The 69,396-nt window shown below is 42.2% G+C and overlaps 7 protein-coding genes across 7 annotated transcripts in view; 4 read left to right on the top strand and 3 right to left on the bottom strand.

The window, feature by feature from the left end:
- The window catches only part of LOC132996717 (ATP-binding cassette sub-family C member 4-like), a 22,279-nt gene extending 17,354 nt beyond the window's left edge, over positions 1-4,925 (top strand). Inside the window, exons 25-32 of the mRNA XM_061067053.1 lie at positions 3,035-3,135; positions 3,301-3,492; positions 3,585-3,740; positions 3,905-3,994; positions 4,070-4,242; positions 4,335-4,440; positions 4,543-4,677; positions 4,762-4,925. Of these exons, the coding sequence (XP_060923036.1) occupies positions 3,035-3,135; positions 3,301-3,492; positions 3,585-3,740; positions 3,905-3,994; positions 4,070-4,242; positions 4,335-4,440; positions 4,543-4,677; positions 4,762-4,779 (971 nt within the window). The 3' untranslated portion in view covers positions 4,780-4,925. The remainder of the gene's footprint in view (positions 1-3,034; positions 3,136-3,300; positions 3,493-3,584; positions 3,741-3,904; positions 3,995-4,069; positions 4,243-4,334; positions 4,441-4,542; positions 4,678-4,761) is intronic.
- A 173-nt stretch (positions 4,926-5,098) lies between these two features.
- LOC132996716 (ATP-binding cassette sub-family C member 4-like) lies at positions 5,099-23,577 on the bottom strand. The gene is made up of 31 exons (XM_061067052.1): positions 23,374-23,577; positions 22,498-22,608; positions 18,999-19,119; positions 18,592-18,816; positions 18,287-18,376; positions 16,728-16,891; positions 15,739-15,864; positions 14,521-14,770; positions 13,642-13,749; positions 13,442-13,531; positions 13,139-13,330; positions 12,349-12,443; positions 12,070-12,156; positions 11,324-11,420; positions 10,278-10,472; positions 9,889-10,026; positions 9,764-9,801; positions 9,560-9,681; positions 9,306-9,452; positions 9,072-9,151; positions 8,225-8,375; positions 8,002-8,121; positions 7,809-7,919; positions 7,591-7,691; positions 7,083-7,274; positions 6,838-6,993; positions 6,595-6,684; positions 6,217-6,389; positions 6,019-6,124; positions 5,769-5,903; positions 5,099-5,675 (listed from the first exon to the last, which is right to left on the bottom strand). The coding sequence occupies exons 1-31, from the start codon at positions 23,445-23,447 to the stop codon at positions 5,598-5,600; spliced, it is 3,963 nt and encodes a 1,320-aa protein (XP_060923035.1). The 5' UTR covers positions 23,448-23,577; the 3' UTR covers positions 5,099-5,597.
- Positions 23,578-28,999: 5,422 nt separating this feature from the next.
- On the top strand, positions 29,000-31,497 carry cldn10a (claudin 10a). Its single transcript, XM_061067054.1, has 6 exons — positions 29,000-29,130; positions 29,229-29,473; positions 30,096-30,257; positions 30,366-30,447; positions 30,529-30,633; positions 31,199-31,497. Exons 2-6 carry the CDS (start codon positions 29,254-29,256, stop codon positions 31,341-31,343), a joined length of 714 nt encoding a protein of 237 aa, XP_060923037.1. The 5' UTR covers positions 29,000-29,130; positions 29,229-29,253; the 3' UTR covers positions 31,344-31,497.
- Positions 31,498-35,138: 3,641 nt separating this feature from the next.
- On the top strand, positions 35,139-43,194 carry cldn10e (claudin 10e). The gene is made up of 5 exons (XM_061067404.1): positions 35,139-35,370; positions 35,442-35,603; positions 35,930-36,011; positions 36,088-36,201; positions 42,795-43,194. The coding sequence occupies exons 1-5, from the start codon at positions 35,139-35,141 to the stop codon at positions 43,192-43,194; spliced, it is 990 nt and encodes a 329-aa protein (XP_060923387.1).
- Positions 43,195-44,517: 1,323 nt separating this feature from the next.
- Positions 44,518-45,821, top strand: LOC132996870 (claudin-10-like). The gene is made up of 5 exons (XM_061067234.1): positions 44,518-44,749; positions 44,938-45,099; positions 45,167-45,248; positions 45,357-45,464; positions 45,632-45,821. Exons 1-5 carry the CDS (start codon positions 44,518-44,520, stop codon positions 45,819-45,821), a joined length of 774 nt encoding a protein of 257 aa, XP_060923217.1.
- Positions 45,822-46,578: 757 nt separating this feature from the next.
- Positions 46,579-54,751, bottom strand: dzip1 (DAZ interacting zinc finger protein 1). The gene is made up of 17 exons (XM_061067182.1): positions 54,699-54,751; positions 54,076-54,621; positions 52,668-52,752; positions 52,021-52,136; positions 51,538-51,696; positions 51,342-51,443; positions 51,191-51,253; positions 50,972-51,097; positions 50,342-50,390; positions 50,209-50,259; positions 49,388-49,554; positions 48,948-49,134; positions 48,567-48,672; positions 47,875-48,245; positions 47,485-47,606; positions 47,189-47,348; positions 46,579-47,059 (listed from the first exon to the last, which is right to left on the bottom strand). The coding sequence occupies exons 1-17, from the start codon at positions 54,699-54,701 to the stop codon at positions 46,947-46,949; spliced, it is 2,526 nt and encodes an 841-aa protein (XP_060923165.1). The 5' UTR covers positions 54,702-54,751; the 3' UTR covers positions 46,579-46,946.
- Positions 54,752-60,843: 6,092 nt separating this feature from the next.
- Positions 60,844-62,147, bottom strand: cldn10d (claudin 10d). Its single transcript, XM_061067230.1, has 5 exons — positions 61,916-62,147; positions 61,566-61,727; positions 61,417-61,498; positions 61,201-61,308; positions 60,844-61,033 (listed from the first exon to the last, which is right to left on the bottom strand). Exons 1-5 carry the CDS (start codon positions 62,145-62,147, stop codon positions 60,844-60,846), a joined length of 774 nt encoding a protein of 257 aa, XP_060923213.1.
- Positions 62,148-69,396: the final 7,249 nt, after the last annotated feature.

Below are 69,396 nucleotides of genomic sequence, written 5' to 3'. Positions count from 1 at the left end.
GAGGGTCAGAGTGGGGGGTGGTGGGAGGAGGTGGTAGATTAGGAGGAGGGCAGAGTAGGAGAGGGAGCCAGAGTAGGAGGAGGTCAGAGTAGATTGGTAAAACTTTTTTGTAATTTTTGTAAAAAAAAGTTACTAGTGATTTTGTTTTTACAGAGATCATTACATTGATTTTTTCACCCTCCTCCGTATACCACATCCTCCCACTCTGACCCACTTCCTCCTCTAACCCCATATCGTGCACCAGATACTCGGGCTGGGTTCGAACCAGCCTCTCCTGGACTGACCGGCTCCATAGCCGGCACACAAAGCCCTCACGCCACCGAGCATCATCGACACTTAGAACTTCTCTCCTGGGGCTTTAAACTTTACACTTGGTATGTTTATCTTGATAAATTTACTGCAGCACATAAATATTGAAGCCAGAATCTCTCAGATGTATCGGTACATCCTCTACCTGAGAGACTTGAACCTGGCTTCATAGGTCTATGAGGCAGGTTTCTAACCATCTGAGCAATTCAGCTGGACAAATGTCTCTGCTTTCTTACAAACTTTGACTATTTGCGTCGGGTTGGGGCATTGAAAATTACTTGGCCGATGTAAGAATTTTACCCCGGGTCCAAAGTCTACCCGGCAGACTGCTTTCTGTCTGAGCCACTGCATCAGACAACTGTCCACAGCTTCTTTGAAGGTTTCACTATTTGTCTATTGCAGTCTTTATAATACTTATAATACTATAATACTTGAGCTACTTCACCAGAGACACACAAGTCACTTTCTTTGGGTTCTCAAGTTTTTCATGTGTATATCTTCATAATTTCACAGAGTGTCAGTGAGTTGGACTTGAGGACCCAAAGAAAGAGGCTTGTGTGTCTCAGGTCAAGTAGCTCAGTTTGTGAGAGCAGGACTTGTAGACCTGGGGTCCTGGGTTCAATTCTTATGGGACCCAGTAAATTTATGTGTGTTGGGTCAAGTAGCTCAGTCAGATGACACTAGTCTGGTGATTCTGGAGCTGTGAGTTCAAGTCGTGTTCATGGAAACCCTGAGGTTTGATTCTTATGCTCTGGGAGTTTGAAGTGAAAAGATAAAGGTGCCACGAGAAGCTAGGTGAATGTGAAGAGGACTCGGTGGCGTAGTGGATTGGTTCACATCTGCAAGGACGTACCTGTGAGGAGCTGGTTCGTATTCTCAGCGTGGCTGATAACTGTAGCATGTGTATATGTATGTATGTGTATGTCTGTGTGGTGGTGGGGGTGAGTACCAGGGGGGGGCCGTGTCTCCCCCGGCCCTCCAGAGAGTCAGGAACCAGGGGTTATGGAAGGAAATCCCAAAGCTGGCTGAAATTTTACTGAAACATTTTATTTGTAAACAGTAAACATGGGGAAAAGGTTTGTGGGATCTCCTCTTGGTAACTAATGTCTAAAATATCAATCCATTGATCAGATCTTCTGATTGTTTGATGAGTTGCAGCAGTTTCCACTATTAACATGTTAACAATGGAAAAGCTGCAGTGACACGTCAAACACGCAGAAGATCGAATCAATGTGTTGATATTTTAAGCAGTCGTCACCAAATGATGGGTCCATGGGCTCTGGCTCCTGGTATCTCCAGCGGCTCTGGCTCCCTCTACCTCCATCTCTGGCTAATGACAGGAGCAAACATAACAAACTAATGAGACAAGTTTTCCTCAACAACACATGTTAACAATGAAAAAGCTGCAGAAACACATGAACACACAGAATATCTTCTAAATGTTGAGCTATTTTATGCCATAGTCACCTCATGGTGGCCCCTGGCAGCAGCTCCATCTCCTGGTGGCTCCATGGTGGGGGGGGGTCTCCTCTCTGGAACTGCTGCCTAAAATAACAAACCATTGATTTGAGATTATTATTAACTTGAGTCAAAACAACATTCTGTTGACTGACTTTTCAAGCTTCAGCTAATCTAACAATCTCACATACAATTAGAATACAATTCAAATCCAAATGTTAAAGTTGAATTTTACTTTTACAAGCAAAAACAAATTAATATAATGTCTATGCTTTGTTTAAACACAGTGAGGATGTATATCACATCATTGATCTGCATCAGATTTGTGTTTGTCGTTCTCTGCTCATAAAGAAGAACTAATATAAAACTGTGTCAATGATCTGCTCTGTTGATGGAAACAGAAGAAACAATAAACCACAAAGTCAGGGAGACAATTGTTGCTTCAGTTTGTCAACTGTGATGTTTATTATGATCATTATTATCTATATCTATAGATATATTGGTATTTATGATTGAAATTATATATATTATGGGTTTGGTAGGGCTGGGTGATAAAACACTATCAATGCAAGGTGTAGACTTTAGTGACATCTAGTGGTGAAGTTGTATGTTTCAAACTTCAGAAACAGCTTCTTTCTGCTCCAGACACAAGTTTCTCTCTTTCACTTCCCAACAATGAAGAACGTGCAGCGACACGTCCAACACACAGAAGATGTAAAACTTGTGTTGATGTTTTAAACAGTTTTCACCTCATGGTGGATCTGTGGCTCCGGAAGCTCCAGCTCCGGCTCCATGCGGAAGAACCGACTGGCCAACCGGAAGTGGAGGGGTCCAATGGTGTATATGGACAACGAGGGGGGCGACTTGGAATATACCAAGTCGGGTCGACTCGCGGGGGAGGAATACACCTGAAGTTCTATAACACTTTGGGAGAAGCACAAAGATCAAGATCCAGTGAATGTTCACTTAAGAAAAAAGGCACCAAAGAGGTTTCTGATTGGATATGAACCAATAAATGAATAATTGTACTTTGTAAGAATTTAACCCAAGTCCCAACACCTGAGGTGAGACTCTTACTGTCTGTAATTATTCTAACAGACATTTGCTCTTTTTTAGAGCATTTTATTTTTTGTATTAGCTACCAACGTTGAAAATTGATTTCGTAAAAACTACACACCCTGACTGACTAGTAGTCAGCCGATGAATCATTTTGTTCGTTTGTAGTAAAAGTTTATCCAAATGCAACATGTTTTGTGTTGTTCAAAAGGGCTTGAGCCTGGAGCCGTGGGCCTGGTGCTCACTTATGTTGTGACTCTAACGGGAAACTTCCAGTGGACCGTGAGGCAAAGTGCTGAGGTGGAGAACATGGTAAGAACCTGCTGTTTGTGCATCCGGCTCAGTGTTGAGGTCAGACAGGATTATCCTCACACAGTCAAGCTTGCATGTCAGTGTTTTTGTGGAAGAACCTGTATGGTGGGGAGAGGGACACAAATTAAAAAGAGGCTGGAAGTGTGAAATCTTTCCTCTCCTCAGATGACATCAGTGGAGAGGGTGGTAGAGTATACACAGCTAAAGAGTGAAGCATCCTTGGAAACCCAAAAGCAACTTCCTTCCGATTGGCCAAGTCAAGGAATGGTGACCTTCAACAAGTTAAACTTCTCCTACAGCTGCGACGGACCAGTGGTCCTCAAAGACATCAGCATCACCTTCCAGCCCAACGAGAAGGTGAGATATGCGAGTCAGCATCAAGCCACAATCAGTTTTTTACACTGCACACGCTGGGAGATGATTCTTCTCCTGTGTTTCCTGGGTGTCAGGTTGGTATCGTTGGGAGAACGGGTGCTGGGAAAAGCTCCCTGGTCTCAGCTCTGTTCCGTCTGGCAGAGCCTGAGGGAGAGATCTACATCGATGGGGTTCTCACCTCTGAGATCGGCCTCCAGGACCTGCGCCAGAAGATGTCCATCATTCCTCAGGTACAGAAAAGGATACGTTCACTTTGCCACGATTCAACCATCTTCAGAAAAATCCCTCAACAAATTGTTGGACTCTTGATAAACAGCCCTTGTAAAATCGTATGTTTCTGAAATTTACAAATACCGAATAACAACTGAATAAATGACTCTTCTCGGTGTTTCAGGACCCAGTGCTGTTTACAGACACCGTGAGGAGAAACCTGGACCCTTTCAACCAGCACACTGATGAAGACCTGTGGACGGCTCTGGAGGAGGCAAGTGTCCAATCAGCTGCTTCAAAGGATGCGTTAGTCGTTGTTGCTCATGTTCACGTCTCTGTGTTTTTCCAGGTGCAGCTGAAGTCCGTGGTGGAGGGGCTTCCTGGGAAGTTGGAGATGGTTCTGGCTGAGTCGGGCTCTAACTTCAGCGTGGGTCAGAGGCAGCTGGTGTGTCTGGCCCGAGCGCTGCTGAGGAAGAACCGCATCCTCATCGTGGACGAGGCCACGGCCAACGTGGACCCCAGGTACTACACCCCCACACTGCATCACACGTCTACCCATCTCTGGCTGGAGTTTTCTAAACATGACGTCTTCTCTCGTTGCCGTCGTCCTGCAGGACAGATGAACTGATCCAACAGACCATAAGGGAGAAGTTCAGAGAATGCACCGTTATCACCATCGCTCATCGACTCAACACCATCATAGACAGCGACAGGATACTGGTGAGTCCCCCCGTGTGTTTGAGATATCAAGATAAATATTTTAGTTTAGGGTTATTTTTATTCAATGATCAGTTTTAATTGTTGATTTTTTTCTGCCCTAAGGTTCTCAACAGCGGCACCATCCAGGAATTAGACCGGCCCTTCACACTGCTTCAAAACAAAGAGGGGGCTCTTTACAAAATGGTGCAGCAGATGGGTCCAACTGAGGCAGCCGCCCTGCTGGAGTCAGCCAGACAGGTGAGGTCCACGTGTTCCCGTCTTTAACTCAATGTCTTCACACAAGTGCTGAATATTAAAGGTTTTGTTGTCATCTGTTTCCAGGCATCAAAGCCATCCTGACAACCTGACAGCAGATTTTAAACCAAGACACTCCAGATGAAAGAAGTACCAGAGCACAACTGAGCTACCTGACACTGTTTTTTTTATATGTCTCATTGTCACTGTCTCATATCCTCTTTTGTTTTGATAAAGTTTTACATGTACAACTGAGTTCCTGTCTCATTGAAACCGTGTTTCTCTTAACCTGTTGTCAGAACAAAGCTTTAGCTCCAGATATTTCTGTGCTGTTGTGGAGAATCTCCCGCTGTCTGAAAATGGCTCTGAAGTTGAATCTCAGTAAGAAGAAGCAGAGAGTAAATAGAATCACAGTACACTCTGATTAAAAGAAGGACATGTATGTGTTTATGTAGCATTTGAAACAACAGAGCACAAACATGTGAGATCGTCGAAACACGTGTAAAAACACTGACAAACTGAAAGTGTCAATTTGAACAAACAACGAGGATACTTCAACGCACTCCAGCTCTGTCGCAGCAGCCGTTTCCACCTTTGTAAATTCAGATCTGTTCATTAATCCTGTGCAATCACTCATATTTACAAAGGCAACTTCGACCAGTTATACGTCAACATCAACATGTACAAAATCAAACCTAAAATAAAGCTTGTACAGTATTTAAAAGGATTACGAGGCCATTTTACAGCAGTTTCTCTAAGGCCTCAATTTGTTTACATATAAATAGGAGGCATAGAAAATAAATAGTGTCTATATCAAGTTTTTACAGCAGTGGTTTCAAGGCTCCCAGCTTGAAGGAAACAGCACCATGTACGTATGGTTGGCTCAGGCACTTTGTGAAGTTCTCTGGCTTTTCTCCCTGAGCTCACATGGCCGTCTCGGAGATGATCAAACTATATTCGTGTCCGTTCGGTATGCTGGTGCGGTCTCTCTTCTCATATGCCTGAAAGTACATCAACCACCAAGTGTCAGTTCAACGTTACATACAGAGAGAAGCTTCTCACAGCATATGATGTACACTGTGAGAGAAACTCACCATTTTAGCAGCCTCCAGTAGAGCTGCTGCCTCCTGTTTACCAGTCTGCTGCACCATTTTAGAGAAGATGCCCTGAGGATCTTGAAGGAGAGTGTAGGGTTCGTCGTAGGCATGGACCCTTCCTGCGTCTAGAACCTGGAGGCAAAATCACGTGTGGGGTTATTACCCTGGAAACTAGAGGGATATAGTAAATAATACAGAGACAATCTTAAGCTTTTACTGATCAGAAAATAGCAGCAGCAGGACTCACCAGTATCCTGTCGCTGTCTATGATGGTGTTGAGTCGATGAGCGATGGTGATAACGGTGCATTCTCTGAACTTCTCCCTTATGGTCTGTTGGATCAGTTCATCTGTCCTGCAGGACGACGGCAACGAGAGAAGACATCATGTTTAGAAAACTCCAGCCAGAGATGGGTAGACGTGTGATGCAGTGTGGGGGTGTAGTACCTGGGGTCCACGTTGGCCGTGGCCTCGTCCACGATGAGGATGCGGTTCTTCCTCAGCAGCGCTCGGGCCAGACACACCAGCTGCCTCTGACCCACGCTGAAGTTAGAGCCCGACTCAGCCAGAACCATCTCCAACTTCCCAGGCAGGTCCTCCACCACGGACTTCAGCTGCACCTAGAAAAACACGGAGAGGGAGAATCCGATTGATAAGTTCTGACTGTTGTACTGTTCTTGTGAACACGTCTCCAACATAAATATCTACTGCTCCTTGTCATGAGAAGTAATCCAGATGATCTCTGCAACGTTTGAACTGATTATTATATCATGTGTAACTTAATGGCCTTCTGAGTTAGTTGTAAACACTGCTGTGGTCACTGACCTCTTCCAGAGCGCACCACAGCTCCTCGTCTTCACGCTGGTTAAAAGGGTCCAGGTTCTTTCTCATGGAGCCAGTGAACAGCACCGGGTCCTGGGAAACAACACGGAGGAGAGGCCGAATTATTTCAAACTGGCCAACCACAACACACCTCAGGTTTTAAAACCCACTTCTCATTGTGTAAATGGATCCTTACAGATCTGTTGTGGTTGAATCTTGGCAAAGTGAACGTATCCTTTTCTTTACCTGAGGAATGATGGACATCTTCTGGCGCAGGTCATGGAGGCCGATCTCAGAGGTGAGAACCCCATCGATGTAGATCTCTCCCTCAGGCTCTGCCAGACGGAACAGAGCTGAGACCAGGGAGCTTTTCCCAGCACCCGTTCTCCCAACGATACCAACCTGACACCCAGGAAACACATCAGCTTAGCTTTAAGCTTAAATAAAGAAAACTCATGTGAAATCTCTATTTGATGACCAACATGTCGGACCTTCTCTTTGGGTCTGAACATCACTTTCAGGTCCTGCAGCACCTTCGGTCCGTCGCCGCCATAGGAGAAGCTGACCTTGTCAAAGGTCACCAGCCCTTTTTTCGGCCAATCAGGAGGAGGGCGCGTCTGGGTTTCCCAGGGTGCTTCACTCTCCAGTTCAGTGTACTCCATTGCTCTCTCCACTGACGTCATCTGAAGAATAGGTCACATGTACATGAAAACTTCGACTGAAGCAAGTAACCAGGACATCAAATCAACACTCACCGCTGTCGTTAGAATAGAAATAGACATACATATGTATAAAATACTATATTCATACATATGCATGTGTATATATTTGCACTTCAGCTCAATCCTAACCGTTTCTCCTCCAATACTCTCTGCTGGTGGGAGTGTCATTAAAATACACATTTTCTCTCATGTGAGACACATCCAACTTAATAAATCTAATTTATAAATCTTTTAAGTATCTCCCCTAAAAAAAAAGAAAGGAAAGTGAATATCTTACCATGTTCTCCACCTCTGTACTCTGCCTGATGCCCCACTGGAACATACCGATCAGTGTGACCGAGTACGACAGAACCAAACCCACAGAGCCAGCGTCCAGCTCTATGACGAAGGAAATCACTTTTTATTGCTATTCAGTCAACATCTGCACATTAGGCCTTTGGTGGATGACTGTACAAAACCACTGTTTAGTGTTAGAAGGTAAGAAATGTGCCTTACGATCTCTTAGCAGCAGGCAGCCAAACAGGACCATGATAACAAAGATGGCGCAAAGGCCGTCGAGACGGACAGCGAACCAGCGGGAGATGGTCAGGAACAGGAACCAGGACTCTGTTCAGGATGATTGATAGATATGTTAAAGATGCTGGAGACACACGAGAGCTTCTCACTGATGAAAAGTGTTGAGGGACACCTGAGTGGAGGTCCTGATGGGCATCAAACACATCCTGGAACCTCTGCTCAGCTCCAAAGGCTCGGATCGTCCATAGACCATTGAGAGACGAGGACAGATGGGAGAAGACGGGACTCCGAGCTGCAGGACAGACAACACAGGGAGCCTGAGTTTATAGTTTAAGTGGAAACTAAAGAAGTCTTTGAGCTGTGCTGCACACACTGTTGCATTGTGGGACACTCACTGGTGGACTCAAGGCGTTTGATGTCTCTGGAGGTCTCCAGGAAGTAGCGGCGGAGGTAGAGGAAGACGATCAGCAGGGGCACCACAGGGATGAGGATCCAGGGGAGCACTGACACCGCCACAGCGATCACCCCGAGAATCTGCAAGAACACCTGCTCCGAGAAGAAACACAATCATTCACATTAAGTCACTGAAATATTAAAGACATGAAACATTTCTGCGTTTCATGGTCGTCTTTCTGCCATTCTCTTGTGCTAACGTGCCACAGGAGGCATCCAGCAGAGGGCGTCAGAGAGAGCAGCTACCACCTCATGAGTCTGAACCACTGACACTCAAACTGCTTAAAATCAGATGAAGATGTTCATGTAATATCACTTTGGGGTTTTTTAACCATGAGATGAGGGCTCAGTGAATTAATGAGCACAGTTTTACAATGAAAGATTTTACTCATTTGAAGAAAAAATAACTAGAATCAACGTTTCAACATTTGCAATTTACAGAATTCGGAATGGAGTCACTGTGACCTTTGACCAGTGAAATCTTCTCAGTTCTTCTTTGAGTCCAAGTGACCAATGATGAAAATTTGAATAAATTCTTTGAAGGCACAAACTGTGTCTAATAATCAATGTGACCATTTCCTTGAGAATAACTGAACGTTTGTAACAAATTTAAAGAAATTCCCTCGAGGAGTTCTTGACAAATCGTATGAGACGGACTAACCGACTCCAGCCACTGGTGGTCTCTGTGGTTATTGTTGCGGCGGCCACATATTAATCAATGAATCGGCATCGAGAAGTGTAAAAATACTTTCGCCGGAGAGAGGACATTGCGATGTAGTCTTTCCTCACCTGAGTAAAATCCACAAAAGTCCAGGGCATGTTGGAGTCCAGCTGACCCATGTCCTTTGTAAACCTGTTCAGAACTCTTCCTGAGGACACAAGTCAAACATCACAGACATGAGAAACACACAAATGATGTCACAGAGGAAAAGCAAGGCCCATCATTAGAGTGAGAACCGAAAAGTTATTATTTTCTCACACTTCTTTGCTTTTCTGCTAAATTTAACGAGGTGCTTCACTCACCGATGGGATTCGTGTCAAAGAAGCGCACAGGCGCTCGGAGTATGGACTTGAACATTTGGTCGTGCAGAGCCTGGGCACTCCTCACCAGCATGTTGAACATGAAAACGTTCCTGGCGAAGCCGAGGATGATGGTGGCTGCAGTCAGACCTGTGAACGCAGCAGCACATTGCCCTTCACCTCACTGAGGAATCACGCAGCGGCCACGGTGCAGGACACATGTCGAGCCCAGTGAAGAGCAACACCTTGTTTTTTACCTGCATAAACGCCCAGGTAGAAATTGATATCCAGCTCATTGATATCCGCTGCCGTGACGTTCTGTCCGTTTATGATCGTGCTGTTAGTGTTGTTAGTGTTGAGCTTCTCTTGCTCATCAGCCCTGATCAGAGGAAATGGTGCAAATTAAACAAGTGCAAAAAAACGGCTGAAAGGACTTGTGAGATTTTTGTATGTATTCTTACCAGTATGCCAACCACCAGTCCTGCACAATGTACGCGACCTAGGAAACACAGGCATTGGTTTTAAGTGCACAGCTACATTAAATAACAACCTGCAAAAACATGTACGAGGTGAAATAAAACTGTACCTGAGCCAAAATGTTGATCAATAGGACGAAAACTATAAACACGGTGTGGGCTCCAGCTTTAAGATATTTGACGTACAGGCTCACTGCAATGGTTCCCTGAGATCGACTCTCCTCCGCCACGGTCTGCACAGCCTCTCCCTGTTGAGAGGATTTGGACAAACATCGTGATCAACGTGCACAGTTCCAGAGATGACACAAAACGGGTCCCATGAAGGATGGTTTGTAGTCGTCATAGAAAGAAGCAGAAAGGCGGTGCAGAGCAATGACTGCCATGAGATTCCTTCCCTGACTGTATCTCCATAATAAACCGTCTAACACAGTCATGCTCTGGAGAAACAAACGCAGAATATTTGTCTAAAAGTTTCTAGAGAAGGGACGATGTAACAAACCGGTAACTGGTCGCCATCATTGATCGAATGCATTGAGGAGGTGCGAGAGAGCGCAGAGTTCTGGGACAGAGTTCTGATCCTGCTGTGGACGTCTTGAGGAGCCTGCTGCTCCTCCTCCTCATTATTCAGCAGGGAGGTGAAGTCCACTCCAGACTGCTGCAGCTCAGTGTACGTCCCTTTGGCCACCATTAAACCCTGACACACACACACACACACACAGACACAGACACACACACACAGTAAGAACACACTAAAAACCTCCTGATAACATTTACAAGGTTAATGTCCGTTATTTTGGTGACTTCTCTACAAAAAGTTCTGCATTTGTCCTGTGGGTAAAAATAAGGAAATCCTAAAAGCAGTAAGGGTTTTATTTCCCTGGAATAAATAAAAACCCTGCCCATTTATCTCTTAATGAAATATGTGAAATGTCACCAATTGACCTGAGGATGGCGCTATAGGAAAGCTCCATTAAGTCCAATAAAAGTTAAAGACCACCTTGCCAGAGAAAAGAAACATCTGGAATAAGGGAAACAGTCTTAAAACGAGTCAAGATGCCAAATTAAGCAAATGCTGAGGAGATATATGATTTAAATCTTAATAATTGTAAAGTTGTATTAGTTACTAAAGACAATGATAAGAGATTGTGATGATGTTTCATGACTTCAGGGCTTCAGGATGACAACCACAGAGGAGGAGGGATCAGCTAAATGGAAAAACAAAGATTCTTTATAAAGGTGGTCGGGGGGGGATAAGACAGTCACAGGAAGGATGAGACTTTATGCAGCAGATGAGGTTACACTGAGGTGTTACAACAAAGAAGTTGCCCCGGAAACCGACCTGAATAAAGACCCTGACGCAGCTGTTGGAGAGAGAGAATCTTCTATAAAAGCAAATAAGTTGTAAAGCCAAAATAATTTCAAAAATTGACCAGCTGTTGACATTTCATTATTGTGGAATATTCTAAACTAAAAATGTATTCATGTGATACAAGTGTAAAGTCTTTATTTTATTGTTTAACTGTTAATACACAAATTAACACAAACCTCCTTGAGGACCAGGATCTCATCAGCTTTCTGCAGGTACTGCAGCTGGTGGGTGACCAGGATCCGGGGCTTGTTCTTCAGCAGGCCACAGATGCACCTGATTCATGGACACAGAGGAAAGATCATGTCAGAACTACACACCTGAGGTTGCATGTCTCAGCATCAGTACAGTTTCAGTTTACGAGCATTTGTTGTTCCAGACTCTCTCTGGAGCTTTTACTCGGGGCTGGCTGCAGAAGGTCCAGAGGCTCTAACTCACAAAATGTGTGTTCTCACATACAGCCCCTCATATCTGAAAGCAGCTCAATTTTTAAAATTTAAAGAAATTCCCTAAAGGAGATATCTTGAGTTATCATTTTACAAACACAGGGCAAGTGTTAAACCTTGAAACATGAAAGAGCATAAAAAATCCTCACAAAACCCAGGGAACCTTTCAAGTCCTTATTACGGCTGTTATTCAAAGGGCTGTGTTATCCAGAGGAACAGTGACAGGAAGAAAGGGACCAAGTTGAATTGTCTGACCCCGGCAGCACCGCACCTCTTCCTGGCTCAGATCTAAAACTTTCCATCAGCTTGAACTCACTTGAGATGCAACACTAACACCGCGGCTGAAATCACTCAGTGTAAACTAAAAAGCCAGAAACATAAACAGTAACCGTGCAGATACTTCCCCTTCAGAACTGTTGGCCTGGAGAAAAGAAGAGTTTATTCCTGAAAACACAGAGTTTACTTCGGAGGTCACTCACTGTTCAAAGAGGTGTCTCCCGACCTCAGCATCCACAGCACTTAACGGATCGTCCAGGAGGTAAACATCCGCCTCCTGATACACGGCCCTGAAAACAAACGTTCCATCAGCGACTCACAACCAGGGACATTTCAGTCACAGTGATTTCAACAAGTATACGAACTGGAAAACAAGGCTCCCCTGAACAACACTGTCATTGAAACACTGGAGCAGACCTTTCTGTAAGTGAATCAAAATGAGATCTGTCATTGGTCAGACCTCCAGGTGACTGTTCTCTTACCTCGCCAGGTTGACTCGAGCCTTCTGCCCCCCGCTGAGCGTGGCTCCTCGGTCTCCGATCAGCGTCAAGTCTCCGTCTGGAAGCAGCTCCAGGTCCTGAACATCAGAACAGCACAGAAACAGAGGAGTGATCATACTGAAACGCAGAATATTACACATTTTTCGAGCATGTGGAACTCTTTATACTTCGGTAGCTGTTAACCCGTAAGACAGTGGTGCTCGTGGAGGAACATGTCTTAATAAAGTCTAAACACAAAATAAAAGGCACGATTTTGAGTAGCATCTGCACGAGAAAGTGTCACGTACAGAAAGAAGAGAGAAGTGTAAGTATCGTATGCTCAGAATATTTATATCCATATGTATATGTAGACAGTATTGACACTATGATGAGAATGTTGCTGCTGATAGAGGCCATAAAGCAGCGAATCTCACACCACTCTCTGTCTCTGTAACTTTTCACCCACTGAATCACGACTGTTTATGGCTGCAATGAAAGCATTTGATAAAAAACCCTTGACTTTATCTCATCTCATTTAACACGCTGCTATGTGTAGACATTGTCACTACTGTTGCACAATGAGACGGCTCTAAGAAACATGTCTTATCTATATTCTGTGCTGTTTGTAATTAAAAACTCTCCCTCTGGGCACCAGATGTTCTGTATTTATATCTCTTGTGTTATTTGTTCAACCATCTGTCATTTGTCTGAAGTGTGAAAGTAGAACCTTTTCATTTCTATGTACAAGTCAATTCTTCATCTATTCGAAGACCGTAAACAAACCGTGTCTCACCCTCTTTAGAGCGCAGGCCTTCAGGACTCGCTCATACTTCTGCGGGTTTATCTCTTTCCCAAACAGGATGTTGCTGCGGATGGTTCCAGGAAACACCCAGGGCTGCTGGGAAGCGTACGTCAGCTTACCGTTGACCTTCAGCAAACCCTTTTCAACGGGCAGCTCTCCCAGGATGGAGCACAGGAGGGACGACTGAATGACACATGGTGAGGAAATGCATGAGCTAATATACTCAAACTCCATCGTTTTCCTACAAGTCACTACCGTGTCTCCCCCCTGAAACCATGACATGTGATAACTGACCTTTCCAGCTCCTACTGGTCCGATTACAGCCAACAGCTGATTTGACTTCAGATTGAAAGAGACGTTCTGCAGAGATGGAGAATCCAGACTCTGTAGGAGGCACAAAATGGATTCAAACATTAACCCAGGAGCCAATGTCCATAAAGGAAATAAACACAACTATTGTGAGTATGTGAACTAGTGAGAACAAACTATGTGACCTTGTCCCAGAAGCAGAACAGATCCTGGATTTCAACAGATCCGTCCTTCTTCTCCTGCTCGGGCAGAGCAACGCTGCTTCTCTCGATCTCACCGAGCATCAAGAACACCTGGACAAAAAAAATACAGAGAGCATGAGAGTCATGCAGTGAAACTGTCTCCACTACTGTCTCCACCAGATGGAGGTGGAACCTTTACGGAACCAGACATTACAGCTGTTGCCATGTGATAAAGCGGCTCTGTCAATAAAGTAGAGGTAAGTCACTAGCAGCCAAACCTGTTATATCAGCAGCAGAACTGAATGCAGTCACGTGCTGTCAACTCTGATCTGCTTGATGAACCTGTGACTGAATTAAAGTAACTAGGGGAGCGACGGCGTGGGAAGAAATCCATGACAACACCATGTTACCCATTACAAGGGAAGTTTTACTATAGAGGAGCATGTGTGTGCTCTGTTTCCTCTCTCTGTCAGATTTCATTCCAAGTATTCAAATATTTCATTCATCATCAAATTCATTTTATATATTGAAAGTTCATTCCATACATACAAAGGTTTATTCTAGATTTTCAAACGTTTTACTCCAGAAATTCAAGGTTTAATCCATATAATCAATGTTTATCTAAGGTTTAATCAATATATTTAGGGTTAATTCCATATATTCAAGTGTTATTTATTATAGTCAAGGTTTAATCCATATATTCAGGGTTTATTTTAAATATGCAAGGTGTATTTAAGGTGCATTTCAAATATGTAATGTTTATCCAAGGTTTATTCCATATATTCCTGCTGTCATTTATTATATTGAAGTTTCATGTTTTACTGCCTAATATAGATTTCAGGTACCAAACATCCGTATCAGTCAGGCTGTGTTAAAAAGTACCTGGATCCTGGAGACGCTGACACGGGCCTCAAACAGCCGCTCGATGGCGGCGGGGAAGAACAGCGTGACGTTGAGGCGCACGGCGGTGTAGAGCGACACCGTCACAAACACACGCGAGGCCGACATGGTGTTTCCCAGGAGCACGTAGACGGTGAAGGTGCAGAAGAGGATGACCTTGTTGGCGCAGAAGAAGGAGGCCATGTTGAGACCTCGCAGGTAGGAGCTGCTCAGGATCGCGTCGATCTCCTTCCTAAAACAACAGTTGTACCAATCACATCAATCTGATTTGTCTGCGAGCACTCAGAGTTTCTGTGGGACTGATGTGCCTGTAACGAGGGAAGGTGTCTGTCATATTTACCAATGTCCCATAAGTGCATCGTATGCAGATTAAGGTAGAAACAGATTGTGTCAGGCTGCCACTGAACACTGTGTGTGGGAAAAGGCTGCGTCATACATGGCCTGATGGTGACCAACGGGTGCAGCCAAACGTCCTCATAATAATGAAGAGAAACTAATCTAAATGGAAGTCTTCGTTTCATTGATTAATGAATTACCTGAATAAAACTCATCATCATCATCTTCAGCAGTGAGGAACAGTGTAATCATCCCCGACACAAACGCGAGAACGGAATTCCTTCAACCATTGGCTGTCACTGGCACGTGAGTGTTTTAAAACCAGTTCTGGTTCAACGTTGCACTCAAGACAAATATCCCTTTGCTTCCCTTTGTCTCTTAGAAAAAGAACAAGAAAACGACCCTTGAGCCACATAAGCTACTTTCTGCTGACACTCCTGGACTTCAGCAACAACCCTCCCCCTTTACAGCTGTTTGTTCCCTCTGCCAGGGCAGCAACATGTAGACAAACCACAATGAGGTAGAAACAAAGAACATTTATAGACAGTTTTTCACTATAATCAACTGCCTTTTCTTCCTCCACTGCGTAGTGACTTTCTGTAGGTTTCCAGGTAAACAAGCCGGCAGCAGCAGTGTTAAGGACTTGAAGGAATATTTGCATTGATGTCAGTAACTGTAAGTTTATCTCTTCAACAGCCCTCATATTGTTTCATGCAGATTTCCCCACGGCCGAGCTGCTTGTGGTCTCAACCCCCCCCCATCCCTGAGTAAATACCAGAACCAACAGTAAATATTAGAGATGCTGTAACTGTGCACCGTCACTTGTAATTCAAACTACTAGTTAAAACGATGAGATGTTTTTACCTTCTGACCTCAGTGACCAGAGCAGCAAATGGTTTCTCCCAGGCGTACATTTTGATGATCCTCATTCCAGAGACCACTTCATTCATGATACGGATTCTGCTGTCGGTCAGGCCTGCTGTCAGAGTCCTTTACAGAGAGGAGAACATTCACAGTGATTCATTACTGCAGGTTGCATAGAGTCGAACACAAACAGAAGCTTCATATCATTCATATTTAGTTTTTATGTGGACGTAAATGTGAAATTATTTCTTCTTCAGGCTATTTATAGACACGTGAAATCCCTTTGGATTTAACACTGCAGTCTGTAACCAGACAGCTCCAGGCTGTTTGTGTTGTGAGTCGATCATAACGAAGGATTCAGGCAGATTTGCAACCCTGTTACTTGAACCCTGTCCATTGTAACCTGTGCATGACACAATGGGTTCATTGACTTGGTACAAAGGCTGCAATCTGAATCAGGAGACATGTAACCGGAGTCTGTTAGCATGAATGTAGCCATTATGTAAAACAGCTGGTAACCATGTGATTTGGGAAACAATGTTTTCTGATCGTATTTGAATTCAAAGGAGTGTTTCCACGTCATTTAATGGAATGAGGCAGAAATAATCCAAAAACCTTTAATCCCTCCTTTATTCTTTTAGTTGGGTAATCATCCATTCATCAGTTATACGGCTCCTCCTGTGAGCGCTGGACACTAATCCCAAGTTAGCTTTAAAAGAGCTGCTGTCAGACCTGCACTGAACTCTAGAGAACCTGCGGACATTTGACAGGAGCGGACGTATGTGAGAACACGAAGGTCCAAGTGGGAGCCGCCAGACTTTCTGCTGAGTATATTGGGTTCCCCCCCCCCACCCCATTGCGAGAAGACAGCAGGAGATGATTCTCAGGACTCACTTAGGGCAGACTCAACATTAAAATAACAAAAAGAAAACCAATATCTACTCGTCAAGAGAGTTTTTTTGACGCCAGTGTCGATGAGCTGTAATTACCTGTATTTCGAAAAGAACCTTCCGAACAGGGACTGCATGGGCATCAGGATCAAGAGGACCACCATGCCTGCCAAGCACGACGGACCAATCTCCACCCACAGCAGCCCGACAACCACAGCGGCCTGGAGGGGCCCAACCCAAAGGAAGTGCAAGAAGATGGTCATCTGTTGGAGAGAATGTACAATGAACAAGCCATAAAAGAACATGGAGGTGCAGCACACAATTTATCAACAAATCGATGTCACAGCGATCAAAGAGTGTTCCTTGGGGGCCGGTGTCTCATCCCCTGTCATCGAGCATTCCACCCGTATGAGAAGCAGAGTCTCTCGACAGGAACTTTCTAAAGGCTTCAATCCAGCACTGGGTAATTATCAGCTCAGGAGTTTTCACAGCAGGCTGTGACCTACTGATATAACTGAAACTCAAACCCTCCACAGGACAAACGGGGGCTGGTGCCAGAAAGGCTCACGGCCAATCAAGTCTGAACTCAGGCTAAGAGAACACAGTCGGTTTCTCTGAACAAATTAGGAGAGCAAGTCACAACTGAATCGGGCCAAGAATTTAAACACTTCATCGGTCGTTCTTTTCATAGAATAAATTAAATTCAAATGCCTGAAGATTTTCAGTACATCATAGCTGAGAAACATGTGATTGACATCTTTTCATAGCGTCAGCGGAGAGACTTTTATTGTACTGGTTCTGCAAGATCTCACGCTGCATTTGAATGTTGTTGCGATTAAAAGGAACCACATTAGCTTCAGTCACACACATGTTCACATTAACAATGACTCTTCTGTGCACACTGAAGTTAGACACTGTGTGCCAGAGAAGTCAGTGCTGTGACCGATATACTTCCTTTAGGCAGGATTATCAACAAGGGTAAACATAAATTAGCATCTTCCGCAGAGACAACACTCGGCTGCAATCATCTCTAAAGACAAAGGAAGTCCTCAGGCCTGGATGACTTGCAAACTGAAGTCCCTGCACTAAACACTTGATCATATAGTTACTTTGGATGGCTTTACTCTGTGCTCCTGCACTACTGTTAGGAACCTTACAGTTCATCAGGACACCTGCAGAATATTATAAATTAGAAACCTCCTGTCTCAAAGGATGCTGGGAAACTAGTCCACGTATTTGTTAGCTCTAGACTGGATTATTATAATTCTTTATGATCAGGATCTCCCAATAAGTCTGTGAAAAGCCTCCAGCTAATCCAAAATGCTGCAAAGCAAGTTCTGACAGGAAGTAGAGAGATCAGATTACTCCCATCAGCTTGCCCGTACGATCCAAAGAGATAATAATCCTTGTCCTCAAGCTGCTCTCAGACATGCACCGATCAGCACAGAGGAGGCACATAGCCCTCCATTTATTCATCTTTGATTTATCTGATTACACTTCAGGTTGTAATTACTTCAACATTTTTGTTAAAAGGTAACTGCCTGACGGAGGAAGGGAGAGGAATGCACTGTAGGGTTTATAAAATCGTCAGCCAGCTATTTTGCACTGCCTTGCCCCTGCAGCAAAAATAACCTGTGTGCTTGTCAAAGTTCACGTACATCGTCAAACTTGTTGACGTCATTGGAAAGGAGGTTGACGATCTGGCCCGTGGTGGTCTTTCCCATGGCATGGTTGTTGAGACACAGAGCCTGGAAAAGAGCAGGATCATCATCAGTGAAGCAACAAAAACATCTACATCTTATATCTCACAAACACTATCCCACGCTTCAGCTATACATTAAATACAAATCCTCATAGTAAAGTAAAAGCACAAGAAGGCCCCTTTGTACCCTTGATATGCAAAATGAGCAGCGTTCAATGACCCCAACCAGAACTGAATATTCATCAAGAAGGAGCTGCTGACCTTCTTGAAGATCATGTGGCACAGGGCCACTCGGATCTTGAAGCCCACTCTCTGGAGCTGGTAGAAGTAGAAGTGATGCAGCACCGCCAGGATGATGGCGAACACAGACAAACCAGTTGCGTAGCCGAGGGCGTCGTGTAAAGCCCGGCTGTCGTTTGGGTCGTAAAATTCAAAGTACTGAATCATCTTCCCCAAGAGGATGGGCTGGGTCACTTTGATGATCTCCTGAGATGTGGAAGAGCAGAAAGTACAAGAAACGATAAGATTCATTACTGATGAGAATACTTATCATTGTGAGTTCTATGCTTAGGTTGAGTTTCCTGTTAAGGGGGAAACCTGAGTTGTATTCATCTATCAGGGTCTAACATCCCCTCACTGACAGACCAAGCTTCACTTGTTGAACTGACCTCCGCGATAGTGAAGAGTCCCAGCAGAGCGTATGGTTTCCAGTGGCAAAGGATGATGGCTTTCCCGAGGCTTGGAGGCCGCATCTCTTTGGAGGCCTTCTGGAGCTCACGGTCCCAGTATCTGTCGTGTAAAAAACAGTCATAAGAGTCCAGAGGAGTTGGAATCAAAGCAAGGCTTCACTTTCACTCAATAGCAGAGAACGTATCACCGCCTGGCGTCCACACTACTCCGGAGTTTTAGAGTCGCTGAAACGCAGAAGTTTGGAAAGGCTGCTGTTCTTCCTGAGGCAGCATCAAGGATCCAGTCATGAAGTAACTGACAAATAACAACACACCAGACTAAGTGCACTAAGTCATTGTTTAAGATCCCAAGCTTCACGACTGCTCAGTGGAGGAATTGTTTCCATAAATGTGGGAAACACCACAACTGCTTACTCCTTTTTTCAAGAGTGACCCAGAAGAAATCTTATCTCAGCTCTTTCCAACACCGGAGAAACAAAAAGCTATTTGACTGGTGACTGAGCTGAGACGCTCAAATACAGGATTTCATGCTCGTTCCACGGATAAAGTCAAATTTCAGGGTTGATTTAATGGATGATGATAAGCGACTACACGACCACTGATAGACACATGAATCAACCAGTTCTAAAGGGAACAATGAGCCAACAAGTGTTTCCTGGAAGACCCAACCAGTGCATATCTATGTATAGATCCAGAGTTTACACTGAAATTATGACACACACTCTCCAGTGTCAGTTCCTCTTAACAGCTCCAGAGTTACACATTTACTCTGACAATGTTTTCCACTTGTTCTTTATTAGTGAGGTTAAACTTATAAACTTCAATTGTGCTTAGTCATAATGTTGGAATTGTGTGTTTGCTCTGTTCAACCACATGGGGAGAGCAAAAGTGGTTGAACTTTTGCAAACAACAACTTTGCTCTCAGGGTCAAAGTGCAGTGAAGAGGTGCCAAAATCCACTGCTTCTAGTTCACCATTAGATAAAACATCACTGTGCCGCCTTTTGACCAACTTTTCATTAGCAACACAATTGATTTCTGCTTCATTTAGAGACCAACCGACCATGTTGGCTTGGACGGGTGCCTACGGTGCCACAGGCCGTCCCTTATTCAGCTGCAGGAGATTTACAAGATCCTTTTTAAATCCATCTCAAATAAAAGACTATAATAGCTTTAGTCTGGCCCTTCAAAAAACTGCACGTCTATTGTTTATTACTGTTTACTGACTTACATAACATTTTATCTTAGGTTGTACAGAGTTTAGAGATAAGAAATCTACACCAGTGTAGTTGATGAGTTTCAAGGGTTAACCTTTGTGGTGTGAAACCAGCAAAGACACTCGCCCTTTTTGTTTAGTTCTTTTTTTCTAAAAAAAACGAAATAATAACTTAAGTTGTCATGTGTCTTCAGGCCTTTAAGTATTCTGATGAAAACAGGGGAGAGAAAAAACTAAACTCTTTTTTCCTGCTTTATTCCAAATAGAGGTTATTTGTTACATAAAAGAGTGAAAGAGCAGCAAAGGTCAGGGGCGGGCAGGCCAGAACAGTGATGCTGAGCAATAGTTACCTCTGCCAAGGAGGTTGTGTTTTCATTGCTGTCTGCAGACTCCAGTTAGAACTCATTACATTTTGGAGCTGGTCCAATGATGGATCCAGGATCTTTCTCCCACTTTCTGAGATTGAGCATTAACGCAGGAGGTAGGAACTCTCTGAGTGCTCTTCTACTTTTCTGAGTGCTTCATGGAGATTCCGTTCTAAAGCATGAATAAACAAGCCCCCAGCCCCTCAACACCCTGACACATTGATGAATAGAGAAATATAAATAATACGATCACATTGGAAGAGGAAAGAACCGCACAGAACTATTTCTGACACGAAATGGCGCCCGGGCGAGCAGCAGCCTTTGCAGTCAATCTGTTTTTGCTCATCCCTCCACATGCAGAGGCTACAAACTCTCTGAGGCCTCCTTTCACGCAAAGTTAGACCTGACCCTCTCAGACTCTTTTAGCAGGAAGAACATGACAATAGATCTCCTGCTTGTTGACGTGACGGATTCATTCAGCCCCAGACCTCTCTGCGCCTGCCGGGGCCACCTGACCACAATCTGCTCCTTCTTCTGTCTCAGGGTCGACTGAGTGGATCCCCACGGTCAGGAGATTGGAGGGGGTCACACCGCTGACTATCTTCACCTCTGCATGGATGTTGTTGTTCCCACTAAAACTGTGCAGTGCTTTCCCAATAAGCCTGGAATCAGCACTGATGCCAAGCATCTCCTCAATAGGAATGAGAGGGTGTTAAAAGGTGGAGATTGGGCTGAGCTGAAGCGCCTGCATGGGGGAAATCAAGGTCCGACCGAGACAGAGGAGTCATACAGAGGGAAGGTGCAGCAGAAGCTTCAGGAGAACCACATGAGGCCTGGGAAGGTGTGAAAACCATCCCATCTGCAAGGAGAAGAACAGCAGCACAGCAGGTGGTGGGAGCAAACCAGTTCAACCACTTCTTCAACACCAACCTGAAGACCCCAGAACAACGTATATTGCTATGTTTCCTGTGACTTGGGACACTTGGGGGAAGTGAATGAATCTAATTTCAAATGAGAACTAGAATAACACTCGGCAAAGCCTGAATCTTCTCCAGGACCCAACATTCCACTGATCATCAGGTTCCATGCATGGTTTTGTTCTCACAGAGATGGATTTGAACCAAACTGTATTGTGGGTCATAAATGTTGTGAGTGTTTGTCTGAGAGAGAGCAGTGGGACAAAGAGCGCTGCACACGGCGACTAAATGAACCAACGGTGCAAAACACCAAGTTAAAGATCTTATATGTTGTGTTGAAAATGTTAATATTGTGAAAGTGGGGCAGGACCAGGACAAGCGCATATATTCAGAAAGGGATTCAAGGATGAGGGCCCTGCTCGCTCTAAAAGTTTTAAAGGAAACTTCACACAATACGAGCCTTAAAGTCCATAAAGAGTGATGTAAAGTATTTATAAGTCACAAACATCAATCTGATGTTTCACTCCTCACATACGACAGAAAATTATGTGCAATTGTGTTTACATTGTTATTTCCTTCTGCATCATAGTGCTGTGATGCCTTGCTTTACAGATAAGGGCAGTTTTGTTTTTCGTACTGGAAGCGGCTGTTCTGCCAACAACTGCATGGACCTGCTGTGAATTTAAGTGTTTGGTGATTGTGTGTTTCATTGTGTTCGCCGGCTGAGATATCCACTGATTAGGACACGTCTTTAGTCTCCTGATAAACAACAACTCCTCTGACTCGGGCTGTGAAACACAGAGTTCAGTCATGAGAACTCCATGTATACAGAAATCATGTAAATATCTTAAACCACAAGGAATCAAATATCTTTCACATCTATGACGAGTCAGGACTTACACTGAAATAAGTTGAGTGGGCATATCTGAAAGTGTGCAAACTGTCCCAACTGACTGGGAAGTTTAAATGAGTCTGTCCATACCTCTGCATTTCCTGACCCAGCATCTCAGAACTGTCCTCTGGAATCACTTGGAACATGTCCTGCTCCTCCAGCCTGCGTTTGTATCCAGTGCGGAACAGAGGGTTGAGCCACCTGGACGAGAAGGTTGGAAGGAGGTTTGGAGAAGAAGACAGAGAGAAGGACATCGTGTCAATAAGGGTAATTATGATATAAGAATATAACTGGCACACATGGAGTGCAAGTAGTTGTAAGATATTGTATAGGATATTATCCTATTTCTGGTTTCTAGCGCCAATAAATGTAATAATAAGTAAACCTGCGATATAAACGTGAGGAAACATCCCAATATGAATGCAACAGAGATGATGCAACAGTGTAAACAACGACAGAAGATATTCAGTAGATGTGGAGGATCTGTGCTGCGTTTGTAACATCTCATCATATCTCACCTGCAGCTATAAACACACTAATGCATCAAGATATCCCTGCTGCATGTTAAGATGCCTTAATAGAACTGTTAGAAACACACACATGTGGACTTTAAAGAACTTTTACTGAAGTCTATCTGTGATCTGTCCTCGTACAGATGGTTTATAAGAAGAGTTCCTCTCAGCTCTGAACTCTCTTCACACATTTGAATAGAACCAGAGTGTTTCTTGGTTGTTGCTCTGGTGCAAGGGGTAGTTCTGGACCAGGCAGAGTCGGGGATTAAACCCGGAAACCGAGGTTACATAAACCCGGGGGCTGAATCCAGATGTGCCCACGTGTTGACCGGTGTGAAACCAGCTGCTGCTTCCTCTGGTGGTGGGGGGGGGGACAGTGGTCACCTTGGGTCGGTGGGTTTCTCCCGGTTTTAAATCCCCCGCGAACTCCAGCTTACGTGAACCAGGAACTCACCAGAACAGAATCTTCGACCAAACACCCGCCGTCACCATCGGGTTGGCCCTGGCTTCTTTGCCGACCTTCTCCATGGTGGCTCCTCCTCCGGTGGCAGCGGACTCTCGTCTCTGCTGTGCCCGGCTCGCGGCTGCTGCTCCCCGGCGTCGCGCTGTCTCTCACATCGGTGGCACCCGGAGGTCGGAACCTTCAAGGTGTGTTACGTGTTTCTCACAACACACGAGGTGGAGGCACCGCTGGACCTGGAGACACGCCCCTCACACCCGATTGGCCGGTACTGCACCCGCTCTCCCCACCTGATTGGCTCAGCCCTCTACTCGTCTTTCACGGGATTGGCTCAGAACTTATGGACCGTGGGTATTGGTCCTGGTCGGGAAGCGCAAACAAACAAGTAAACAAACAAAATAAAGGAATAGTTAGGAGAAAATACTAAAAGACAAAGATCGATAAATACATGTAATTTATTGATCCCTGGGAAGTTCAGGTGTTACAGTAGGTACACAACACACCAAACAGGGTGTACAAATATAGGATTAAAAACTACACACAAGATATAGAATAAAACAAATATATATATATATATATATATATATATATATATAGAGAGAGAGAGAGAGAGAGAGAGAGAGAGAGAGAGAGAGAGAGAGAAATACAATAAATATATATATATCTTGAAGTGTGTCTCATTATCAATAATAAATGTAACCAGAGGGATCCAGTTCATCAGGGGAATATGACACAATGGTCATAGATTTACAGTTGAGGTATTAACTAAACATTTTCTCTCCTTCCTCTGAGATATACATACATATATACATATATATATATATATATAAACTCTGTCCCACAAGTAAGAAGGAAGTTTAAATGACAAAAAACATCACCAGATGACATTTTAGTTTCAATTTCACTCAAAGTGTTATTGAAAATACAAAATTAAACGTGTGATCAAAAAATATAAAGATAGACGATACAACATGAAGCCAAGATGTCTTGATTGCCCCCTGGTGTCTAGCTGCAGTGCAGGTTTTAAATCCTGCCTCCTTCATGTCAGTGGATTGAACAAAATTAAAAGTTACAGTACACGTCGATACAATTCTCTAAAAGATGGTTATCTCAAAGTTAAACATTTGACAAAATATTCAAACGTTCCAACGGTGTCAAAGTGAACTCAAGTATGAGGACATGTGACCTCTGGTAAACTTGTCACGGTTACTCAGCGAAATCTCCAGCTTCCTGTTTCTGCGTGAGTGCACTATTGCACATGCTTACACTCGTGTTTGGAAATATAGTCACTGAGTCATTCATGTTACGACAGTGGAGTGATAAGAGGGATTCTAAAGTTCCAGGCCTGAAACGAGGAGGTTTTGTGAGTCTTAACATAAAACATCCTGTCAAGTTTTCTTTGTGCTTTTGTCTTTCTGATCTCTTACACATACAGAGACATTTGATAACTCACTATAAATAAACCCTGTGTGTTCAATGACAGACGCCCTCCGACACCACAGGTGTTTCCAGAAATGATATAAAAGAACTGAAGCCTCCTCCTGTCTTTTCCACGTCCAAGGCAAGTTTGAGAGAAATCCAGTCACATGTAATAAAGGTGAAATATTACCCCAAGACCAACAATCTAATGATAACACACTTGATGGTCCTTGGCCCTCTCACCCTGCACGCTATCCTCCTGTTGATGTTTAGCCAGCACCGAGGGGGAGAAGGTCTGAAGGAGAGAAGCCAGCAGGAGATTATTACAGACAGCTGAACTCAGCCCAATACCATGAATCTGACTGTGGGGGATCAACAGACATTTCCCATGTTAAACCCGCAGAGTGAGAGGCCTGTTTTCTCCTCACTTATTCCCAGTGGTGGGAAGTAACGACGTAGAAATACTTCATGACTGTACTTAAGTAGATTTTTCACATATCTGTTCTTTACTTGAGTATTTATTTTCCTGACGACTTTTTACTTTTACTCGCTACATTTGAGCACAAATATCTGTTCTTTCTACTTCTTACATTCTCAAAATGGCCCGTTACTTGAGCAGCGGAGGTTGGCGCAACGTTCACCTTTACGCACGGCGCACCTCTCTCTCGCTCTCTCGCTCCTGCAGGAGCTCGGTTCAGTCTTTATTATTAGGACCCAGGCACTGACAGGCACTGACAGACATGAGGCCCTATTGAAATTGTAAGGATTATTATTCAGGCAAACAAATTGGCTTTTTGAGGGCTTTTATTAGGTGACTTTACATGATTTTTTGAAGGTATTCCCTTTTCGATTGACATTCGTTTTCCCTGTCCTGCTTCGTGTCAACATCTGCACATAAATACATAGCTCGAAGCAGCAAGTGGTTAACTTTTCTTAAAGACAATATTGGAAGTAGTTGGTTTAAACAAAAACTGTTGGCAAATAGACTATCATTGGTTGGCCTTGTCTACTTAGTCTTACACGTCCACGTAAACAAAACAAACAGATTTAAAACAAGTCGAGATGGAAAAACATACATCACGACCAATTATATAAGCAAATGCAAAAACAACTTTCAGCCAACCCAACCAAAAACAAACAATGTGTCGTGGACTACTGCATATTCACGCACACAATTCGGGTTTTTTAATGGACCTCGGGTAATCAGGCCCAGTTTTCCACTCACTATAATGCCAATATAATTTTTGCAAAGATTTAATATATCTATATATTGCCAATTCCAATCCTTAGTCGCCCTTTGTGCTGACTCAACACAACTTAGAAGATGTTGAGTCTTAATATATGTATTGTACAAACTGGCTAATGTGTGTACAACTTCAAGCAGGGTTGTGTCTTCACTTTGTCGTCCCTACAGGCAAGATACCCTACAGGTGTATTGTAGGCAAACCGACAAGGAGCTGCTGACAAAGGCAGTTGTAAATACAGGTTTGGGTGATGAGGGAGGTGGGATCAGCTGCGTGGGCGAGGACGGAAGCTGCGGAACAAGTGGAATTTTGGAAAGAAAAATGACAAATTAAAGAAAGTGCCACATCAGGTGGAGACATGGAGAAGGGCAGGTCTGGGGATATGAAAGAGAACACATAGCCATGGAGAAGTCGGGCTGGTTATTATTTATTTTTTTCAGGCAAAAGGAACAACTCATGCAACGCTTCAAAATGCATGTGCTCTCCTGCTCAGTGCTGCTTTGCAGTCCAAGAAATTTTTGAAATTGTATTTTGTAGATGGTACTTTCCAGGGTTGAGCAATCCTGGTTAGTGTTGAATTGCGTCAAGCAAGACACTGATAATTTATAAACTTCAAAATAAAGTCACCAAAATACTGTAACCAAATTTGCACCTTAAGATATTCAATTGGATGAATTTTGTAGATGTAATTTAGCATTCAAAAAAACATTGGTCTTCAATTATTTATTTACTTGTTCAGTCTGAAATTTGGCAGCAAAACCAGATTGTGTCCAGTGTTTTTGTTCTTCTCTGTACTAGCACTGTCCAGGCTGTTAACAAAAGAGAAACTATCTTATTTTGTGTGCCTAGTTTCCCTTTGCTGAGTTATCATAAGGGGCATTGTGTATCACTTCTGCTACTGATGAAAGGTCCATGTTTAGTGATATTTACAGACTTTATTAGTGGTTATTCTTTGGTCTATTAGTGTTCTTAGGTAGACTCAAGAGGCACTTGTTTATTCTGTTGTGTTGATTCTTTGTTTTCTCTAGAAGTTCAGATGCACTTGTCCAATACTATTTTAACTTCAGCATCTCGGGTTCAACATTTGTAAAATTATAAATTATATTTGTAGTGTTGTTATAATTTTTCAGTCAGTTGAACTAAATCCTGAAGAGAAAAATGTTGGGTTGTTTTGTGTATCTTTAGGCCTACTTTAAAAGCACTTAGCATTTTTAATTTTGGTACTTGTACTTTTACTTTTGATACTTAAGTACATTCCAACACCAGATACTTTTGATACTTAAGTACATTTAATATGAGCAACTCTAAGACTTTTACTCAAGTCATTTTCTGACGAGTGACTTTTACTTTTACCGGAGTCACTTTCAAGTAAGATATCTGTACTTTTACTCAAGTTTGGCTTTCAAGTACTTTATACACCACTGCTTATTCCCACAGAGAACTAGAGAGGAAGTGCTTCCTTTGTTCAACTTTCAGTCAAGATCCATGTTGCATGTGTTATTGTTGTGTGAAAGCTGACATGTGTTGTACATTTGTCAGTTTGATTAAACGGTCTTCATGTGTGAATAAGTGAGGAAACACGTGACAGAGGAAAGTTCATTTTTTAAATTGTAAACATAAAAAGTTACAGGAGGTGAGGAGGACATAGACAGACTTTTAACAATTCACAATTCAATTTAGAGTGCTGCCTAGTTTGTACACAAGTATGAGGGACATGAAAACAACAATTACAAGAATATAGTGTTATTAAGAAGACAGTCATAACATTATACAAATAAAGTCCTAAAGAGACAGAACATTTCCAAGCCAAGGAGGCAAATCACCAGATAACCATATATTCACGGCCTTAATGGGGTTTCATCAACAGGTTGACACAGACAACAGCCTGCTCCAGCTGCCTCAGTCATTAGCAGACTTCCAGGATGAGGTTCCCCTCTGAGTTTACTCAGCAACAGCAGCCATGGGAACACGACATCCAGGCTTCAAACTACCCAGGGATTTACGGAGCAGTGCTCTCAGCATCGTCTCGCTGCTGTTAACAGTAAAACAGCCTGTCTAGATTTGCTGGAATGCTGACGATGTGAACACTTAACCTGTGAACAGCTTTTACGATCCCAGGAAGAACAGGGTCAGCGGGGGCAAGCAAGGCTCAACCTGGAAGGTTCTGAAAATCTTGGTCTTATTTTTTGTATTATTTCCTCTGGACACAATCCCTCATTCTCCACAGAGATTAGATATAATCCTTGTTTGAAAGATATCTGTACTAAAATGGGGCAAACCAGTTTGTCAGTATAAAGGTTGTGAATTGAATTAATTATTACCCAGTCACCAGCATCATTGTGTTCACAGTGTTTTGGTCTTTCTCTGTCTCTGCTGCTGTTAGAGTCTCTGACTAGCTTGTCTCTCCACTAAATGTGATTTTCGCTCCGGCTACTTCACAGCCAAATAACTCCTGTGATCCTTAAGGAACAAACTAATCACTAAGTGTGTGTTCTGACTTAGAACAGAAACACTGATACAACCAAATAGATACAAGTACCCTGAGAACAAGAACAGAATTAACTATAGGAAAGGATTAACACTTTGTTCTCCCACTTCAGTATCCACAATAAGGGAATCGCCAAGAAGCAGTGTTTCATCCTCTGGGGACCACGAATGACTTTAATACATTTAAACACAAGCAGTTCCTCCTTCCTGCCACTTGATAGCACTGTAGCAGTGTGACTCCAGTTCAGGTAGAATCAAACTTCATTCTAACTTTTGGCAAAAGCTGCACTCATTGGTGCCGAGGACAAAAGTGGAAAACGTGCACACGTCAGTCTTTCATTCACAATCTCTCCCATCTTGTCTTCCTCTTCTGTCAAAGACTTTTCAGATCCTTTCAATTAAAGACTTCCTGCTCCTGCAGATCTCCTTGCAGACCCCATGGACACCGTGCAGAGTGATGACCCGTGTGTGTGTGTGTGTGTGTGTGCGCCCCTTCACCCTCCCACCGCCACAAACACAACACACAACAACTGATTGTGTGTCAGTGAATGATGTGCATTGAAAAGTGTTGGCTCCCGGACTGAGATGCTTGGCTGAGCAGGTAAAAGAGAAGCAGAACTGTGCAGAGCTGCGACTGCTGACGTACCTGTCGGGCATCGACCCTCCCACCTCCTCCCTGACACTTCTATCCTCTCCCAGCCCAGACCTCCGAGCCAGAGGGAACATGGGCAACATGGTAACAGAGATCGTTGCCTTCCTCCTGACCATCTCTGGATGGATCCTGGTGTCGTCCACCCTGCCGACAGACTACTGGAAGGTGTCCTCCGTGGATGGGACGGTTATTACCACAGCCACCTTCTGGTCCAACCTCTGGAAAACCTGCGTCACTGATTCCACTGGCGTGTCAAACTGCAAAGACTTTCCTTCAATGCTGGCTCTGGATGGTGAGTCGTGGGATTGTGGTGAACGCTGCTGAGAGCATCTTTCTTTTCGTGAAAATCCATCTGACTGAAGATGGATACCTGTTGTTTCTGGATGAATGACAACCATTGTAATCAAATGCATTTAGCAACTCGATCTTTCCTCTTTCTGACTCTAACTCCAGGCTGTAAACAACGGCCACTTTTAAAGCTAAAGGCCATCAGAGGCCGATCGGTGTCCTAATGTGTCCAGAAGAAGCAATCTGAGAAAGTCACACAGTCATGCAGTGGTCACTTCCCATTTCCTGCTCGGGACAAACAGGCCACCATCAGTCTTTAGAAGAGCACAATTCAGAATGTGTTGCGGGATTGTAAATCTAATGGCACTAATGTTCTATCGAGGCTTTTCACTGTATGACTCAAACTTAAAGGCCTTCTTCAAAATGTTTAAATCTGGGGTTTTCAAAGCAGTAATTCTCAGATGAATCCCAGGGGTCACCAGACGTCATCATCTGTGATTTTTTTGTGATTTTTTTGTTTTTCTTGTGAAATACCAGATTCTCTTTCTTCTTTTGCTTTATATCACACATGTGTAAATCAAAAATGTTTGCAGCCGCTGGTTCAAGCTCTCTCCTCTGTCACGAAGCCTATATCCAGGTGTGCCGGGGCCTGATGATCGCAGCCGTGTGTCTGGGTTTCTTTGGCGCCATCCTCGCTCTCGTGGGAATGAAGTGCACGAAAATCGGGGGCTCAGAGACGACCAAAGCTCGTCTGACCGTCCTATCGGGCTTCCACTTCATCCTCGGCGGTAAAATCTGCCTTTTAGGAATCGGACACCTCAAAGCTACATCATATTGTCACCATGTTTGGATTTCAGGCCCAACTTGAAGTAGAAATCTTGTTTTTCCCTCCGTAGGCCTGTGCAGCATGACGGCATGCTCCATATACGCTCACAGGGTCACAAGCGACTTCTTTGATCCCTTCTTTGTGGCTCAGAAGTAAGTCTTCAGGACTCAGATGTTTCTGTGACGGCAGATCAGACAAAGTAAAGTCTGGTCACAACTGTGTCCTTCCTGCAGGTTTGAGCTCGGGGCAGCTCTCTTCATCGGCTGGGCCGGATCCGTGCTGTGCATCCTGGGAGGACTTGTGTTCTGCCTCTCGCTGTCTGAAGGATTCAATATGAGGCAAGTAGCTTGGTTCCCGACACGTGATCCCACATCTGTCATCAGCGTCAAGGACTTAACTAAACTGCACTGAGCTGCAAACGCATGCAATTGAAATAATGACTTAAAGAGCAACGGAGAGCGAGACGCTGGAAAAACCTCCACTTATCTTTGTCAACATCTTGTCTCGTGATTGTTTAACCTACAGGACAAATTGTGTGAGTGTCCTTTTGATAAGTTAACGACTCAATGTTTCCTTTGTTACAATAAGGACTTTAGGAAATGAAAGTCACCTTGACTGAGAGCAGCTACAGGCTGAGAAAACTATCTTTAGATTCTGGATGAAGCAAGAAAGATAAAGAAGAGGATTGAAAAGATCACTGTCATGTCCCTCCTCTTTTAAAATGTTACTCTGTCTCTGAGTGTCTCTGATGGATTATCAAGACGTTTCTGTCCACAGAGGATGAACTTTAATAAAGTCTGATAACTCCCAATACTTACCAATGAGCAAATGTAATAAAAGGCAAAACCAAAAAAAGATGATGGTTTATTCCTGCTCTGAATCAAAAGTCCTGTTTTTTTGCAGAGCTGAATATTCCTACAGAGGACCAGTATCACCGGCCACAGCGCGCGACAAGTGCAGCAAAACAGCCAGCGGCCCGACAGCCAGCGGCCTGCACCCGGAAACAGTGGAGCCTTCCAGGCAGTTTGGAAGAAACGCCTATGTGTGAAATTGGACTTTATTCATTTACAGTTAAATCAATGGCGGTGATATTCATTTCCATATCCTGTGGTCACGAGAAACTCACGTTCACTTTAGGAACTTTGAGCAGGAACTCTGGGGACTCTGGGGAAATCCTTCCTGGAAATGTGTCATTCACAGTTTATCACATGATTTTATATGTTCTTTTGGGGGGGGGGGGGGGGGGGGGGGGACCACAAACTTATTTTTTCTTTTGAAGCAGGAAATTTGGCTCCTAAACTCTGAGGTCACCTTCAACAAGCCGGCCTCCCCTTTAAATCTGTATTTAATAATTCTTTAGTCAGTAAAGTAGATTTTTAAATCATTTATTTCATTAAAACTAGAAGAGAAAAGGGTTTGTATATAATTTATAGCAGCTCAGACTTTTCCAATGATTTTTTATTATTAGACACTTGTTCTGTAAACTTAAACATTTTGCAAATGTGACCAAATGAAGTAATTAAAAGATTTTAAACTTGTTCTCAGTTGATCAGTGGTGATTGCAGTGGATCTTCTCTGATTGCTTCAAAGGGAACATTAATATTTCTCAGGATCTGAGGGTCACTACATCCCGTCTGACCTGAGACGGAGCTGGAGGCCGGAGGTTTCCCTCACAGCAGCCATCCGTCTCCACCTGGGAATTACCATCACCAGGGACCTCAGGCTAAGTTACAGCGGCTGCAGCCTGGAGCTGGCAGAGAGTCGTGAAGAAGTGTCAGGTGACGCTCTCTGATATAAAGCTGGTATTGTGTCTGCATGACTTCCTTATCAGAGATCATTAAAACACACATGTAAAGCAACTGTCTCCATATTTTCTTTTTTTTAAAAGAATAGTTCAACCGGATCGACACAGAAGTTAAATGTAGATCCAGGGTACAATGAGTTTAGTTATATATTGTGCTTCACCACATAACGTTTACATTTCCTTATTACTGTGTAGTTTTACTTTAGCATTATCTGGGAACAATATAAAACAACTCTAATTGATTAAAATGTTTCATTGTGAAGATTTGATCTTCTAGTGGCCGTAGAGGGAACTGCATCCGGGTGTTTCTGTAAATTCTACTTCCTGCTACTGTGGAGAAATACTGTAAAGTTTTAATAAAGAAAAGAAGAAAAGATGCTGAACATAAATACCTGAAATGTCCCTGTGTGTACTGTGTGTACTGTGTGTACTGTGTGTACTGTGTGTATTGTGTGTACTGTGTGTACTGTGTGTATTGACAACAACTTAATAAAGCTAGTTCATAAAATGTGTACATGTGCAAATGAGATGTTGTAAGAAGAGATAGATAGATAGATAGATAGATAGATAGATAGATAGATAGATAGATAGATAGATAGATAGATAGATAGATAGATAGATAGATAGATAGATAGATAGATAGATAGATAGATAGATAGATAGATAGATAGATAGATAGATAGATAGATAGATAGATAGATAGAGAGAGAGACAGAGAGATATAGAGATAGATGGATAGATAGATAGATAGATAGATAGATATATAGATAGATAGATAGATAGATAGATAGATTAGAAGAGATAGAGAGATAGAAAGAGAGAGAGAGATAGATAGATAGATAGATAGATAGATAGATAGATAGATAGATAGATAGATAGATAGATAGATAGATAGATAGATAGATAGATAGATAGATAGATAGATAGATAGATAGATAGATAGATAGATAGATAGATAGATAGATAGATAGATAGATAGATAGATAGATAGATAGATAGAGAGAGAGACAGAGAGATATAGAGATAGATGGATAGATAGATAGATAGATAGATAGATAGATAGATAGATAGATAGATAGATAGATAGATAGATAGATAGATAGATAGATAGATAGATAGATAGATTAGAAGAGATAGAGAGATAGAAAGAGAGAGAGAGAGATAGATAGATAGATAGATAGATAGATAGATAGATAGATAGATAGATAGATAGATAGATAGATAGATAGATAGATAGATAGATAGATAGATAGATAGATAGATAGATAGATAGATAGATAGATAGATAGATAGATAGATAGATAGATAGATAGATAGATAGATAGATAGATAGAGAGATATAGAGATAGATAGAAGAAGAAGGGGTCATGAGTAAATACGTTGTGAACTACTGGCCTTTTATTGACCTCTGATGGGAAAAGGGTGCAGAAATTCTCTCTCTCTCTCTCTCCATCTCTCTCTCCATCCCTTCATCCCTCCGTCCATGACTGCAACCACCAGAGAGCAGCATTCCTCCGCACTCAGCAGACGCTGCACAACTTGTCACAGATAAGAGGGAAAACTAAATAAAGTAATAATTCAGATAAGTAATTTGCTGTTAAGTTAAGATAAGTTCAGATAAGATAATATAAGATAAGATAAGTTATTTAAAATCAGGTCAGCCTAACAAAAGCAGGTCTTTGTTCTTTCTTTTTCTTTTCACTAAACAAATTAAGGCCCCGGTGCTGCACCAGTACGTCCCCACCACCACCGAAAAGTTACTCATAAGCCCAGAGGACAAAGAGAAGCTCTTTCATCCCAGAGAACATTCATCACTCCAGTAAAATCTCATTACCTCAGAGTTAAGTCCAATTAGAAGAGATGTTATTAACAGACTCATGAGCAGCAGCTTAGAGCCGCAGGCCACGTCCAGGAGCTTCTGTCCTGTTATTACACGTTTCACCTGCAGGGGGCAGACCTGCCAATCAGGACATGTCCTAGATGGGACAACTACTGAATAGACAAAACTCTCTCTCTGTGTTACTGGTCTCTCTCTCTCTCTGTGTTACTGGTCTCTCTCTCTCTGTGTTACTGGTCTCTCTCTCTCTCTGTGTTACTGGTCTCTCTCTCTGTGTTACTGGTCTCTCTCTGTGTTACTGGTCTCTTTCTCTCTCTCTTTCTCTGTGTAACTGGTCTCTCTCTGTGTTACTGGTCTCTCTCTCTCTGTAACCAGTCTCTCTCTGTGTTACTGGTCTCTCTCTCTCTCTGTGTTACTGGTCTCTCTCTCTCTGTGTTACTGGTCTCTCTCTCTCTCTCTCTGTGTTACTGGTCTCTCTCTCTCTTTCTCTGTGTAACTGGTCTCTCTCTGTGTTACTGGTCTCTCTCTCTCTCTCTCTGTGTTACTGGTCTCTCTCTCTCTTTCTCTGTGTAACTGGTCTCTCTCTGTGTTACTGGTCTCTCTCTCTCTCTGTGTTACTGGTCTCTTTCTCTCTCTCTCTCTCTCTCTCTGTGTTACTGGTCTCTCTCTCTGTGTTACGTTTCTCTCTCTCTGTGTTACTGGTCTCTCTCTCTCTCTCTGTGTGTTACTGGTCTCTCTCTCTCTGTGTGTTACTGGTCTCTCTCTCTCTGTGTTACTGGTGTCTCTCTCTCTCTCTCTGTGTTACTGGTCTCAGATAAACGGATGATTTGATGAAACTGTGACGGACGATGTGAGACTCCCGTCGACTCAGTGACAGAGTGATGAGCTCACCTGTAACCTGAGACACGCTGAGGTCAGCAGATCTAGAGTCAGACAACTTTCACCTGTGGGAACCAAAGAGACTCTTTCCTCTCAGCTAACCTCCCCCCCCTCCCCCCAGGGCTCTGTTGGGATCAGTCGTCTTCGTCCTCTGAGACGAGCAGCGACACCTCGTCCTCATGTTTTAGGATTAAAGCTTCACCCTCTGGATTAAAACTGAAAACAAAGCAAAGGGAAATCGTCAGAATTCCACAGTGGAGACGTGATTTAAGATAAAGACACAACGACAGCTTCCCTGGTTCTGAGGCGACTCAGGCCCTGAGATGCAGACCCGTGTGGTCCAGATCTGGGGTTTCCTGCTGACGGTGCTGGGCTGGATCTTTGTGGCGTGCACGATGGCCATGGAGGGCTGGAAGATCACCTCCATCGGGGGCATGGGGGGCTCCTCCATCATCAAGGTGGCCTGGTACTGGTCCAGCCTGTGGAGATCGTGTTTCACCGACTCCACTGCCGTCAGTAACTGTTACGACTACCCGGTGCTGTGGTCTGTGGAGGGTAGGTCCCACACGTCCTCTGCTGCGTCTCACCGACCCAGAACCCTTCCACCATCTTCTGTGTCCCTGCAGGTCACATCCAGATCGTGAGGGGCCTGCTGATGGCGGCGCTCAGCCTGGGGATGCTGGGCTTCGTGCTCAGTCTGCTGGGGATGGAGTGCACCTTCATCGGAGGAAAAGACCGTTCCAAGCACAAGAAGATCTTCGCTGGAGGGTGCTGCCACATCGTCGGAGGTACATGTCCTAATATTACAACTTATTCTCAAAATCAAACAATAGAAAAAATATCAAATATCTTCTATTATCTCCTGACATTTCATGGTTATTTTCTGCTGAAAACATTTAAATAAAAAGTTTGACAACAGAACATTTGGATTCTAAGTTTCTCGAAAAACGTCCTTGCATATAAATATGTTTAGATCTTTCCTAGAGACTTTCTAAAGTCTTCAGTGAACTTAAGCTACCATATCTTTCACTGAAAAATACAATATTTTATTTTGAATCTCTTTTGAATCGTGTCAAACAGAATAGGTTTGTTTCTGTAACGTCTTTGTCTGCAGGTTCTCTGTCTGTCTGCGGCTACGCTGTTTACGCTCAGTATGTTTCCGTCGAATACTTCAACCCAAACTTTGATGGACTGAAGTAAGTTCAACCTCACACATTGTGTTTCAGCTCCAAAGAGACTTAATGAAACCTGAATCATATCTCCGCTCCACAGGTACGACCTGGGCACTCCTCTGTTCCTGGGCTGGGTCGGCTCAGCTTTCCACATGACCGGAGGCTTTTTCTATCTGTGGTCTGTGTGCACGCCGCTCTGTGGAGGAAATCACACGTGAGTACAGACGTGAAGTGGATGAGGACTCACAGGAGTTTAAAGTTTGCAAATGTTCAACACTCAACTTACTGATGAGGAGTTCTGCTGTTTAAAAGCATTCCTGGTTTAATGGGAAAAGAAAAGGCTGCAGGTCAACGGTCAGTTTCAACCCCAGAGACTGAACAAGTGTTGTTGGGATCAGCTCGTGTAAATTCTTATAATTGAGATGTTTGAAAACAGCTGCTCATAGAAGCAGAAAATAGATTTCTTCTGAACAAGAAAAGATAATTAGACCAGAAGATCTTTTCTTCTGGACGCAGGTTTTCACTGCACACCACCTGTTTGACCCTTGCCCTCAAGGAGGAGCTACATGTCATTAAAGCCTGAGATAACCAGACTCCAGAACCAAAACTTATATATAAAAATGCACAAAAATCAAAACACTGCTGCATTTAATATCATCGCGTTTTTTATCTAGATGTTTTTATTGACTGTAATATATTATGTGTTCTTTTTTACTTAGATTTATTCAGATTTGATGTATTAACCAGAAATATCACTCGTAAACGCAGAATATATATTTTTGTTTCTATTCTCTTACTCTATTCTATAATACTCTCATTCGGTTATATTCTTTTATATCCTATCTATATCATTATATTCTATCTTATTATACTATATTATATCCTATTCTCCAATATTCCATTCTATTCCATTCTTATTCTATTCTAGTATTCTCTATTCCATTGTATCTCATTCTATTCCACCAAATTCCATTCTATCTCATTATATTCTATCTCATTAAATTCTTTATGTTATATCCGGTTCTATAATACTCTAATCTAATCTATTATACTCAACTTTATCTCTTTTTTTCCAATTCTATCTTGTTCTATTCTATCTCAATATATTAATTCTATTCTACCTCATTCTATTCTATATTATTCGATTCATTCTATTATACTCGATTCTAAAGTACTCGATTCTATCTTGTTCTATTCTATAATGCTCTATACAAAACTATTCTACCTTGTTCTATTCTATAATGCTCTTTACTATTCTATTCTATCTTGTTATATTATATAATACACTAACTATCATATTCTAACTTCTTCTATTCTATAATACTCTAAACTATTCTATTCTATCTTCTTCTATTCTATTATACTGTATTCTATCTTGTTCTATTCTATAATGCTCTAAACTATTCTATTCTATCTTGTTCTATTCTAGAATATTATAGAACAGAGTATGATAGAATGATATTCGATTCATACCTTTCTATTAAACTCCATTCTATAATATTATAAAATAGAGTTTAATAGAATAGATTGAATCGAATTAGATATCATTCAATTCTATTATACTTTATTCTATACTAGTATAGAATTCTATATTAGAATAGATATAGTATAGATATAGATATAGTTCGATTCTATACTAGTATAGAATCGAACAAGATAGAACTAAATAGAACAAGATTCATTATAGAATCTTGTTCGATTCTATAATGCTCTATTCTATCATATTCTATCTTGTTCTATTCTATACTAGTATAGAATCGAACAAGATAGAACGAAATAGTTTGGAGCATTATAGAATAGAACAAGATATTGTAGGATAGACTAGAGCATTCTATTCTATAATGTTCTGGACAAAACTATTCTATCTTGTTCTATTCTATAATGCTCTTTACTATTCTATTCTATCTTGTTATATTATATAATACACTAACTATCATATTCTATCTTCTTCTATTCTATAATACTGTATTCTATCTTGACGTTTTTATCAGATTTAGAACGACATACAAACCTATGACTTTTTAGGTGATTTAGAACGACATACAAACCTATGACTTTTTTATCATATTTAGAAACGACATACAAACCTATGACGTTTTTATCAGATTTAGAACGACATACAAACCTATGACGTTTTTATCAGATTTAGAAACGACATACAAACCTATGACTTTTTTATCATATTTAGAACGAAATACAAACCTATGACTTTTTTATCATATTTAGAAACGACATACAAACCTATGACGTTTTTATCAGATTTAGAACGACATACAAACCTATGACGTTTTTATCAGATTTAGAACGACATACAAACCTATGACGTTTTTATCAGATTTAGAACGAAATACAAACCTATGACGTTTTTATCAGATTTAGAACGACATACAAACCTATGACTTTTTTATCAGATTTAGAACGACATACAAACCTATGACTTTTTTATCATATTTAGAACGACATACAAACCTTTGACGTTTTTATCAGATTTAGAACGACATACAAACCTTTGACGTTTTTATCAGATTTTTCTGTATTCTATCTTGTTCTATTCTATAATGCTCTAAACTATTCTATTCTATCTTGTTCTATTCTAGAATATTATAGAACAGAGTATGATAGAATGATATTCGATTCATACCTTTCTATTAAACTCCATTCTATAATATTATAAAATAGAGTTTAATAGAATAGATTGAATCGAATTAGATATCATTCAATTCTATTATACTTTATTCTATACTAGTATAGAATTCTATACTAGAATAGATATAGTATAGATATAGATATAGTTCGATTCTATACTTGTATAGAATCGAACAAGATAGAACTAAATAGAACAAGATTCATTATAGAATCTTGTTCGATTCTATAATGCTCTATTCTATCATATTCTATCTTGTTCTATTCTATACTAGTATAGAATCGAACAAGATAGAACGAAATAGTTTAGAGCATTATAGAATAGAACAAGATATTGTAGGATAGACTAGAGCATTCTATTCTATAATGTTCTGGACAAAACTATTCTATCTTGTTCTATTCTATAATGCTCTTTACTATTCTATTCTATCTTGTTATATTATATAATACACTAACTATCATATTCTATCTTCTTCTATTCTATAATACTGTATTCTATCTTGACGTTTTTATCAGATTTAGAAACGACATACAAACCTATGACTTTTTTATCATATTTAGAAACGACATACAAACCTATGACTTTTTTATCATATTTAGAAACGACATACAAACCTATGACGTTTTTATCAGATTTAGAACGACATACAAACCTATGACTTTTTTATCATATTTAGAAACGACATACAAACCTATGACGTTTTTATCATATTTAGAACGACATACAAACCTATGACTTTTTTATCAGATTTAGAAACGACATACAAACCTATGACTTTTTTATCAGATTTAGAACGACATACAAACCTTTGACGTTTTTATCAGATTTTTCTGTATTCGATCTTGTTCTATTCTATAATGCTCTAAACTATTCTATTCTATCTTGTTCTATTCTAGAATATTATAGAACAGAGTATGATAGAATGATATTCGATTCATACCTTTCTATTAAACTCCATTCTATAATATTATAAAATAGAGTTTAATAGAATAGATTGAATCGAATTAGATATCATTCAATTCTATTATACTTTATTCTATACTAGTATAGAATTCTAGACTAGTATAGAATCGAACAAGATAGAATAGGATAGAATAGAGAATTATAGAATAGAACAAGATAGAATAGGATAGTTTAGAGCATTATAGAATAGAACAAGATAGAATAGGATAGTTAGAGCATTATAGAATAGAACAAGATAGAATAGGATAGTTTAGAGCATTATAGAATAAAACAACATAGAAAAGGATAGTTAGAGCATTATAGAATAGAACAAGATAGAATAGGATAGAATCGAGTATTATAGAATAGAACAAGATAGAAAAGGATATAATAGAGCATTATAGAATAGAACAAGAATAGAGGATTATAGAAAGGAGTATAATAGAATAAAATAAATTGAACTGATAGATGAGTATTATAAAATAGAGTAGAAAAGAATAGAATCGAACAAAATAGAATGAAATAGAATAGAGTATTCTATACTAGTATAGAATTCTATACTAGCATAGAATAGAACAAGATAGAATAGGATAGAATAGAGCATTATAGAATCGAACAAGATAGAACAAAATAGTTTAGAGCATTATAGAATAGAACAAGATAGAGTTGGATAGAATAGAGCACTACAGAATCGAACAAGATAGAACAGGATAGTTTAAAGCATTATAGAAAAGAACAAGATAGAATTAGATAGTTTAGAGCATTACAGAATAGAACAAGATAGAAAAAGATAGGATAGAGAATTATAGAATATAACAAGATAGAATAGGATAGTTTAGAGCATTATAGAATAGAACAAGATAGAATAGGATAGTTAGAGCATTATAGAAAAGAACAAGATAGGATAGGATAGTTTAGAGCATTATAAGATAAAACTACATAGAAAAGGATAGTTAGAGCATTATGGAATAGAACAAGATATTGTAGGATAGACTAGAGCATTCTATTCTATAATGTTCTGGACAAAACTATTCTATCTTGTTCTATTCTATAATGCTCTTTACTATTCTATTCTATCTTGTTATATTATATAATACACTAACTATCATATTCTTTCTTCTTCTATTCTATAATACTGTATTCTATCTTGACGTTTTTATCAGATTTAGAACGACATACAAACCCATGACGTTTTTATCAGATTTAGAACGACATACAAACCTATGACTTTTTTATCATATTTAGAAACGACATACAAACCTATGACGTTTTTATCAGATTTAGAACGACATACAAACCTATGACGTTTTTATCAGATTTTTCTGTATTCGATCTTGTTCTATTCTATAATGCTCTAAACTATTCTATTCTATCTTGTTCTATTCTAGAATATTATAGAACAGAGTATGATAGAATGATATTCGATTCATACCTTTCTATTAAACTCCATTCTATAATATTATAAAATAGAGTTTAATAGAATAGATTGAATCGAATTAGATATCATTCAATTCTATTATACTTTATTCTATACTAGTATAGAATTCTAGACTAGTATAGAATCGAACAAGATAGAATAGGATAGAATAGAGAATTATAGAATAGAACAAGATAGAATAGGACAGTTTAGAGCATTATAGAATAGAACAAGATAGAATAGGATAGTTAGAGCATTATAGAATAGAACAAGATAGAATAGGATAGTTTAGAGCATTATAGAATAAAACAACATAGAAAAGGATAGTTAGAGCATTATAGAATAGAACAAGATAGAATAGGATAGAATCGAGTATTATAGAATAGAACAAGATAGAAAAGGATATAATAGAGCATTATAGAATAGAACAAGAATAGAGGATTATAGAAAGGAGTATAATAGAATAAAATAAATTGAACTGATAGATGAGTATTATAAAATAGAGTAGAAAAGAATAGAATCGAACAAAATAGAATGAAATAGAATAGAGTATTCTATACTAGTATAGAATTCTAAACTAGCATAGAATAGAACAAGATAGAATAGGATAGAATAGAGCATTATAGAATAGAACAAGATAGAACAAAATAGTTTAGAGCATTATAGAACAGAACAAGATAGAGTTGGATAGAATAGAGCATTACAGAATCGAACAAGATAGAACAGGATAGTTTAAAGCATTATAGAAAAGAAAAAGATAGAATTAGATAGTTTAGAGCATTACAGAATAGAACAAGATAGAAAAGGATAGAATAGAGAATTATAGAATATAACAAGATAGAATAGGATAGTTTAGAGCATTATAGAATAGAACAAGGTAGAATAGGATAGTTAGAGCATTATAGAATAGAACAAGATAGAATAGGATAGTTTAGAGCATTATAAGATAAAACAACATAGAAAAGGATAGTTAGAGCATTATAGAATAGAACAAGATAGAATAGGATAGAATTGAGTATTATAGAATAGAACAAGATAGAATAGGATAGTTAGAGCATTATAGAATAGAACAAGATAGAATAGGATAGTTTAGAGCATTATAAGATAAAACAAGAAAAGAAGATTATAGAAAGGAGTATAATAGAATAAAATAAATTGAACTGATAGATGAGTATTATAAAATAGAGTAGAAAAGAATAGAATCGAACAAAATAGAAATAAATAGAATAGAGAATTCTATACTCGTATAGAATAGAAAAAGATAGAATAGGCTAGAATAGAGCATTACAGAATCGAACAATATAGAACAGGATAGTTTAAAGCATTATAGAATAGAACAAGATAGAATAGGATAGTTTAGAGCATTATAGAATAGAACAAGATAGAATAGGATAGTTAGAGCATTATAGAATAGAACAAGATAGAATAGGATAGTTTAGAGCATTTTAAAATAAAACAACATAGAAAAGGATAGTTGGAGCATTATAGAATAGAACAAGATAGAAAAGGATAGAATAGAGCATTATAGAATAGAACAAGAATAGAGGATTATAGAAAGGAGTATAATAGAATCAAATAAATTCAACTGATAGATGAGTATTATAAAATAGAGTAGAAAAGAATAGAATAGAACAAAATAGAATTAAATAGAATAGAGTAGAGTAGAATAGAATAGAATAGAATAGAATAGAATAGAATAGAATAGAATAGAATAGAATAGAATAAAACAAAACAGAGAAGAATATCCTATTCTATTCATGTCTATTCTGTCACATTTGACCATAATGCATCTCTCTCTGTCCAGGGTGATCAACATTCAGCCAATAGCTGATCCAGAACAAAACAAGTCCACCACGGCTCTGTCTTCAGTGTCAGAGGTCACGTCTAAGACCAAAGTGTCGTCCGTCTTTGAGCTGTCGTCCAGGTCCGAGCGCTCAGACGTGTCGGCCATCTCCTCAAGATCGGAGCGCACGTCCACATCTACACGCTCAGCCAAGTCAGGAAAGTCAACGAAGACAAGGCGAAGTATAAAGTCTGCAGGGTCAGGGTCAGGGTCGGGGTCGGGGGCAGGGTCAGAGTCCGGCCTCTCGTTGATGTCCAGCATTCCGACTTTGTCCGAGTCGAGCAGCAGCAGCAGCCGGACGGTCTCGTCCAGCAGCGCGAGGAGCGAGACGACGCCGTTCAACAGAAACTCTTTTATCTGAGGAGAAACAAACTGGACAATTCATGAAAAATTGGATGTTTCGTGTGAATAAAAACTGATGAAATCTTGTGTTTTAAAAAGAATAAATGTGTTAAATCTTTTATCTGTTTCGTTCATTCCTGAGACGTGTCTCATAATAAAGATGTTTATCAGTGAAATGAGCTGTGAGGCGGAGGCGTCTCTCTACAATGGAACCTCAGATAGTGAAGGTTCCATCTCAGAAGTGCAACAGTTGTTTGGTATTATTTCAATCGTATTGAATGGATAAGTGTTTGGTTACTTCTACTCTTCATCACTGTCTTCATCACATGGAAGGTAAAAGGTCTGTCAGGACGAGGAGACAGAAGAATCCTCGGCTGTGACAATCAACTGCTGGATAATAAAAATAAAAGCTCAATAGTAAAGGTCTTAATAAACCTTCTTTAGCTGATGTTGACTGGAGGGGTCATGTGATGAGGATCTGACAAATCAGCGAAGGCTTCGTAAAGTCTGCGTCATGGTAACCAAACGTCTCAGCTGCCCTGAGGACGCCGGCGAATCGGAAGCACAGCTGATGAGAAAAAAGTAATGATGTGGATGTAGCCTGAGTCTCAGGGAACTAACAAGGAGGAGGCCGGTTAGAGACCTATACCGCATCCAGCCACCAGTTGGCGATCGAGGCCCTTTGGCTTCACTTGTGGGAGGCGTCCTGTCGTCCATCTTCAAACTGGTTCAAACTGGTTCACACAGACTGGTTTTCCGTGACTCTCCCTCATTCGGCTGCTTGTTTATGCATCAACAGAGCGTCGGCAGCTTCTCTTCACAGGAAACAGATCCGTCCACTTTTATCCCTTGAATAACGTCACCAACAAATAACATGTGGCTCAATGCATCTTATCAGAATTTCTCCTCAGACAGGAAACTGGAACGTCGCTGCATCTGTGAAAATAATCAGCAGGATAATTAACGATGAAAAGAACTATATTTGCCGTCTAATATAATAAAATATTTTGGCCCCTGCTTGATTGTAATTTCTGTATTTTTCACCTTCATCTCACAGAAGAAAATCAGTTTCATGACTTCTCTGCACTTTGGGATCTAAAGAGGAAGGAGCAGGGAGGAGGAGCAGAGAGGAGGAGGTGAAATCTGAATCTGGTGGAATGACTCACTCACCTGAGTCCTGGGAACACGAAGGATGCTGAGTTGGCAAAACCTCCTGAAAAGATAAGATGAGACAAACATCCAAAGTGCTGGTGTGACGCCTCCAGATCAGCAGGGAGCTCGTCCAGGTCCCTTTGTCTCGCTCACGACTCGCAGCTCTCACCACAGGTTGTACGGAGTCACCATGACGTACAGGACGGTGGTGATGTACCTGGAGATCGGCTGCTTCGTGTCGTGTCTGTGCGGCTGGATCCTGGTGTGCTCCACGCTGCCGACGGAGTACTGGACCTTCTCCGAGGTGGGCAGCATCGTGCTGACCACCTCCAACTACTACTCCAACCTGTGGAAGGACTGCATCTCCGACACCACGGGGGTGTCCGACTGCAAGGACTACCCCTCCATGCTGGGCCTGCCGGGTACGCTCGTCTGAAAACTGGTCCCAGTGGGTTGGGCTCTGGTTTACGGACAAACAAGTCCACTGAGATGTATATTAGATATATATTTAAATGGGAATTACAGTTATATGAAGCTTTAGTCACAAGTTCACAGGTCATGTTGCAAATAATCTGAAGTTATAGATAATCCTCCACCTGTCGTCCCTCAGGGTTCCTCCACGCCTGCAGAGCGCTGGCGGTCTGCTCCGTCATCACCGGCTTCTTCGGAGGAGTCCTCACCCTCGTTGGGATGAAGTGCACTAAGATCGGAGGCTCAGAGATCGCCAACGCCAGAGTGACCTTCGCCGGCGGGATCACGTACCTGGTGTCAGGTAAGAACCACAGAAGAGTCTGAAGGATCAATGTGTGAAGTGAGTCCAAAGTACAACGTGTGTTCAGGATGCTGCGGGATGATCACCTACTCGTGGTGGGCCAACAAAGTCATCAGAGAATACTTGGATCCACATTTCAGGGCTCAGAAGTGAGTACTTTTTGAAGTATTTCAACATATATAACATGAAATGAAAGTAGTTCATAAAGTGTGGGATGAGTAAGTTCATGAAAACAAACCTGAATATTCACTGTGCAGGTTTGAACTGGGAGCTGCGATCTTCATTGGCTGGGGAGGATCCGTGCTCCTGCTGAGTGGAGGCACGGTGCAGAGCTACTTCTCTGGAAAAGAAGGTCTGCCATCAAGGTACAGGGCTATAAGTTTATATACAACCTATATAAAAACAAATATACCATTTGGTATGGACATATATCATGATATATACACACAAATATAGGTATATGTACCTTTATGTGTTTGTACTTGGCCAACCAGTGATACTGACCATGTTCCCTCTTGTATCTAAACACCAGTTCCTCTAAACGGCCCCTGAGACCCGGCACGTACGCCACGGCCCGGACCCGACGGACCTACATGCTGCCGGCCACGACCTCCAGACTCACTCTGGGGCCGCCGCTGTTCTACGAGGGCAGGAAGAGCCGAGAGGCCGGAGCCACGGCGTCGAGGGGGGGCCGCACCTTCAGCAGGGACAGCTTCGTCTGAGCTCACAGGAAGTCCTGAGCTCACAGAGGGACCTGAAGGACTTTACAGGAACAGTTTGACCTTCTGGGAGATTCTCTGACTGGTTCTCTGAACGAGAGACGAGGAGATCAAACCCTCATCAGACCACAAACAGCAGTGATGAGAGCAGGTCTTCAGTCGGGGGGGAGTTTGTTATTGTCCCACAGAAGCTGCTTCAGATCCTCATGCTCAGCTACCAGCTGATTACTCATATTCACCACAGTTGTACGTGTATTTTCCCTGAAAGTCAAAGTTTTCCTTGTGTTTACGTATTTGAAACTAGAAGAAACTGGATGGATCTTGTTTGAAATCTTAGAAAACCTTAATGTTCTTTGATTTTATGCTTTTCCTCGATGGCTGAGATTTGTGAAGCTGTTGTTTCTTTCCTTGTGAGCCACATGTTCCTCGTCTCATTATGACTGTTAACTTTTCTTTGTACAGTTTCTGGTTTGGTTTTGTGTTTTTAAAGATTAAAACAAAGTGGTTTCCTTTAGAACGGGTCCTTCCTTTGTTTCCATTCTCCCAGAGACTCTGCAGAAAGTGCAGAGGCTCTTCTCACTGGGACGTCCTCACATGCACCAGTTGGAATAAAAAAGAAACACTGTCTGTGTTGAACCCTGACGAGTCTGAAGCTTGTGGAAAACAACAAGGTGACACTCTGGAGTCAGAAGAGCTCTGAGGTCTCGGTTTGGTTGAAGAAAGACAGAAAGAAAGTCAAGTCAAGAACCTGGGGGGTCTTTTATTGCTGGTATAAATATTTTCAATACAAAACCACATCTCATTGCTTGGTTTCACACAAGAAGAACAATATAAAATCTGATGTACACATGTTTTTACACAAACCGCATCCACTACCTCACTGAGTGTGGGAGGAGTCAGGATGGATTTAAAGGTGTGAGGCGAACAAACACTTGGCACAAGATATGAAGTGGGACTTAAAACAAGAAAAGTCTATGAAATTGTTATATTTACTAGATGATGGTAATTATTGCTCATGTCTCTACTAGCAGAAGTATAAAATATGGCTGTTCTGGCATCGGCTGTAGACGTCAGAGGAGGCGACTGAGGTCTTTGCATCGGTGCTGGACGGAGCGTAACGTCACCTGATCAGCTGTAGTGTCGACTGGGTTTATTGCTCGATTCCTCAGAGTCGTTGAAGTCGCTGAGGGAGCACAGGCTGCTCTTCAGGGTGCTTCCTGTCCCGGCTTCAGTCAGACCTGCTGGGAACCAGACAGACGCACCTACATCACTGCTTACACCTTTAAAGGATGTTTGATGACATCGCTGGGTTCTGGTGAATAAACGAGAACGTTACATTCTAGTTCTTCCCAACGTCTCCTTAAACTGACCTGATCTGGGAGCCTTTCCTGTGGAGGTTCCCCACACGCTGGTGCTGGATGAGTCCAGACTCTTCCTCATTAGTCCAGAGCCCGGATCTGGTTTAGATACTTCCTGTCGGTCCTCTAAGGAGGAGCCCGACGAATCCTGGCTCTCCTCGACATCTGTGTACTGTCCCCACACACAAACAAGACATACATTTGAACTTTATTTTTAGAGTAATAATTATATCAATGAACTGATGACTCTATGCACCGATGTCCCGTCATCCTCCCCCTCCTCCTCCTCCTCCTCCTCCTCCTCTCACCATCAGCTCCTGCACCTCGTCTCTCTTCTCTCTCAAAATGCTGACGCCCCCTGCTGGTCTCTTTGCTGTTCTCTCTGTAAACTTCTGCTCCACCTTTCTGGCCAGGACAGTGATTTTCTTATCTAAAAACAAACAGCGGGCATCATATTCACACACGTGGTGAGTGCATCATATGTAAGACCTAACCTGATTAAAAACATTTCATTTAAAAAAGGACATTTGAGACTTTTAAAATAACTGAATGACTCTGTGAATATTAACAACACAACTTCTGTGACTAACATCTACATGTAAATCATTTATAAATAAACTTTTTCACTGTTATCAAATGAAGTTTCATCTCATTTCTCGTATGGTGTGAGTTTGCAGTTCAGGAAACTAAGCACGAACCTCTCTTGAAGTTCCTCTTATCCAAGTTGCCATTCTGGTCTCTGTATCCCTGCAGCTGTTTGGAGTCGATCTCCTGCAGCTCGCTCAATTCAGCCCACTCCTCCTTATCATCATCATCATCATCTTCATCATCGCTCTCAATCTTTTTCACTGCCGTCTTGGTCACCACCCCCACTGACCCCCACGGCTGCTGGGTGCTGGAGGAGAACGTCTGCCTGGTAACGGCCTGCCTGGTCTGGACCGGAATGGCTTTGTCGGCTCTGATGTGGACCGGGGTCGCCCGGTTCATTCTGGTCTGTGCTGATCTGCCCCTCTGGTGTTTCGGGGGCTGTTTCTCCTCCGTGTCCTCCTCTTCAGAGTCCTCATCGGAACTGAAAAAAATCACAATAACATTGTGTTTTAAAACCGTCATCATTCCATTTCAAACACTTTTGATGTTATAATTTTCAAGACATGTGACTGATTGTGTACGTACATTGTGATTCGCTGAAATACTTGCAGTGAAGGTGAAATACATGATGGGAAAAGTAGTTAGAATTGATTTATCCAGTGATTAAATTCCTCCTCAGGCAGGACACTGAAGCCCAAATTGCCATGAGAGTGGGATGTATCAAGTTTATTTGTTGATGTATGAGTGATGGTGGTCGAGGAGACTAGAAAATCTCTAAATAACACATGTTTTGTATTTTTACTTGAGTGTGAAGGTCCTCAGAGCAGCCTTGCTGTTGGGTGTAGACGTCTTGGGTTGGGTGGTGCTCTTGGCCCTCGCCGCTGGCTGGGGGGTCTTGGACTGTCTGCCTGCAGGTCCAGACACCAGAGTCACTGACAGTGTGTCTGAGCCTTCATCCATTTATGTGACGGCAAACAAGCTTTTACAGATTAGACTGAGAGTGTTGGATATACACAGTCAAAACCAATTACACTTTATCAAAATGAAACTAATATTCCATTTCAAATCAGTCATAAAAGGCCATGAGTGGAGATACAAAGTCCAGTGTGGTGTGGTTTAAATTGGTCTGTGAGCAGAATAATAATTAAAAGAGGATTTCTGATGACAAAGTCTTAGGAAGCACCTTGAACCGCGTGTCTGGATCGAGCCCGAGTCTCTGGAGGAGCTTCTCTCATCTTCTCTTCCACGTTGCGGCTGAGCTTCTCCCGCCAGTGCCAGTATCCAGGCAGCACCTTTGCAACTTGGTCCTGCTTTGAATGCACTTTGGCCATGAGGGAAGTGAAATCCCTGTTCTTCACACCACTTTGATTCTGAAAAGAAGCGGAAGGGAGAAGGTCTAGAGAAAGAGTTTCTTCATAGATCATTTCCACGCAGCCCTGTGTCTGTATGCAAGTCAACCGGAAGTGAGAACTAGAGGCTACTTTTTCTCATTAAATAACTATTTTGTTCTCCTATATTGTGACTTTATCCTGATTCTCATAGGGCGTAGTCGGTATATGAAACAGAATCGCGGACACGAAAACAAAACTGTGTGGAGAGGAGGCGTCAATAGTGAGAACATACAGGCTTGACCCCCAGGTCCTCCAGGTTCCTTGCGACGGCCTGCTCGATCTCTCGTCGCATCTCCTTCTTGATGCTGGGGTTCCTCTTCAGAGCATTGGCCGTCACGCTCGGACTCTGTTTCTTCTCTGGAACCGGCTCAGGCCTCCTCTCAGAGGCGCTGCTCCAGTCTGTAAAAGAAACCTCACTCGGTCAGTCTTGTGTTGACAATCACACATGTTGGGCGTCATACACAGTAAATGCTAAAACAAAATTAAAAAAAATGAGCATGCATTTGGCAATTTTCAAAGCAAGATCCATGCCACAGGTTGAGTTGAGTGGATGTGACGGCTGCAGGAAGAGAGATGGACGTAATGATCACTGGACTGATGTGGCAGGCATGATGGAATAGCACAGACCATGAGCTGGCTTTCACAAAGCTCATAAGCTCATCGTGAGGCCTTTTCATGTCAGTGTGCAATAAGACGATCTTAGTCTCGTAAAAGAATAGGCTGCAAACAACAGGCCGATGCAACCATGCAAGCAGCATGCAGTCGACCAGCTCGGCTGCTTGTATTGTCTGTTTTACCTTTCTCCTCTTCTGACAGCTCCTGTATAGGCTCCAGGTTAAGAGCAAAGACTGGCTCCTCTAATTGGCCGGGCACGTGAGGTCAGTGGGGGTGAGGAAGTCAGATAAAACAGGCGTTAACAGAGAGGGGTCAGGGATGTGGTAGCGGTACAGCTGTTAAACTGCATTAAATCCTTCATGCAGGGAAGCACATGCTCAGCCTGTCTGGGAGTGACCATGTTTTAATGTTCTCATTTTAGTTTTAGGATTTACTCACCAAGAACAACCCTCTTTGGTTTGGGCTCTGGTGCTGGTGCGCTGACCACCACTGGAAAACACAAGGAGATGAATGCATTAGGATCATATGAGCAGTTTCTGGGCTGAAGAAGACATGTGAGATGGATCCATACCTGGTACTTCCACTACTTTGGTGGGTGTATTTGAGGAACTATTTCTTATCTGCAAGTGGAACAAATAATCACAAGTTATACCTCATGATCATGCATGAAAAAGATAAACAATCTTTGAGATTTTCATGAAATTAAACGACAGCGTTTGGTGATAAGTGCAGACTCTGAAATTCTCTTAAAAAGTTGCACTGACATCAAGAGACTTGGCCGTTTACATCTCAGCAGAATTCATTCTTTATGTCTGTTTGTATTGTTATAGGAGCTAAATTTAATGATTGGGCGGATCAAAAAAATGTTAATGTCAGTCCCAAAAATCCATATCAGGTCTGATTGTTTATGACAGTCTCTACAAAACAACAGCTTTTCTTTACGCGCTCAGAACACTTTGCACATTGAAAGACATGTCAGACATGATCAGTATTCTGTCTAAAATGGGGAAATATTCCAGGAACAGAATTGAACTGCGGCTTCAGTCAAAAGTACAGTATCATTACATCAGTGCAACTCAATCTGAGCCAGTGCAGCAAATACAGGAAATCCTGAACAAGGCCTGAACCTCCGCCTCACTTCCTCTCCCGACATAATCGCACTGGGCAGTGATGACTGAGAGTGAGAGTGTGTGTTATTAACCTGCTCCCTCTGAGCCTTGATGGTTTGCGCCTCCTGCAGCTTCCGTCTCATCTCCTGCTGCAGCTGCTGGCTTCGCTCCTGCTCTCTGGACACAGACGACTGACTTCTGCTCAGCTCGTCCAGCAGCTGGAGAACATGAAGAGGATGTGTTTTACAACAGGGCCGATCCTCGGCTGCTTGTTTAATGTTTCACACGCGCCGATTCTGACAGAATCTTACCTGATTCTTTTCAGACTCGTGTTTTTCCTTGTTTTTTTGCAGCACGGAATCCCACATTTTTTCCTGGAGAGAAATATTTTGAGCATTTTGTGTTATCACATCACTTCACTAATTTCTAGGTTGTAAACTATCCGCTCCCTGCGCCACTGACCTGCTTCTTCAGCTGCTGCTCCAGCTTTTGGATGATTTGTGTCTGCGCGTGAGCAGAGTCGGCTGAGGTTTCAAGCTTGGATATCTGGTTCTGATTCAATGCCTATGAATGGGAATATACATTGAATGATTATGAAGATATCCTGAGGAGCAAATAAATAATGTATATAAACAACATCCACATATCTTTTCCGTACATTGACAGCCTGAACATTCCGGTTGTACATAGATTCCATCTCTCTACGCATGCCGTCCCTGGTGTCTTCGATTTTTCTCTCCATTCGAGTCATCTCCTCAGTTTTAAAACGGTCTCGCTCTCTCTCAAGGTCTTTGAGCTTGGACTGCTGCTCCTTCTCCTGGAATTACACAAAAAAAACAGTGAAATCACCAGTGAGAACTATTTCCCCAAATCAGTTTTCAAAATCTGATCAACCTCACTTCAAATGAGTTGGAAACTATCTCCGTACATTTTCTGCCAGGAGTCGACAAGCAGCTACAACTAACATGCAAAATAATTAACTTAATTTGAATAACAGCAGACTGAGTTCACATGAATTGTGCTTGAACATTTAAAATCAGAGAAAGTTAATGAATGAATCAAGTTTTCCTTAATCGCTCGTTACTACCAGGTGACAACAAATCTGTTCGTACAAGGTTCTCCGATGTTCTGCTTTTCTTACCTGAGCTGTTTTGAGCTGCAGGTTCTGCTGCAGTTGAACGTTCAACTCCTTCAGGCCACTGATCTCCATCTTGAGAATTTCAATCTGGGATTTCTTTTCACTGTCCGACTGCAGCTCTGGAGCAAAGAATAAGAGTCATATCCCTTGCATTAATTAAACGTTCATCTACAGGTAAAAGACAAGACTCTGTTCTGAACCCTTTTTCAAACAGACGTCCCGCGGGTCGCCCCCAAGTGGCCAAAGGAGGTCATTGTTTGCTTGATCCTGTTTAAATCCATCTTAAATAAGAACTTTAACCGCTAAAGCTTTCATTATTGTTGCACCAGAAAGCGAAGACGTCTCTCTTTTACCTCATTACACTCATGATCACGTCATTACGCTACATGCAGTGGAAAATGTTGCAACAACAGGTGGTGGCACCTAGGGAATTTCCCTCATCTGCCCACAAGGGATTGTTGTTTACATGATGGTGCTGAAATCGATTCAAAACAAAAACCATAATAGCTACAACATTCAGTCTTTAAGCAGCAGAACGCCAAGGGCTCCATTTTCTCCCTCCTCATGTTGAGGTAGAAGACGCAACGTTACGTGTATCTGACTTTACTTATGTTCCTCTCTCTCTCTCTCTTTGTGTCAGGTTGACTTACGGCTCTCGTGGTCCTCGGGATGACGGCGTTGCATGTGATTTTGGAGGAATTGGGGAGACAAGAAGCCTTTTTTACAAATTTGACACTAAAAGAAAGAAAGAAAGAAAGAGAAAACATTATTTAACAACAGATGAAAATGAAATGATCCTGTTAACTCACAGTATTTAGTCGGTTGATTAATAAGAACTTTCCCTATCAAATAAATGAGGAACAGATAATAATATATAGAACTCGTAGATGAAGAAATTCATCAACGCACATCAGCGAACAGCACAACCGAATATATCTGCCGGGCTCTAATTGTGGAGTTAACCACTGAGAGTCTTTTACATGGGGAATAGTAACTGAAGCTTTAAAGACACCCGATGGCGATGCAGCTGACAACAGGAGCATCCTCTGAGTTCAGGCGCTTGTTTCCAAACACTTGGCGAGAGCGATGTTGATTTGCTTCGTGCGGCAGGCGTCAACACACTGCAGCTCACTGTCTTCACAACTGGGAGGGATGCTGCTTTTTCTCCCACATATATTACCAGCTGCTTTTGAGCCTGCCGCTCATTATGTACTTGACTTCACTCAAAAGTTCAGACTGCTGCTGCTGATATCTTGCCACACTGTACGGTAGCAAAGACTGAAAGGTGAGTGAGACACAATTACACGTCTGCTTTGGTGCAACAGAGACGTTGAAGGAAGCAGCGTGAGTTTCCCATGTAGACGTGTGGACGAGCAACAAATGCCAAACACAAACCCTCTCTAACAATTATTGAGCCATCTCTGTTAGCTGAGCTGGTAGCGCACACCTAGCAACCACAAGCTGTCATGACACAATATATCTGTTGCCCTGGCAACCGCCTGGCCAGGTCAGCGACAAGCCGTACACGCAAAGAACTGGGGGGTAGATTTTTTTATTTGTGCTATAAATAACCTAATAGCAACTGAGCAACACTGCCTACCTCCACAACATGAACAAGCAGATATAGAAACGTCTTTGGCAGCAGAGACGAAGGACAAATTGCTGGACAAGGACACAGAGCCAGTACATGAGGGTGGGAGCAAGTCACCATGTTGAATGCTCTTGGATTAATATAACTAATCACCACCATCTGCTCTCGGGCTCTAAATCCTATTCTTCCTGTGTGAAAACAAAGCTTATTAGAACCCATGGTTTCAAAGTACGCATCGTAATCGGTTCGAGGGTAACGTTTGCTCAAGCTCTGATAAAAGCCTTCGTCGGTTTCCCCTTGTCTCTCCGAACCCTGCTCTGAAACGCACAAAGCCGGAGCTGTGAATAGATCTTGGGAACAATGAAGGAGCGGGGGTCCCTGAGGAGGAGGAGTGAGGGGAGGTGTGGGGGGGGTGATGGAGATGTGTGAAACGCCAGTGGTGACCAGCATGGCTGTGTCAGCAGTACCTTGTGGCTGCTGAGGAGCAGCTTGGACTGCAGGTCGCTCACCACCTTCCCCTTCAGCACCAGCTCTTCTCTCAGCGCCTTCACCTTCTCCTCCTGCTCGACCTTCTCCTCCAGCAGCTGCTTGTGCTCCCTGCCCGCCCCCCCCAGCCTCTCCTCCGCCGCTTGCAGGTGGAGATGGAGGACCTCCTGGCAGTGGAGCAGCCACTCCACAGTGAGCTGCGCCAGCTGCAGGAGCTTGAGCAGACCCGGGTCCACAGGGCTCCGGCACTGCTGGCACCGCTCCCCGTCCAGGCTGCAGAACGTCACTGTGCTGACGTGATCCTGCAGAGCCTCGATGTCCAGCTGGCTCATCACCAGGTGGACGTCCACCGTGTTGATCCGCCGCCAGTCCACCGTCTCCGTGCGAGGGCGGAATCTGAAGGGGGGGGCGGTGGAGGTGCCGGTGGAAGGAGTCATCGGGGAGTTCAGGAGGGACTGGATCCCGGCGGAGGAGTGGGTCCCGGGGGGGTCACCGGGGTAGGGGTAGTAGATGCCGTTGAGAAATGGCTGCAACACAGACAAGAGGCAGAATGTGAGTCCCAGACAGAGAGGGAGCCCTGCTGCAGCCCCGGAGCTCCTCTTACCATCTCTGCCGGGAGAAGGGGCTCGACGAGCGGCTGCTGCTGCTCTCTGGTTCCGCCCCCTGGTCGCGGCTGTGCGTCGGCCACGTTACCATGGAGACCCGGGCCAGCGTCCCTGGGGAGAGGGAACGTTTCACGACTCAGCACGTTTCCTTACGAGCACTATTTAAATCTTCTATCACCGATTGACTCTCAAACAACACAGCCGCCTCGTTTCCAGAAAAAAAAAAAAACATTTCAAGTTGGGGCAGGAAGTGAATCCCCTCAAAAAACAATGGCGCACATGTTTGAACCATAGACTGTATATATAAACATATATATGGTTTGAACATGTTAACCAGGGAACTCTTCCAGCTGCTGGGACGCTCAGCATGTAGCCCCGGGCCAGATAGCTCAGGAGGCTACAGGCCGCTCGCTAACGGAGTTTCTGAACTCCTCTCCTGGGATGGAAACTTAAAGAAAACCACTTCATCCAGCAACTAGCCAGTGCACCAGTTACATACCAGTTACATGGGAAGTGTGAAGCTGCAGCGCGGACACAGCGACTCACTGGTTGGGTGTTGGTGTTGTGCTGGTTTCCAGTCGACGGGCTGCAGGAGGTTCAGGGGTAACGAGGCTGGGCTCCACATTCCTGAGGGGGAAGAACAACATCAGTTACCGACGCTACGCTTCCGGTCAGGACCTTCACAGTAAGAGAAGATACAACACGTTTAACACTGTGACAGACGAGCAGTGGTGCATGAAGTACTTGAAAGCCATACTTGAGTAAAAGTACAGATATCTTACCTGAAAGTGACTTCGGTAAAAGTAAAAGTCACTCGTCAGAAAATGACTTAAGTAAAAGTCTTAAAGTAGCTCATATTTAAAGTACTTAAGTATCAAAAGTATCTGGTGTTGAAATGTACTTAAGTATCAAAAGTAAAAGTACAAAGTGCTTTTTATAGTAGTCCTATACAGACACAAAACAATCCAAAATGTTTCTCCTCAAGATTTATCTCAACTGACTGAAAAATTATAACAACAATATGAATATAATGTATGTAATGTATAATTTTACAAATTTTGAACCCGAGATGAGAGAGAGAGAGAGAGAGAGAGAGAGAGAGAGAGATAGAGCTGCGTCAACCTCCGCTGCTCAAGTAACGAGCCAGTTTGAGAATGTAAGAAGTAGAAAGTACACATATTTTTGTTCAAATGTAACGAGTAAAAGTAAAAAGTCGTCAAGAAAATAAAAACTCAAGTAAAGTACAGATACGTGAAAAATCTACTTAAGTACAGTAACAAAGTATTTCTACTTCGTTACTTCCCACCACTGCAGACGAGAGATGCAAAAACCCTGCTAGTGCACAACACGGCTTGTTAGGAATTTCAAACTTTTAACTATAATCTGTGGCTGACAGAACTCTTACAAATAAAGCTAGAGGTATTTTTAGTTAGACATTATGCCTTGTACAAATGATTTTAATAATAACTTTTCCTCTCCTAAGGTTAAATCTACAAGAATTGTGTGTGAGTCATATTGATGTCAGTCTCACAGCTGCCCTGATAGGAGGACAGACAGAGTGACTCTGTTGACTACATTTTGGGACATTGCTTTGGGTTCAGTGTTGCGAATGTTTACACAGTCAGGAATGTTTTGATGAGGCAGGAAACATAATAATCTTTTCTCCAATTGTAAACACCTTTGGCCCTTATTGCATCTGAAGTTGAAGGACGTTCTTGAAGTTAACATCTACTGCTATAAAATGGACAGACACCGGATGTCCATGGCGCTCTGATACACTTAATGTACTGGCACCCATTGTTTTTTTGCCGTAACCTGTTCATTGCTTTCCTAAATAAATTCTTAATTGAGCAAAACTTGGTTTGGCTCTATCTTCTCTTAAAGGGTAAAAGAACACGCTGTTGTGTTTTTCCTTACAGGCTCAACAAGGCACCGGTTTCATTACCTGTGTGTCATGTATGGCTGGGTGCTTCTCTAATAGCTTGTTCATCCTTCTTCACTGAGAAGAAGATGAGTCTTCAATGTCATCATAGGAGCCTCTGATGACATAGAAGATTATTATCATGTTTGACCCATGTTGTGCATTAGAAGGGAAGTGATACAAAGATGAAAGTAACAAGGGTAACATTTAAATAAGATGTGTGATGTTCAAAAACAAGTGAATTGGTGAATACCTGAAATACTGAATGATGAAATTCATTCACTGCAAGTATATCAACAATCATGAAATATATAAGATTAAGATTAAGATTAAGATTAAGATACATTTATTCATATATTCTCCTGCATTAGGAGACAGTTCTGATTCGTCACTTCTTGTGGGAGTATGTACATGTAGTAGTAGTAGTATTTTGTTGTTGGGCTATATGTTCTTGAATAACAGTAAATTCCCACAGCAACTAAAGTAGAAACTTTTATTTTGAAGTGTCTAGAATAGAATAGTTTAGAGCAGAGGTCTTCAACAGGGGGTCCGCGACCCCAAGGGGGTCCGCGGAAGTACTGCAGGGGGTTCGCGAAATCTTTGTTTGATAAGACAAATTTTTTTTTTTTATATTCAAACCAATTTTTTTCCCCACAAATTGAAATGTCTTTAAATTCACATTAACATACATCCAACATATTGTGAGGCTGATTTCACCCTCTGCCTGACAACCTCCATCCGTCCAAGGTTAGATAAGTTGTGTGCTATGGTTTTGTATTGAAAATATGTATCCCAGTAATAAAAGCCCCCCCAGGTTCTTGACTTAACTTTCTTTCTGTCTTTCTTCAACCAAACCGAGACCTCAGAGCTCTTCTGACTCCAGAGTGTCACCTTGTTGTTTTCCACAAGCTTCAGACTCGTCAGGGTTCAACACAGACAGTGTTTCCTTTTCATTCCAACTGGTGCATGTGAGGACGTCCCAGTGAGAAGAGCCTCTGCACTTTCTGCAGAGTCTCTGGGAGAATGGAAACAAAGGAAGGACCCGTTCTAAAGGAAACCACTTTGTTTTAATCATTAAAAACACAAAACCAAACCAGAAACTGTCCAAGTACAAACACATAAAAGTACATATAGATATATTTGTGTGTATATTTATGATATATATACATACCCCCCTCCCCATCCCCCACACACACACCTCCTCCAGTGACGGTACTTCCCCCCTCCACCCTGGCCTGGACTGCCACACACTCTCCTCCAGCCACTGAACATTTGCACTAGACTGTAATATTTTTACTACTGTATTATCCCACCTATTCATATTTTTATATATTTATCTTATAGTGTTTTCATCGTACTTATGTTGCTGCTATTCTTGAATCAATACTGTTCATATTCCATATCTATTTCTTACTGAACATATCTTATTAATTTACATATTCCATTGTACATATGCACATACTCTGCACTGTTACTGTTACTGCTTTTTGCACTTCTGGTTAGATGCTAAATTGCATTTCGTTGTCTAAGTACTTGAACTCTGTGCAATGACAATAAAGTTGAATCTAATCTAATCTACATGATTGTTCATATCTTTGCAGTGAATTAATTTCATCATTCAGTATTTCAGGTATTCACCAATTCACTTGTTTTTGAACATCACAAATCGTATTTAATGTTTCCTTTGTTACTTTTATCTTTGTATCACTTCCCTGCTAATGCACAACCTGGGTCAAAAATGACCTGTATTAATTTCCTGCCATTCCATGCTTTTAATAATCTTCTATGTCATCAAAGGAGCCTCTGATGACATAGAAGATGGTAAGTGGAGCTCCAGGACTGCAGCAGTGTCAGAGGTGGATTAGTCTGTGCTCGGCTGCCTGCTTCACTCTCTGTCTGTGACTCACATTAGGTCTGTTATCGTCTCTATCGAGGAGAGGCTGGGGGCGGAGATCAAGGAGCACAAGCAGCGGCTGGAGCAGCAGGACGAGATGGTGAAGGCCCTGAAAGAAGAGCTTGTTATGAAGGGGGTGGTAGTGAGCGACCTGGAGTCCAAGTTCAAAATCAAAACAGCTCAGGTAAGAAAAGCAAAACATCGGAGAACCTTGTACGAACAGATTTGTTGTTACGTGGTAGTAACGAGCGATTAAGGAAGACTTGATGCATTCATTAACTTTCTCTGATTTTAAATTTTCAAGCACAATTCATGTGAACTCTGTCTGCTGTTATTCAAATTAATTTAATTGGTTGCATGTTAGTTGAAGCTGCTTGTCGACTCCTGGCAGAAAATGTACAGAGATAGATACCAACTCATCTGAAGTGAGGTTGATCAGATAGCTTACATTTTGAAAACTGATTTGGGGAAATAGTTCTCTCTCTAAACTTGTTGAAGCTTCCTCTCTCATAACAGGCACTTGTGATTTCACTGTTTTTTTGTGTAATTCCAGGAGATGCTGCCACAGGAGAAAGAGCGGGACTGGAAGAGAGAGCAGGAAATTCAGCGTCACCGTGAGAGGAATGAGGTTCTCGATGTACGGAAAGGATACGTGGATGTTGTTTATATACATTATTAATTTGCTCCTCAGGATATCTTCATAACTATTCCATGGATATTCTCATTCATAGGAAATGAATCAGCAGCTGGAGGCCAAGATCCAAAGACTGGAGAAGTTGGTCAGTGGCGCAGGGAGCTGATATTTTACAACCTAGAAACGAGTGAAGTCATGTGATAACACTAAATGCTCAAAGTATTTCTCTCCAGGATCAAATGTGGGAATTCCCGGAATATTTCCCCATTTTCAGACAGAGGGCGAACTGATCATGTCTGACATGTACTTCATGTTGTGCAAAGTGTTCTGAAGGTCTGAAGAAAAGCTCTTCTTTAATTTAATCAAAATCTCAAAGATTGTTTATCTTTTTTATGCATGATCATGATTGTGATTATTTGTTCCTATACAGGAGAATGGTTCAGACAGAAGAGGCAGCCGATCCTGTCGACTGCTTGCTGACTGCATAAGGATATTCTTATCGATATCCTTCGGGATACTCTGTGTCACTCTGTGTCACTGCGCCACGCAATCACTTTGACACTGACATGAAAAGGCCTCACGATGAGCTTATCACATCGAAGCTTTATGAAAGCCAGCTCATGGTCTGTGATATTCCATCAACAGCCATATTCTATACTTCTGCTGATAGAGACATGAGCAATACTTCACAAACAAAAGTTCAGATTTTTCTATCATCATCTTTTAATCATAACAGTTCCATAGACTTTTCTTGTTTTAAGTCCCACTTCATATCTTGTGCCAAGTGTTTGTTCGCCTCACACCTGTAAATCCATCCTGACTCCTCCCACACTCCATGAGGTAGTGGATGTGGTTTGTGTTAAAGCATTTGTACTTCTGATTTTATATTGTTCCTTCTTATGTGGTTTTGTATTGAAAATTTTTATACCAGCAATAAAAGACCCCCCAGGTTCTTGACTTAACTTTCTTTCTGTCTTTCTTCAACCAAACCGAGACCTCAGAGCTCTTCTGACTCCAGAGTGTCACCTTGTTGTTTTCCACAAGCTTCAGACTCGTCAGGGTTCAACACAGACAGTGTTTCTTTTTTATTCCAACTGGTGCATGTGAGGACGTCCCAGTGAGAAGAGCCTCTGCACTTTCTGCAGAGTCTCTGGGAGAATGGAAACAAAGGAAGGACCCGTTCTAAAGGAAACCACTTTGTTTTAATCATTAAAAACACAAAACCAAACCAGAAACTGTACAAAGAAAAGTTAACAGTCATAATGAGACGAGGAACATGTGGCTCACAAGGAAAGAAACAACAGCTTCACAAATCTCAGCCATGGGGGAAAAGCATCAAATCAAAGAACATTAAGGTTTTGTTAGATTTCAAACAAGATCCATCCAGTTTCTTCTAGTTTCAAATACGTAAACACAAGGAAAACTTTGACTTTCAGGGAAAATACACGTACAACTGTGGTGAATATGAGTAATCAGCTGGTAGCTGAGCATGAGGATCTGAAGCAGCTTCTGTGGGACAATAACAAACTCCCCCCCGACTGAAGACCTGCTCTCATCACTGCTGTTTGTGGTCTGATGAGGGTTTGATCTCCTCGTCTCTCGTTCAGAGAACCAGTCAGAGAATCTCCCAGAAGGTCAAACTGTTCCTGTAAAGTCCTTCAGGTCCCTCTGTGAGCTCAGGACTTCCTGTGGGACTCAGACGAAGCTGTCCCTGCTGAAGGTGCGGCCCCCCCTCGACGCCGTGGCTCCGGCCTCTCGGCTCTTCCTGCCCTCGTAGAACAGCGGCGGCCCCAGAGTGAGTCTGGAGGTCGTGGCCGGCAGCATGTAGGTCCGTCGGGTCCGGGCCGTGGCGTACGTGCCGGGTCTCAGGGGCCGTTTAGAGGAACTGGTGTTTAGATACAAGAGGGAACATGGTCAGTATCACTGGTTGTCAAAGTACAAACACATAAAGGTACATATACCTATATTTGTGTGTATATATCATGATATATGTACGTACCAAATGGTATATTTGTTTTTATATAGGTTGTATATAAACATATAGCCCTGTACCTTGATGGCAGACCTTCTTTTCCAGAGAAGTAGCTCTGCACCGTGCCTCCACTCAGCAGGAGCACGGATCCTCCCCAGCCAATGAAGATCGCAGCTCCCAGTTCAAACCTGCACAGTGAATATTCAGGTTTGTTATCATGAACTTACTCATCCCACACTTTATGAACTACTTTCATTTCATGTTATATATGTTGAAATACTTCAAAAAGTACTCACTTCTGAGCCCTGAAATGTGGATCCAAGTATTCTCTGATGACTTTGTTGGCCCACCACGAGTAGGTGATCATCCCGCAGCATCCTGAACACACGTTGTACTTTGGACTCACTTCACACATTGATCCTTCAGACTCTTCTGTGGTTCTTACCTGACACCAGGTACGTGATCCCGCCGGCGAAGGTCACTCTGGCGTTGGCGATCTCTGAGCCTCCGATCTTAGTGCACTTCATCCCAACGAGGGTGAGGACTCCTCCGAAGAAGCCGGTGATGACGGAGCAGACCGCCAGCGCTCTGCAGGCGTGGAGGAACCCTGAGGGACGACAGGTGGAGGATTATCTATAACTTCAGATTATTTGCAACATGACCTGTGAACTTGTGACTAAAGCTTCATATAACTGTAATTCCCATTTAAATATATATCTAATATACATCTCAGTGGACTTGTTTGTCCGTAAACCAGAGCCCAACCCACTGGGACCAGTTTTCAGACGAGCGTACCCGGCAGGCCCAGCATGGAGGGGTAGTCCTTGCAGTCGGACACCCCCGTGGTGTCGGAGATGCAGTCCTTCCACAGGTTGGAGTAGTAGTTGGAGGTGGTCAGCACGATGCTGCCCACCTCGGAGAAGGTCCAGTACTCCGTCGGCAGCGTGGAGCACACCAGGATCCAGCCGCACAGACACGACACGAAGCAGCCGATCTCCAGGTACATCACCACCGTCCTGTACGTCATGGTGACTCCGTACAACCTGTGGTGAGAGCTGCGAGTCGTGAGCGAGACAAAGGGACCTGGACGAGCTCCCTGCTGATCTGGAGGCGTCACACCAGCACTTTGGATGTTTGTCTCATCTTATCTTTTCAGGAGGTTTTGCCAACTCAGCATCCTTCGTGTTCCCAGGACTCAGGTGAGTGAGTCATTCCACCAGATTCAGATTTCACCTCCTCCTCTCTGCTCCTCCTCCCTGCTCCTTCCTCTTTAGATCCCAAAGTGCAGAGAAGTCATGAAACTGATTTTCTTCTGTGAGATGAAGGTGAAAAATACAGAAATTACAATCAAGCAGGGGCCAAAATATTTTATTATATTAGACGGCAAATATAGTTCTTTTCATCGTTAATTATCCTGCTGATTATTTTCAAAGATGCAGCGATGTTCCAGTTTCCTGTCTGAGGAGAAATTCTGATAAGATGCATTGAGCCACATGTTATTTGTTGGTGACGTTATTCAAGGGATAAAAGTGGACGGATCTGTTTCCTGTGAAGAGAAGCTGCCGACGCTCTGTTGATGTATAAACAAGCAGCCGAATGAGGGAGAGTCACGGAAAACCAGTCTGTGTGAACCAGTTTGAACCAGTTTGAAGATGGATGACAGGACGCCTCCCACAAGTGAAGCCAAAGGGTCTCGATCGCCAACTGGTGGCTGGATGCGGTATAGGTCTCTAACCGGCCTCCTCCATGTTAGTTCCCTGAGACTCAGGCTACATCCACATTATTACATTTTCTCATCAGCTGTGCTTCCGATTCGCCAGCGTCCTCAGGGCAGCTGAGACGTTTGGAAACCATGACACAGACTTAACGAAGCCTTCGCTGATTCGTCAGATTCTCATCACATGACCCCTCCAGTCAACATCAGCTAAAGAAGGTTTATTAAGACCTTTACTATTGAGCTTTTATTTTTATTATCCAGCAGTTGATTGTCACAGCCGAGGATTCTTCTGTCTCCTCGTCCTGACAGACCTTTTACCTTCCATGTGATGAAGACAGTGATGAAGAGTAGAAGTAACCAAACACTTATCCATTCAATACGATTGAAATAATACCAAACAACTGTTGCACTGCTGCTCCTCGACTCGGACAAAGTCGGGATGCTGGACCTCAACGAGAGGCCGGACTCTGACCCCGCCCCCGCCCCCGACCCTGCAGACTTAATACTTCGCCTTGTCTTCGTTGACTTTCCTGACTTGGCTGAGCGTGTAGATGTGGACGTGAGCTCCGATCTTGAGGAGATGGCCGACACGTCTGAGCGCTCGGACCTGGACGACAGCTCAGAGACGGACGACACTTTGGTCTTAGACGTGACCTCTGACACTGAAGACAGAGCCGTGGTGGACTTGTTTTGTTCTGGATCAGCTATTGGCTGAATGTTGATCACCCTGGACAGAGAGGGATGCATTATGGTCAAATGTGACAGAATAGACATGAATGGAATAGAATAGAACAGAATAGATGCTAACCTATTCTTCTCTGTTTTGTTTTATTATATTCTATTCTATTCTACTTTATTCTATTCTATTCTATTTTGTTTGATTCTATTCTTTCTACTCTATTTTATAATACTCATCTATCAGCTCAACTTATTTTATTCTATTATACTCTTTTCTATAATACTCTATTCTATTATATTCTATCTTGTTATATTCTATAACACTCTATTCTATCTTTTTCTATTCTATAATGCTCTAAACCAGGGGTCTTCAACGTTTTTCAGGCCAAGGACCCCCAAACAGGTGGAGAGATTGAGCAGGCACCCCCTACTATATATATTGTATAAAATTGTGTTTTATATTAAAATGGAATTAGTGCCAAGTATAAACATAACTACCCTGATATTGTGCATTCAATACTAAGCTATTCAAGTATTACAAGGGTTCATATATTCATGTTTTTAATTTAAACATGTGCAAGGTACAGGGTGGCCATGCCACTGCCATTTATAAACATACAGTTGGTACGGAAAGCATTCAGACCCCTTTAAATTTTTCACTCTGTTTCATTGCAGCCATTTGCTAAAATCAAAAAAATTCATTTTATTTCTCATCAATGTACACTTAACACCCCATCTTGACAGAAAAAAACAGAAATGTAGACATTTTTGCAAATTTATTAAAAAAGAAAAACTGAAATATCACATGGTCATAAGTATTCAGACCCTTTGCTCAGTATTGAGTAGAAGCACCCTTTTGAGCTAGTACAGCCGCGAGTCTTCTTGGGAATGATGCAACAAGTTTTTCACACCTGGATTTGGGGATCCTCTGCCAGTCTTCCTTGCAGATCCTCTCCAGTTCCGTCAGGTTGGATGGTGAACGTTGGTGGACAGCCATTTTCAGGTCTCTCCAGAGATGCTCAATTGGGTTTAGGTCAGGGCTCTGGCTGGGCCAGTCAAGAATGGTCACAGAGTTGTTCCGAAGCCACTCCTTTGTTATTTTAACTGTCTGCTTAGGGTCATTGCCTTGTTGGAAGGTGAACCTTCGGCCCAGTCTGAGGTCCAGAGCACTCTGGAAGAGGTTTTCTTCCAGGAAATCTCTGTACTTGGCCGCATTCATCTTTCCTTCATTTGCAACCAGTCGTCCTGTCCCTGCAGCTGAGAAACACCCAATAGCATGATGCTGCCACCACCATGTCTCACTGTTAGGATTGTATTGGGCAGGTGATGAGCAGTGCCTGGTTTTCTCCACACATACCGCTTAGAATTAACGGCAACAAGTTCAATCTTGGTCTCACTCTGCCATAAAGCCCTGACTGGTGGAGGGCTGCAGTGATAGTTGACTTCATGGAACTTTCTCCCATCTCCCTACTGCATCTCTGGAGCTCAGCCACAGTGATCTTTGGGTTCTTCTTTACCTCTCTCACCAAGGCTCTTCTCCCATTATTGGCCAGTTTGGCTGGACGGCCAGGTCTAGGAAGAGTTCTGGTCGTCCCAAACTTCTTCCATTTAAGGATTATGGAGGCCACTGTGCTCTTAGGAACCTTGAGTGCTGCAGAAATTCTTTTGAAACCTTGGCCAGATCTGTGCCTTGCCACAATTCTGTCTCTGAGCTTTTTGGGTAGTTCCTTCGACCTCATGATTCTCATTTGCTCTGACATGCACTGTGAGCTCTAAAGGTCGGCGCATGCTTCTGCGTTGTCAGGGGCCCGCAAGCACGCAGCTGTAACATTTCTGTTTTTTTCTGTCAAGATGGGGTGCTGAGTGTACATTAATGAGAAATAAAATGAACTTTTTGATTTTTGCAAATTGCTGCAATGAAACAAAGAGTGAAATATTTAAAGGGGTCTGAATACTTTCTGTACCCACTGTACATCTTGCATACAACACTGAGCTATTAAAGTAATTCACAGATTCATGTTTTTATTTTAAACATACATGTAGAAGAGACAGTGAATCCTCAAGCCATCTGTGGATGGCACACATACTCCCACATTAGTGAGATGTCGGACCCTGATGTGTAGCACACAACTTATCTAATCTTGGATGGATGGAGGTTGTCAGGCACAGGGTCAAATCAGCCTCACAATATGTTGGATGGATCTTAATGTGTATTGAAAGACATTTAAATTCTTGAAAAAAAAAAAAAAAAAAGAAATTATGAAAAAAATTGAAAAAATTGTCTAATAAAAAAAAAGATTTTGCGACCCCCCTGCAGTACCTCCGCGGACCCCCTAGCGGTCGCGGACCCCCTGTTGAAGACCTCTGGTCTAGATAACGAGACCAAGAAGTAAAAAGGCCGATAGAATGCAGACAAAAGCTATGAGGCAATAAATGCAGACGTCCATCTTCTCAGTAACCTGAGCCCAAGATCTGCTGCGTATATTTCTCTCCTCCAGCTGCTGTATAGGAAAAAATAATCACAAGTTATACCTCATGATCATGCATAAAAAAGATAAACAATCTTTGAGATTTTCATGAAATTAAAGAAGAGCTTTTCTTCAGACTTCACTCGTTTCTAGGTTGTAAAATATCAGCTCCCTGTGCCACTGACCTGCATCTCCAGCCTTAGGATCTTGGCCCCCAGCTGCTGATTCATTTCCTATGAACGAGAATATCCATGGAATAGTTATGAAGATATCCTGAGGAGCAAATTAATAATGTATATAAACAACATCCACGTATCATTTCCTTACCTTGAGAGCCTCATTCCTCTCACGGAGACGCTGAATTTCCTGCTTTTTCTCCTGTGGCAGCATCTCCTGGAATTACACAAAAAAACAGTGAAATCACAAGTGCCTGTTATGAGAGAGGAAGCTTCAACAAGTTTAGAGAGAGAACTATTTCCCCAAATCAGTTTTCAAAATGTAAGCTATCTGATCAACCTCACTTCAGATGAGTTGGTATCTATCTCTGTACATTTTCTGCCAGGAGTCGACAAGCAGCTTCAACTAACATGCAAATAATTAACTTAATTTGAATAACAGCAGACAGAGTTCACATGAATTGTGCCTGAAAATTTAAAATCAGAGAAAGTTAATGAATGCATCAAGTTTTCCTTAATCGCTCGTTACTACCACGTAACAACAAATCTGTTCGTACAAGGTTCTCCGATGTTTTGCTTTTCTTACCTGAGCTGTTTTGAGTTTGAACTTGGACTCCAGGTCGCTCACTACCACCCCCTTCATAACAAGCTCTTCTTTCAGGGCCTTCACCATCTCGTCCTGCTGCTCCAGCCGCTGCTTGTGCTCCTTGATCTCCGCCCCCAGCCTCTCCTCGATAGAGACGATAACAGACCTAATGTGAGTCACAGACAGAGAGTGAAGCAGGCAGCCGAGCACAGACTGATCCACCTCTGACACTGCTGCAGTCCTGGAGCTCCACTTACCATCTTCTATGTCATCAAAGGAGCATCTGATGACATCAGAGGCTCATTTGATGACATAGAAGATTATTAAAAGCATGGAATGGCAGGAAATGGATACAGGTCATTTTTGACCCAGGTTGTGCATTAGCAGGGAAGTGATACAAAGATAAAAGTAACAAAGGAAACATTAAATACGATTTGTGATGTTCAAAAACAAGTGAATTGGTGAATACCTGAAATACTGAATGATGAAATTAATTCACTGCAAAGATATGAACAATCATGTAGATTAGATTAGATTCAACTTTATTGTCATTGCACAGAGTTCAAGTACTTAGACAACGAAATGCAGTTTAGCATCTAACCAGAAGTGAATAAAAAGCAGTAACAGTAACAGTGCAGAGTATGTGCATATGTACAATGGAATATGTAAATGAAAAAGATATGTTCAGTTAGAAATAGATATGGAATATGAACAGTATTGATTCAAGAATAGCAGCAACATAAGTACGATGAATACACTATAAGATAAATAATAAATATATATAAATATGAATAGGTGGGATAATACAGTAGTAAAAATATTACAGTCTAGTGCAAATGTTCAGTGGCTGGAGGAGAGTGTGTGGCAGTCCAGGCCAGGGTGGAGGGGGGAAGTACCGTCACTGGAGGAGGTGTGTGTGTGGGGGATGGGGAGGGGGGGTATGTACATATATCATAAATATACACACAAATATATCTATATGTACTTTTATGTGTTTGTACTTGGACAGTTTCTGGTTTGGTTTTGTGTTTTTAATGATTAAAACAAAGTGGTTTCCTTTAGAACGGGTCCTTCCTTTGTTTCCATTCTCCCAGAGACTCTGCAGAAAGTGCAGAGGCTCTTCTCACTGGGACGTCCTCACATGCACCAGTTGGAATGAAAAGGAAACACTGTCTGTGTTGAACCCTGACGAGTCTGAAGCTTGTGGAAAACAACAAGGTGACACTCTGGAGTCAGAAGAGCTCTGAGGTCTCGGTTTGGTTGAAGAAAGACAGAAAGAAAGTCAAGTCAAGAACCTGGGAGGGCTTTTATTACTGGGATAAATATTTTCAATACTAAACCATAACAGAAGGAACAATATAAAATCAGAAGTACAAATGCTTTAACACAAACCACATCCACTATCTCACGGAGTGTGGGAGGAGTCAGGATGGATTTACAGGTGTGAGGCGAACAAACACTTGGCACAAGATATGAAGTGGGACTTAAAACAAGAAAAGTCTATGGAACTGTTATGATTAAAAGATGATGATAGAAAAATCTGAACTTTTGTTTGTGAAGTATTGCTCATGTCTCTATCAGCAGAAGTATAGAATATGGCTGTTGATGGAATATCACAGACCATGAGCTGGCTTTCATAAAGCTTCGATGTGATAAGCTCATCGTGAGGCCTTTTCATGTCAGGACCATCTATTTTGCCCCACGACTATAAACAATAAGTAGAAGAATAATATGGTACCGAGAAACAGGATGGATATCAATAAGAATTTCCCTATGCAGTCAGCAAGCAGTCGACAGGATCGGCTGCCTCTTCTGTCTGTACCATTCTCCTGTATAGGAACAGATAATCACAATCATGATCATGCATAAAAAAGATAAACAATCTTTGAGATTTTGATTAAATTAAAGAAGAGCTTTTCTTCAGACCTTCAGAACACTTTGCACAACATGAAGTACATGTCAGACATGATCAGTTCGCCCTCTGTCTAAAAATGGGGAAATATTCCAGGAATTCCCACATTTGATCCTGGAGAGAAATACTTTGAGCATTTTGTGTTATCACATGACTTCACTCGTTTCTAGGTTGTAAAATATCAGCTCCCTGCGCCACTGACCTGCTTCTTCAGCCTTTGAATCTTGGCCTCCAGCTGCTGATTCATTTCCTATGAACGAAAATATCCATGGAATAGTTATGAAGATATCCTGAGGAGCAAATTAATAATGTATATGAACAACATCCAAATATCCTTTCCGTACATCGAGAACCTCATTCCTCTCACGGTGACGCTGAATTTCCTGCTCTCTCTTCCTGTCCCACTCTTTCTCCTGTGGCAGCATCTCCTGGAATTACACAAAAAAACAGTGAAATCACAAGTGCCTGTTATGAGAGAGGAAGCTTCAACAAGTTTACAGAGAGAACTATTTCCCCAAATCAGTTTTCAAAATGTAAGCTATCTGATCAACCTCACTTCAGATGAGTTGGTATCTATCTCTGTACATTTTCTGCCAGGAGTCGACAAGCAGCTTCAACTAACATGCAAATAATTAACTTAATTTGAATAACAGCAGACAGAGTTCACATGAATTGTGCCTGAAAATTTAAAATCAGAGAAAGTTAATGAATGCATCAAGTTTTCCTTAATCGCTCGTTA

The sequence above is a fragment of the Limanda limanda genome, chromosome 23, assembly GCF_963576545.1.
Source record: "Limanda limanda chromosome 23, fLimLim1.1, whole genome shotgun sequence".
NCBI lineage: Eukaryota > Metazoa > Chordata > Actinopteri > Pleuronectiformes > Pleuronectidae > Limanda > Limanda limanda.
The sequence above is the reverse complement of the archived record's forward strand: the minus strand, read 5'-3'. Positions and strand labels throughout refer to the sequence as shown.

What these genes read in the sequence shown, in the direction of transcription:
- cldn10d (XM_061067230.1), bottom strand. Translation starts at nt 62,147, where the DNA reads ATGACGTACAGGACGGTGGTGATGTACCTGGAGATCGGCTGCTTCGTG. An exon ending in CTCCATGCTGGGCCTGCCGG is followed by an intron (nt 61,728 to 61,915) that starts GTACGCTCGTCT and finishes GTCGTCCCTCAG; the next exon opens with GGTTCCTCCACGCCTGCAGA. An exon ending in CCACATTTCAGGGCTCAGAA is followed by an intron (nt 61,309 to 61,416) that starts GTGAGTACTTTT and finishes TTCACTGTGCAG; the next exon opens with GTTTGAACTGGGAGCTGCGA.
- cldn10e (XM_061067404.1), top strand. Translation starts at nt 35,139, where the DNA reads ATGCAGACCCGTGTGGTCCAGATCTGGGGTTTCCTGCTGACGGTGCTG. An exon ending in CCAAACTTTGATGGACTGAA is followed by an intron (nt 36,012 to 36,087) that starts GTAAGTTCAACC and finishes TCCGCTCCACAG; the next exon opens with GTACGACCTGGGCACTCCTC. An exon ending in CTCTGTGGAGGAAATCACAC is followed by an intron (nt 36,202 to 42,794) that starts GTGAGTACAGAC and finishes CTCTCTGTCCAG; the next exon opens with GGTGATCAACATTCAGCCAA.
- dzip1 (XM_061067182.1), bottom strand. An exon ending in ACCAAAGAGGGTTGTTCTTG is followed by an intron (nt 49,555 to 50,208) that starts GTGAGTAAATCC and finishes TTTCTTTTACAG; the next exon opens with ACTGGAGCAGCGCCTCTGAG. An exon ending in TAAGAGGAACTTCAAGAGAG is followed by an intron (nt 47,607 to 47,874) that starts GTTCGTGCTTAG and finishes GTTTGTTTTTAG; the next exon opens with ATAAGAAAATCACTGTCCTG.
- cldn10a (XM_061067054.1), top strand. Translation starts at nt 29,254, where the DNA reads ATGGGCAACATGGTAACAGAGATCGTTGCCTTCCTCCTGACCATCTCT. An exon ending in CTTCCACTTCATCCTCGGCG is followed by an intron (nt 30,258 to 30,365) that starts GTAAAATCTGCC and finishes TTCCCTCCGTAG; the next exon opens with GCCTGTGCAGCATGACGGCA. An exon ending in TCTGAAGGATTCAATATGAG is followed by an intron (nt 30,634 to 31,198) that starts GCAAGTAGCTTG and finishes GTTTTTTTGCAG; the next exon opens with AGCTGAATATTCCTACAGAG.
- LOC132996870 (XM_061067234.1), top strand. Translation starts at nt 44,518, where the DNA reads ATGACGTACAGGACGGTGGTGATGTACCTGGAGATCGGCTGCTTCGTG. An exon ending in CTCCATGCTGGGCCTGCCGG is followed by an intron (nt 44,750 to 44,937) that starts GTACGCTCGTCT and finishes GTCGTCCCTCAG; the next exon opens with GGTTCCTCCACGCCTGCAGA. An exon ending in CCACATTTCAGGGCTCAGAA is followed by an intron (nt 45,249 to 45,356) that starts GTGAGTACTTTT and finishes TTCACTGTGCAG; the next exon opens with GTTTGAACTGGGAGCTGCGA.
- LOC132996716 (XM_061067052.1), bottom strand. Translation starts at nt 23,447, where the DNA reads ATGGAGAAGGTCGGCAAAGAAGCCAGGGCCAACCCGATGGTGACGGCG. An exon ending in CCATCAGGACCTCCACTCAG is followed by an intron (nt 7,920 to 8,001) that starts GTGTCCCTCAAC and finishes CATCCTGAACAG; the next exon opens with AGTCCTGGTTCCTGTTCCTG. An exon ending in ACGGCCAACGTGGACCCCAG is followed by an intron (nt 6,125 to 6,216) that starts GTACTACACCCC and finishes GTCGTCCTGCAG; the next exon opens with GACAGATGAACTGATCCAAC.